The sequence below is a fragment of the Amblyomma mixtum genome, chromosome 3, assembly GCF_055824585.1.
Source record: "Amblyomma mixtum isolate Tamu chromosome 3, ASM5582458v1, whole genome shotgun sequence".
NCBI lineage: Eukaryota > Metazoa > Arthropoda > Arachnida > Ixodida > Ixodidae > Amblyomma > Amblyomma mixtum.
Genome location: NC_143014.1, coordinates 220789594 through 220861331, shown reverse-complemented (window position 1 = coordinate 220861331; position 71738 = coordinate 220789594). Strand labels below are relative to the sequence as shown.

At 49.7% G+C, this 71738-nt stretch overlaps 1 protein-coding gene and 1 non-coding gene across 3 annotated transcripts; one reads left to right on the top strand and one right to left on the bottom strand.

Annotated features, from left to right (window-relative positions):
• Window positions 1–53354: 53354 nt before the first annotated feature.
• On the bottom strand, window positions 53355–53517 carry LOC149353752 (U1 spliceosomal RNA). The gene has a single exon (XR_016291966.1). It is a non-coding gene; the product is annotated as a U1 spliceosomal RNA (small nuclear RNA).
• An 11360-nt stretch (window positions 53518–64877) lies between these two features.
• LOC149353751 (uncharacterized) lies at window positions 64878–66913 on the top strand. 2 transcript variants are annotated; one of them, XM_089577400.1, is made up of 3 exons: window positions 64878–65191; window positions 65285–65447; window positions 66292–66912. In XM_089577400.1, exons 1-3 carry the CDS (start codon window positions 64900–64902, stop codon window positions 66728–66730), a joined length of 894 nt encoding a protein of 297 aa, XP_089433526.1. In that variant the 5' UTR covers window positions 64878–64899; the 3' UTR covers window positions 66731–66912. The 2 variants fall into 2 exon arrangements, with proteins under 2 accessions (XP_089433526.1, XP_089433525.1); XM_089577399.1 differs by having other exon boundaries at window positions 64878–65447; window positions 66292–66913.
• Window positions 66914–71738: the final 4825 nt, after the last annotated feature.

Here is a 71738-nt window from a genome sequence, read left to right as displayed (position 1 = left end):
TTACTTGGCAAAAGGACAAATTAACGGATCTTGAGGACCGCAGTCGTCGCTCTAACGTTGTTGTGTATGGCATTGATGAATCCCCGGATGAAAGTGAAGAAACACTGAGAACTAAGGTGATTTCGGATGTATTTGGTGTAAAACTGGGCGTCCAGTGCACGTCCGTCGCTCGCATTCACCGTCTTGGGCTCAGCGGAACTCGCAGACCAGTCATTGCGTACTTCCAAGATTTTAATGAAAAACAAGCCGTCTGGCGGAACGTAAGCAAGCTCAAAGGTAGCAATATATACCTGCAAAACGATTACAGCCAGCACACGCTGCGCAAACGCAAACTGCTTTGGGAAAGCTCGAAGGCAGAAAGAGATAATAAACAAAAGGTGTATCTTGTTTATGATAAGTTGAAAATTGACGGTAACCTGTTCGTTTGGGACGAAGTTAACAACACACGCGTCGCGCTTCCTTCTAGGAACGCCGTAGAGACATGACGGAATGCATCCACTGCGCCCAAAGAGTTACGGGTAGTGAACTTGAATGCACAGAGTATTGCGAATAAAGTTGACCAGCTTGAGTTTCTCATTTTGGCCCATGATCCCCACATAATGATAATTACCGAAACTTGGTTGCATGACGGCATTACTGACAGTGTTATTGTCCCCGCGTCACATAAAATGTTCCGAAGAGACCGACCTACCCGTGGTGGGGGCGTAGCCGTCATAATAAAAAACTGTTTGAATGGCACTGTTCTTAACCAGATAGATGATCATGAGAGTTTATTTGTTAGGGTAAACTGCTGGGGTAGTTTGTTCACAGTCTGCGCAGTGTACAGACCACCATCTGCCTCCCCCGATTTCTTGGTTGAGCTGTATGATCATATGTCTTTGTTCAAAGATGACCGCCTTATTCTCGCTGGTGATTTCAACCTTCCTTTACTTGATTGGGCTAACCCTGATTGTGTTTTTAATGATTCAACCAACCCTCTTTTGAATATTATGCTGATGTGTGATTTGGTGCAGACTGTCTCTGATTTCACTAGAGAAGTGGGTAACGCTCGTTCAATTCTTGATTTGGTATTTGTCAGCGCTAGTTTATCTGAATACAGTGTGCATGTTGACACGGCTATCTCTGATCACAAAAGCGTTCATTTGTCTTTGCTGCTTGATGCCCAGAAAAACCATAAGATAGCGAACAATAACACTGTAAAAATTTTTTCACGTGCCGATGATCTTGCGATCCTAGACAAACTCTGGGATTTATGTGATAACCTGCCTAGCGACGTCACAGCAATATGGACTACACTTAAGGACACTATTCACTTTTGCATTGAAAATTTTGTTCCCAACCAGCGTGTACGTACAAATAAGCCTAATCCGTGGATTACTAGAGAAATCATTCATTTGCATCGCAAAATTAAACGCGCTAAACGAAGCGGTCATAAAACTACCTGTTTTTGCACGCTGAAAACTCAGCTAGCTTCTAAGCTTTCCGAAGCAAAAAAAAACTACTTTTCGCAGGCACTGCCCAACTTCTTAAGAGAGAGCCCTGAGAAGTTTTGGCGTTACCTACGTGATTCTAAAGATGAGGTAAATCAGCTATCTATTGACGGCATGGTCTCGGAGATTCCTGTGGATATTGCAAATCACTTCAATAGTTTCTTTCATTCTGTCTTTGCCTCGAGTGATCCAGATTTGGAACTGCAGGTATCTGGATCTGATATATCAGGTGACTTTATAAGCTATGAAGGCGTACTAAACATGCTGCTAAACTTAAAAACGAAATCGGCAGTGGGGCCTGATGATATCCCTAATGAGTTTCTGCGCCGTTATTCCGAACCATTAGCCCACATTTTAACTCGCCTCTTCGAGCTTTCATTAAAAGATTCTGTTGTCCCTGATGACTGGCGCTTAGCTCGCGTTGTTCCAATTTTTAAGAAAGGTGATCGTTTGAACGTTAACAATTACCGTCCCATATCGCTAACTTCAGGTACCTGCAAGCTTATGGAGCATGTTATATCTAAATATCTTATGTCATTTCTGGAAAAAAATAACATCCTGTCTCCCTTTCAACATGGTTTTAGAAGAGGCTTATCTACGGTTACTCAGCTCGTCACTACAGTTCATGAATTCGCTTCATCGATTGACAATGCTGGACAGGTTGACGTCATTTTTTTAGATTTCAGCAAGGCGTTTGATCGCGTCATGCACAATAAGCTCATCTTTAAACTTCAGCATCTTGGTCTTCCAACAGCACTTGTCAAATGGATTAAAACCTATCTTTCCAACAGAAAACAGTTCGTCGATGTTAAAAAATCTCATTCAGGTATTTTACCCGTTACCTCTGGTGTGCCTCAAGGCAGCGTACTTGGGCCTCTTTTATTCCTTATTTATATCAATGATTTGGTTAACTCCGTAAATACGTCCGAAGTCAGTATTAGACTATTCGCAGATGACTGCATTCTGTTTAAGAAAATTAGCAGCACTACCGACCAAGAATGCTTGCAGTCAAATCTTAATAATGTCCTAGAGTGGTGCACCCTTTGGTCCATGAAAATAAATAGCGACAAATCGGTTCTTCTTCAGGTTACTAACAAGAAAGCACCATACAGTTTTAATTACGCAATAAACAATCTTCCACTGCTACAGGTGAGCGAATACAAATATCTTGGAGTCACCATTACAAATCGCCTTTCATGGTCCAGCCACATTAATAGCATTTGCTCGTCTGCTTCAAGGAACCTCGGCCTTCTAAGACACAAGTTAAAACACGCTCCCTCTGAACTTAAACAACTTGCCTTCAACACACTAATTCGTCCGAAACTTGAGTATGCTTCCGTCGTATGGGATCCGCACTTAAAAAAGGATATAAAGAAACTTGAAATGATCCAAAGAAAAGCCGTCCGTTTCATTTTTAACGCTTACCATAGCTCTATCTCGCCATCCGTTCTGATGTCTACGAAGAACATATGCACTCTAGAAAGAAGGAGAGCACTCGCAAGGCTTAAATTTCTGTACTCATTTTACTCTAGTCAATTTAATATTAATCCTGCTCCCTATATATCCCCCCGTTCTACACGGCAGACACGCAATAGCCACAACCATAACCTTACCCCGTACTTTGCACGCACAAATACGTTCAAAAACTCATTTTTTCCCCGAACAATCACAACATGGAACTCACTGCCAGCAAATGTCTTTTCGGCTCAGGATGCCGCTGCTTTTGAAAAGAGTGTCTTATTGTATGTGTAAACTTAACAATATCATTGCCCTCTGTTTGGTTTTCTTCTTTTATTGTTGCCGGAACGCTGGATTTGCGTAGTGTTTGATATTATTTTTGCTTTTTGAATGTTGCCCCCCTGCTTGGTCTCTATGACTGCAGTATGTGTAAATAAATAAAATAAATAAAAACGTGCTGACACCGTAGATGAGGTCATCAAGAGCCCCTCACTCGGCGCTGTGCGTCGGGGAGAAGCCTGAAAGCCGTCGTGGTTTTAATAGACGTCACCATTTCAAACGCTAGCCCAAAAAGACTATACGCGTGTTTTACCTCCAAGTCGCACACATTTGAGGATTTAAACTCGTCAAATTCTAAAACCTATGCAGTTTCCCTTTAACCAAGTAACTGCCCTAAACGGCTGCTGACAGTGTCAGCGCTAGGCTAGCAGACGACGTTCTGCGACGATGTGGAGCGTCGCAGTGTGCACAGGCGGGCATGGTAGCATCGAAGTACAACAAAAGGTACAACTGCGCTACTAAATTCATCGGTATGCTGTCTCTCCACTCCCCTGGCTTCCGCGCTTTGTCAATTTTCACCTTTCACGGAGTGTAACTACTATTCGGTAGCCAGCCAACTGCGGCGTGCATGTCAAGGATACTAACCTTTTTTGCTTAAAACCGAATTTAAAAGCGTGCATGTCAAGGATACTAACCTTTTTTGCTTAAAGTTGCACTAAAGAGGAACCTGAACTCGTATTTTTACGAGTTTCCATCATTTAAATACGATTAAACGTCCCGGCTCCCACTTTTTATTTTTTTAATTCCTCACAGACGGTGGGTGGAGTCGACCAACCTTTCAACCAGTTCCATGGCGGCTTGCCGCTCTGCCATCGGCGGAGTAATACGTAGCGATCGGCGAAAGCAAGGAGTCCACGCGTATTTTTATTTCCGTGGGCCTAATTTGTAGCTATGTAGTATCTGACTAGATCCATTTGTTCATGTAAGCCTAAAAAAATAATAAAAGTAAAAGCAAAGCCGCCACGCCACAATTCCTGAAAGGCACTCCATGCTTGGTCGACTCCTCCTGCCATTGTCTGCGGGGAATTAAAAAAAATAACGGCGGGAGCCGGACGTTGATCCGATTTAAATTATGGAAATCGGCCGCACAGGGCAATAATTTGAAGTTTCTAAGGATGCTCGGAACGTGTAGATAGAGTTCCCGCGGCAAAAGTACGAGTTCAGATTCCTCTTCAGCGCACCTTTAAAGCCGAAATTCAAAGATTGAATTCGGCGTTCTCTTGTCACCTTTTGTTTAGTATAAACCGAAACTTAACCGCTATTTATGACCTCTTCAAAGATACGCACAGAGAGCCTGAGAGGCGTTAGCAGCACCGAACCTGTAAGCGCCTGTACTGTTCTGGTAGGATGTGAATGCGTGTTTGTGGATTTATGCCGTCTGTGGAGGCAACTGTGAATTTTCTAAGGATATCAGGAAGCCAGCACAGTAGAGGGAGAAAGCTATCAGCTGTGGTTACGACTCAAAATAAAGTGCCTAGCCGAAAACTCTCGCTTCAACTTCTGTACTTCCGCACACCCAGTATTGCCTTCTGCATTCCGGCCACCGCTGAAAGGAAGATTAGCGTCATGCGCACCGACGGTGGCACTCGGCCTGGACAGCGGTGGTCTGCGCTTCAGAATTCAAGACAAGTATCTCCTTAAGCCTTCCAGCTATCAGGTACTCTACCAGTATCGTCGGTAGGAAGCGACATTGGGCACATCACGAGCAACATGACAAGTTTCGCAGAGAGAACGAGTTCATCCACACATTTTCTCTCATTGAATTCCTTTTCAAGCTCTCCCTCGTTCCTCTGTGTGGGTGTGGCGGTCCGGTTTGAAGTGCGGTTTGCGTGAGTTTCGGTTTCGGCAGATACAAGAGCTTCTCACCAGATGCCCGAGCAGCCGCGCATGCGCAGAGATCTTCCTCCTCTCTGCTGTAAACATACCGATATATACTCAACGCGTCTCCAAGAAACGAACTTACCAGACGCATGCAGTAGCGGGAAAGGTTCGCTTAGAGACCAGAATGTTATTGCGCACATTTATTTATTTATTTATTTATTTATTTATTTATTTATTTATTTGTTTATTTATTTATTTATTTATTTATTTACATCAAGCAGCGAATAAAGGATGCGGGAGGCCCGCAGAAAAAGCTGCCAACGGACACTGATCGACGAGGCGGCAAACCCCCCTACGTTGGTCGTTTCACAGAGTCGCAGAACAAAAGGCGTCATACATAACAGAAGTATTTGACAGAAGTGTTGAGCAAAGCAGATTAATTGCTACTATGTAACAGTATACTACATCAATAACCAGATAGCATAAGTGGACAACAGTGTATGACGACATTTACTATGCAGAATTCAAATTAATTCACTGCAAGGATTCGGTAAGATGCATGAAGTAATACTCCAAGCAAACATTGTGAGAAAAAGCGATGAAAGAGTGAAAAAAGAAATTGCCAGTTGTGAAAAATTCAAGTAAACAAACCAAATACATAATGAACCATCCCCTCATAAAATAAGTTCTGAGCTGTTTGAAGAAATATTTTAAGGAAGATTTCGTTATCCATTAACTGGTTCAGTAACCTTGGAAGTTGGTTTTGAAATGTCAGTATTCCAAACATTGTTCTTTGTGTGTTTACCTTCCATTGTGCCTTGACTAATTTCCACATCAGCTAGACGTCGCAAAAAACTACCAGTTTCAATTCTAGTTTGAGGATTTTGCATAGTCTGTAATCATAGGTTCTTAGCGCTGGCATAACAATGCATTTAAGGAACAATTCGTGTGTCCGATAACGTCTGTGCACATTTTCTACGGCTCGAAGAAACTTTTTCGGTAAAACATGCAGCCTTTGTAAAATTTCTTTCGTCGTGGGTCCTCATCCCAGCTGGCAATAGTTAAGTCGTGAGGGAAAAAAGTGTATTGCGAATATATATTTTGTACAGAATGTGCAATACACATTGTGTCTTGCAAATACATGTTGCTTTATTTCAAGGGGAGTGAAGACTGCACGCATAGGACAAGAGGAAAAAAAAACTGCGAGGACAGTTTGGCAACTAAAGCGTTGAGAGGCGAAAGCCGAGGACACTATGCCGTGACGACTTCCGATGGATATGAGTGAAAACAGCGCGAAAGAAGCCCGAAGGCGAAACGAAGAAGGGACAGGAAAGAGCGCTGAACTGGCAGCTGAATTTTTATTGAGCAAAACTCGGACATTATATAAGAAGGCAGTGGCAAAGATAATCAGATGCAGTCAACGTCACATGGTGTAAAGAGACATAAAAGCGAAAGAAACATAACAGGGTGAACAAGCTAAAAGTCAACTGATTCAAGCAAGGGATGATAACAAAAAGAGATACACTTGATGACTATGAACAGTGAAAGTAACAAGGTGTAAAGAGCCATAAATACGGATAAAACATCAAAAGCGGGTAACAAGGATAAAACCGATAACAACTTCCAAGCCCTGTAGGGTGGCTCAGTGGATAAGGCGCTCGTCTACCGAGCCGGAGTACCTGAGCTCGAACCCGACCATGCTGGCCGCGTTTTGGTGGAGGCGGAACGCGAAAGGCGCCCTTGTGCTGCGCTATGTCACTGCACGTTACCATGTGGTCGAAATCATTCCGGAGACCTCCACTACGGCACTTTTCTCTCTTTCTTCTTTCACTCCCACCTTCCTCCCTTCCCTTACGGCACGGCTCAGTTGTTCACCGAGATACGAGATATGTGAGACAGTTACTCTGTCATTTCCTTTCCTCAAAAACAATTTTAGATTTTCAATGTTCATCCATCCCAAACGCCGCGGTTCAGGTCTCCGTCTGGAGTAACGACCTCGGCACACAGTTAACGGCCTCACTTTCAGAGCCCGCAGTGCAACACAAGCAGAAGAGGTCGCGATTGCTCTCACGGCCTCACATTCCGATTCAAAATACATAATCACCCACTCGCGAGGGGCCTGTCAGAACGTCGAACAAGGCTGCACTCCCTTCCTAGCCTATCGAATATACCAAAATTGCATACGGGATACTCGCCGCGGTGGCTCAGTGGTAAGGCGCTCGTCTACCGAGCCGGAGTACCCGGGTTCGAACCCGACCGCGGCGGCCGCGTTTCGATGGAGGCCAAAACGCAAGAGGCGCCCGTGTGCTGTTCGATGTCAGTGCACGTTAAAGATCCCCAGGTGGTCGAAATTATTCCGGAGACCTCCACTACGGCACCTCTTTCTCTATTTCTTCTTTCACTCCTACCTTCCTACCTTCCCTTACGGCGCGGCTCAGGTGTCCGCCGATATATGTGAGACAGATACTGCGCCATTTCCTTTCCTCAAAAAACCAATTTACAATTGACAATATACGGACCCCGCACACCGTTACCTTATATGGGCCCCTGCTCATCAGGGGTTGGCAGGAAACGAGGCAGCAGACGCAGCCGCCCGCGCGCTCTCTCACCGGGCTGTTTTCTCCTCCCCACCTGATCAGGAACCCGATTTTAATCCGGTCTACACGTTCAAAGATATCACAACCTACTATCAAGATAGCCATCGCCTTTACCCTAGCCCATGTAACGGCCTCAAGAAGGCGGATGAGCGGCTCCTTCTCCGCCTCTTCACGAATACCTTGCTGTGCCCGGCAGCACTAAAACATTTCGACCCCTCCTTTAGCGGCAACTGCCCGCACTGTAGTGCGGTGCCTTCGGACGCCTATCACATGGTGTGGGCCTGCCCCTCCAACCCGGCTATTCCCCCCATCCCCAATCCAACCCGGGAGGACTGGCAGGCGACCCTGCTCGGCTGCCACGACTTACAGGGTCAACAAGCCTTAGTCAGGCTCGCCAGGGCGGCGGCTACCGCCACTGGGGTCCCATACCAGGGACCTCCACCTAGTGTTTGTGAGGCTCAGTCCCTTAAGGGCTGATCCAAACATACCTCCTGTCCCTTTTTAATGAATGTTTCTACCACCACCACCACTACCACCTTATCTTTCCTCATAGCCCCTGCTCCATCTGTCTGCAACTTTCAGCAGCGAGTTGCACAGCTAGGCTCGCCGCACTCGCTGTGATGGCTCAGTGGGTGCAGATCAAATTCTAGAGGCCCGTGTACTGTGCGATGTCAGTGCACGTTAAAGAACCCCAGGCAGTCGAAATTTCCGGAGCCCTTCACTACGGCGCACCTCATAGCCTGAGTACCTTTGCGACGTTAAACCCCATAAACCAACCAACCATCATTCGACTGTTGAGCACAAGCACGCAGGACCAAATCCCGACCCCGGTGGCCGCGTCTCCCGAAAAGTGAAATTGAAAAGAGGTGCCTCTGCCGGACGATGGGAGTGCATATTGATCCCAAGGCTTTGGAAATTATTCAAGCGCTTCGTATCAAGCAGCTCCGCTTTCACTTACTTTTGGCGCGCTGCGCAGCATTACGCATCGCTTTCCTTCGAAAAGTTAAAGCTCCACAGGTGGTAGAAATTATTCCGGAGCCCTCCCCTGCGGCACCTTTTTCTGCCTTTCTTCTTTCACTCCACCTTCCTCCCTTCCCTTACGGCGCGATTCGGGTGTCCACCGAGATACGTGCGACAGTTACTGCGCCATTTCCTTGAAAAAAAAACATGTAGAAAAAATTTATGCGTGAAAGGCCGCGTAAAAATCATTTCTCTGTGGACATCTGAACCGCTTCATGAAGGAAGGGACGAAGGTAGCAGTGAGAGGAGAAAGTGAGAAAGAAGTGCCGCTGTGGTCTCGGATAATTTTGGCCGGCTGGGATCTTTAATGGGCACTGACCACTCAGCATACGGGCGCCTTTTGCGCTTCGCCACCATAAAAACTTGGCCGGGATTGAAACTGCTCCACCATGTTCTCTGCGGTGTCAGTGCACATCAAAGAATTCCTCTGCGATATCAGTGCACGTTAAAGATTCCCAGGCAGCCGGAATTATTCCGGAGCCCTTCACTATGGTACCTCTTACCTCTCGTCTTTCACTCCCGCCTTCCTCCCTTCTTTTGCGGTCTGCTTCGGGTGTGCGACGAGATGTGACGCAATTACGGCGCCATTTCATTCCTAAAAAGCCGATTTAAAATTTTTATGCGAAGCATATTAACGTAGGTTTCGGGCCTTCGCGCGACGCCCGGCGGTGGCCACCATTGACCTTGAAGTGAGATCACATGATGTGACGTCACGTGATGACGTCACACCGGCTGCAGATGGGGCCTCATATCGCGCCGTCGGACGTCGCCAGGCGGAGGCCTCCACGCTTCGGTTCGCGCCGTCGCGCGCGACGCGGCGGCGGCGCCACCATCGCTGCATCACGTGATATGTGACGTCACGCCAGGGATGAAGCGGCGCGTGCCCGCCGTCGCGTCAGCATAGAGTAACATAAAAGTAAAGAGCGGACACTCGGGCCCTTTCGCGGCCGAGTTCGGCGCTTCCCCGTTTCCGCCAGATGGCGCTGAACGTGCAAATAAAGAAAAAGAAAAAGAGTATGGTCTTGGCATCTCTTGGCTTCCTTCTGCGGAGTGACTGATGCGCTCATTGTCACCCTGACAGAATGCACGTAGTAGGTTCACTGCCGCTTGCCAAGCGCACGCGATGAGTGGCATAATGCCTTTGCGGCTTGTGGGTGACGTGTTCGCCGCGGCGTCCAGGCAAGCGATCAAAGCCAAACGCTTTTGACGAGCGTTGCACGTCGAAACCTGGATAATCGTTGCGTGCTCCGTAATCGTCACGCTGGTGGCCGGCTGCTCAGCTGGGCAATGTGACACCGCCTCCTCCGCGAGAGTCACTTCCACCGTGGCGAGAGTGGAGAACGCACAAGACGCAATGAAAGTAGAGCCTCCAAGATTCCTGTTTTGGCTATCATCTCTGAGGCCAGTGCGTTTCCCCGGGTCCGCTAGGTGCGCTGTGCACAAAAGTCGGCCGCTGGTGCCTACGGCGGTGTCCGCTCTTTCTTCTATATTACTCTATGGCGTCAGTCTCTGTGCCCGCAACCGCGCCAGCGTCTTTGCGCCGGGCGTGTTTGCGGTCAAGATGCCTCCAAACGCTAAGGGCGTTAATAATAAGAATAGAAAACGAAGGCTGCTTCGCATCCACAGGACTTAACCTTGATAAGCCTCCAACTTTTTTCCTCCTCTATCGCACTTCTTATCTCTCCCTTATTTCGCTATCTGTTTGCTTCCTTCTTTCACAGTGCAGTCTGCGTGTTCAACGACGAAAGATTACAAAAAGCTGGACGGGGTTCAACCCTGCTGAAGCTAGTTTACCGAGCGGGAAGCTCCATTCAGCATGCTCAGACATATGCATCAGCTATCTGGTCACCACATCAGGCTTATTTAATTCATTCCCTCGAAGCAATTCAGAACCGTGCAGCGCGTTTTATTTCTCACGGCTACAATCGTCGTTCCAACTTAACAAGCACCAAGTTATCTTTATCGCTAACAAGTTTACAGACACGTAGCGATATCGCACTTCTTTGCTTACTACAGAAACTAATAAACAGTCGTCACGCGTCAACACTGCCACTTACACGCCTAATGCGCACTTCAATAATCTTAGCTTCCAACGTCTATTCGGCCGAACACTCGTTTAATTCTTCTGCTTTGCCACGTGCTATCAAGTGTTGGAAAGGTCTTCCGGATTGCATTGCTACCATACGTGACACATTAATGTTTAAAAACAAGTTGACCACCTTTATGCACCCATGATATAGTACATAAATTGTGTTCGTATGTGTAGTTGAATCCATGCAGTGCCGCTATTAGTTTGCTGTTTTTCTTGTGTGTCAATGTAATACGTTTTTATTTGAAGTACGTTTTAATAATTCTTTGCGGTCCAATGTATTTAATATTGTTTACTTTTATACTTTTCCACTTTGTACCACATTTTGTCTACAAAATATTGTAATCCCTCCCCACACACAATGTTCCAAGTGTGGAACCTGTGAGGCATTTGTATAAATAAATAAATAAATAAATAAATAAATACAGAACATGACATTATCTACCAACGGCTACCGGGGCAGAGCGGCATAGCAAGAAATCACCGCGCGGATGAGGTCGCGCGAACTACTCTCCAGGACGAGGATTTTGTGTCGATCCCCCTTTTGAGATCAGACGCAGAGGGCAGGCTTCGCGCACTTGTGCCGGACATCACGATTCCCGCATGGCATTCCGGCCAATTTTCCAATTCACGTTTAAAATCCTTGGACCCAGCTCCGGCTTCCATCCGGCCCACCAAGACGTGAAGAAACTTTACTGTGTCGCCTGTGGCTTGGTGTAGCTTTCACCAACCATTACACTTTCTTGATCGGTATGGCTGATAGCCCTGCATGTGCCATCCGCTGGTATGACGAGACTATATGACTATATGTGACTACCCTGCCTACAGCGTCGAAAGGCAGTCTCTCTGCCGTGAGCTGGAGCGTCTAGATCCCGGGAATATGCACCCGTCCCACCATGAGCAGCGCCGCAGAGCCCGTGCGAAGGCACTCCATCGAGCGTACGGCCCCGAGCCATACGCCGTATGGGTGGACGCTGCCTGCACGGGTGATGAAGCGACAGCAGCTGTGGTGAACTCCTCTTTATCCACCCTCCTCACACTACCTCTCCCTCCAGACACCTCCCCAGAAGCTGCAGAGGAAGCCGCCATTGCACTTGCTATCACCCGCACGGAAGCCCGGTATATATTAAGTGACTTTAAAACTGCGATTCTAAATTTTGCTCCAGGCTGCTTTTGGCGTACTGGACTCGCCCGATGCACCCCCGCCCCGCCGAGTGGAGCTGAATAGGGGAGCCCGCGCACTCCGGGAATACCGGAAACGAGGCCGCCAACCTTTTAGCCCGAGGTTCTTTAAACCGGGTTCAGGGGGCCTCGGATCGGGGATTCACGAAGGAGCGCATGCACTCATTCAGCGAGCTGACGCAGGCCTACAGAGCCTCACGCCAGCTCTACCCCCCGCCCCACCCCTCCCTAGATAACAAACCAGCAACGCTCTGGCGCAGACTACAGACCCACTGTCTTCCCTCACCCCTTACCCTAGCCCACTATCATCCCTCCTTCCCCACTCCGGCATGCGCCCTATGCCCAGAACCCTTCGCCTCTTCCCTCCACACCATTTCCCTCTGCCCGGCGGACCCTCCCCCGCGGGACCTAGAGAACCTCAAGACCTGGGAGGACTGGGAGACCCTGCTGCGCTCGGAGGACCCGGCCGTGCAGACCATCGCCACCGGCCGGGCTGCCAGTGTTATGAACCTTAAGAACATAAACACTTGAGTGCAGAGGGGTCGTGCGGGACCCTGGGGCGTGCCCCGAATTCCTTGTACAATAAAGTTTTTTCTCTCTCTCTCTAGATCCACGCTCACTGAAGGAAATGAAGATTCTCGGCCACTGGCCGCGGGGATCTTCGGCGGTGAGGGCCTCAAAGGCACTGCTCCGCTTCTTGCATACTTCTGGCCTGCATGATAGGCTGTGACTTCACGAATGCTAAGTGCTATGCGACTTCAATTTTCTGTTACTCTGTTTTCTCTATCATTTTTTTATCTCCTCATCCCCTTCCCCCCGTGTAGAGGAGCAAACCGATAATTCTTCCGGTTAACCTCTCTGCATTTCCTCTTATTCCTCATCCTCCTCCTCCACATCGCACAGCGGCCACGTTTTGAAGGAGGCGAAACGCAGAATGCACCCTTGTGCTTTGCGATGTCAGTTCCCGTTAAACATCCCTAGATGATCGCAAATAATCCGGAGCCCTCCACTACGGCACCTCTTTCGCTTTTTCTACATACGTTGCCACCTTCTACGACGCAGATCAGGTGTCCATCGAGGGATGACAATTACTGCGGCAATACGTTTACTCAAAAACTAATTTTCAATTTTATCTTTCAGTGACATCGCGCAGCACATGGCCGTCTCTTGGGTTTCGGAGACGAAAGACCCAGGCTGAATCTCGGCTTGGCTGGTAGCCGGTAGCATGGGTAGCACTGATGGCGCCGGTAGCCTCAAAAGGCGCCTGTCAGCAATGTTAGTGCGTGTTAATGATCCCCAGGTGGTCGAAAATTTGCGGAACCCTTCACAACGGTACCTTTTCCTATTCTTTTTTGTTTTTGCGACTGAAGTAAGGATGATGAAATCACAGGCATGCCCACTGGCTCGAGCTGCTAGCCACAACCATCCACCGCCGTGGCTCAGTGGTTAGAGCACTCGGCTATTGAGCCGGAGTAATAATAGTTCAAAACCGGTAGCAGCGGCCGCGGTTCGATGGAGGCGAAGTGCTGACTGCGCCCATGAGCTGGCCGATGTCGGCGCACTTTATAAGATTCCCAGGCGGTCATAATTATTCCGGAGCCCTCCACTAAGGCCCCTACTTCTCTCTTTCTTTTGTTACTCTCATCTTCCTCCTTTCCCTTTCGGCGCAGTTCGGGTGTCCATCGAGATGAGTCAATTACTGCGTGATTTCATTTCCTGAAGAACCAATTTTTTTCAATTCAGAGACGTATAATATCAAAATTCTAATGCGGACAACTGGCGCTGATCGTTTACGTTACCACGGGTGTAGTAGTAGTAGAAGACGTTTGTTCGGCCGTAATTTACAGGCCGAGCATGTCGACCGCCTGGGCGACCAGAAGTCTCTGTTCTTCCTCCCCTTCATAATCACTATTAAATTCTTTTAAATGCTGAGCCCCGACCCGGGGACACAGATCAAGCTCCTCCAGCTGTTTGAAGATGCCGCCGCTGCCCAAGCGATAGCAGCCGTCGTTTAAGACGGGAGCGGCTTCGGGTCGCTCCTCTGTATCCGCTGGTAATAAAGTTTCACCCACTACCACTTGAACTAACACCTCGCAGTTCTCGGGCTTTTTTGCACTTCGACGCTGTGCAAAAACGGCCGCCAAGCCCGGAATTCGATTACGTGTGATGCTTTCTATGGTCAGCTACCGAACGGCACATCCCCTGAGCCACTCTGCAGGTAAAATGCAAGCTCCAGGCCACGCCTACAGTCCTGTGCGAGCGACTCGTGACCGCGTGAGCAATCGAAGCCTTTGCCTAGTGACTGCAGCTCCTCATTCAGACCGAATGGCAAGTGGAAGACGACAAAAACGAAGTTGTGCTTCCGGCGCGAGCTTTGCTGCTGATTTCCTTAAAGTTTTGTCACAGGGCCTTCATTTCTTTTCAGTATGCGGACAGTCAGTGCGAAATACTTGCGGTTGATCTCAGTATCCCAGGTCAACAGTCCTTTACTGTAGCTAACGCATATTTCCCTTCAGGTGTGCATGACACTCGGCCCCTTGACTCATTGATGTCTAGCAGCAGATCTCAGGTTTTATTAGTTGGGGATTTTAATTCGCACCACGTGACTTGGGGGTTTAAAACAGATTGTTTCGGCTCTAGACTATTTGATTGGATTTGCGACAACAACATAGTCTGCAACAATTCAGGAATGCCTACATTTGTACGTGGTCTATGCCGTTCTGTTTTAGACTTAACTTTTTCCTCCCCAGGAGTCTCTGTCTCGTCTTGGGCGCCTGTTGACTGCGCGACAAACAGTGACCATCTACCGATTAGTTTCAGGGTTGCGTGTAACTTAACTCTTCCCGAACGACAACAGCGCACCTTCATAAATTACGTTCGCTTTAAAGACACTCTCAAATCAGCTCTCACAATCGATTCGGACCGAAACACCACTACGAGTTCCGAATGTAAAGCTACACATATATGCACAGTGTTGGAACGCGCAAGGCAAAAGTCTGAATTCATTGTCACAGGATCTAAGGATGCTATCACCAATAATTGGTGGAATACAGAGTGCACGCGTGCCTATAGACGGCGGAAAGCAGCCTGGAAGAAACTCCTCCTAAATCAATGCCCCAAAAATTGGTTGGATTATAAGTATGTCGCAGCAACATTTAAGCGCACTATCTCCCGCGCGAAGGAGGAGTATATTACAAGTCATTATGATTTTCTTTCTCAGTCAGGAAATAAACGGGCCTTGTTTAATTTTATGAGGAGAAGGAAAGTGATTCCTCCGGCTGTCAATATTGAATCCCTCGTTCAATCCCCTGCTGACATCTCTAAGGCCTTAGAGGGAATTGCGGGTGGCCTAGAACGTCGATTCACATCTGCACTTCATTATCCACCTACATTCTCATGCATCTCAAGTGATTTCATTGAGGTCACTATGCCTGAGCTTTCGCAAATTGTTTTGCGCCTATCTCCAGCGGCTCCTGGCCCCGATAAGGTCACTACATCTATGATTAAAATTTTGTTTACCGAATCTCCTGAAGATCTGTTGGCTCTGGTTAACCATTCCCTTAAAGGTCCATGGATTCCCCATGAGTGGCGTCTTGCGGAAATAGTTCCAATACTTAAAAAACAAGGGGAGGGTTTCACTTCTGACAACATACGCCCGATTTCATTAACATCGAATTTAGTGAAATTGGTGGAACGGGTCCTGCTTCGTCGTATCATGTATTTCATTTCTGCAAATGATATCTTGAATCCTTGTCAAATTGGTTTCAGGCCGGGCTGTTCGATTTGGTGTGCGCATACTGACCTTGAGAGCCGTATTAAATTAGCTCGCAGCACTAAACAGTTTGCCGCGCTTGTCACTCTGGATATCAGTAAAGTCTACGACAGCGTCGAGTACTCTATGCTGTTACACAGATTACAGGTCCTTAATTTCCCAATCTATTTCGTAGCCTGGATCTTTGCTTTCCTGGAAAACAGAGAATTTTATTGCTGCCGAAATGGTGTTTCTTCAAAGAAATTTCGACAGACAAGAGGTGTTCCGCAAGGCTCAGTTCTTTCCCCTGTTCTTTTTAACATCTTTCTAAGCTCCATTCCATGCATCCACAATGTGTCAACTTACGTGTACGCTGACGACATCGCATTTTTTGCTTCTGCAAAAGATATTCACTCTCTGTATCAGATCTTGCAGGATTACCTCAATATTCTTGACAACTGGTTAGGAAGTATTCATCTGTCCCTCAATGTGAACAAATGCGCCTTGTTGGTCTTCCCGGTTTCTCATCCTGTACATATCTGCGTTTCTTATAGAAATCATATAATTCCTCAGGTTCAAACAGTGAAGCATCTTGGAGTGATCTATGACTCTACTCTTTCCTGGCGGCCTCACATTGAGCAAGTTTCTTTAAAAGGAGCTCGGGCCATTGGCATCCTGCGTCGGCTTTGCAGCACTAGGTCAGGGATGAGAAGACACACACTTCTGCTGATCTATAAAATGTATGTCCGCCCAATTTTGGAGTTCGGATGTGTTTTATTCTCAGGAGCTCCTGCCTATAAACTTCGACCGCTTGTGCTCTTGGAGCGTGAGGCGTTGCGCCTCTGCTTGGGACTTCCAAAGTATGTAGCTAATGTTGTCCTGCACCTTGAGGCGCCAATTCCATCTTTATTAGCCAGATTTCGCCTTTTAACAGTCCAAACCTTTTTAAATTTGTACGACTCTCCTCTCCACACATCCAATGTAATATTTCTTAGTCAGCCCGCAGTCTTTTTAAATGCCACCTGGTCTCGTTTGCATACTCCGCAGATATGTTTCGTGCAGTCTCTCCTCGATCCCTTAAACATTAAGCTCACAGATATCCATCCACTGCATAACATCTCACCTTCAGTCGAGATTGCATTTGATAACATTTTCCCATCGAATGCCAAGCTCCAGCCCTTTCCTCTCCTTCTCGGTTTGTTACAGGACCACCTAAGATCCTTTCCTTTTCATATTCTCATTGCTACCGATGCCTCGCAGGATCGTGAAAAGGCAGGTGTGGGCATTTTTTCACCTGCATTGGGATGGTCCTTTTCTCTCCGTCTCCCTGACTTCACTCCAATTTATCTGGCCGAATTATTAGCTGTCATTCTAGCCTTACGTAAATTAGATCCTGCCGTTTCCAAAGTCATGGTTATGACGGACTCTCTATCTATTTGCTTTTCATTATCATCACCCTCTGAGTCTCGGGCATTACGCCTCTTTAAGCAGCTGATCCCGCTTCATCTAAATTCGGTGAGGTTGCTTTGGGTACCGGGTCACGTGGGCATTCAGTTAAATGAGGTTGCTGATTCATTAGCAAGGGCCTCTCTCTGTGGCCCAATAATTGCTGTCCTGCCAACCTGCGCATATACAGCTGCGGTGAGGTTTCGCAGTTACACAATATTTCAGGAATTTTCAGCCTCGGCGCTTACTTCATCCCCCGAATAAAAGCATCTTCTGCACCCTTGGTGCAGCAAAGACTGGAGTTCGCGCAGACTGGAGGTCTCTTTCACGCGTTTGCGATGCCGAGTTCCTCTGCTTAATTTCTACCTTCACAGATCTGGTCTGGCGGTTTCTCCACTGTGTCCATTTTGTGCCGAGCCTGAGACAGTGGATCACTTCCTGCTGTTCTGCCGCCGATTCTCTTCTTTGAGGAGGCGCCTATTACAAAATCCGTTTCACCAGCTGGGTCTGCCTGTGTCCTCTGAGGTTGTTCTTTCCTTTGGCGCAACTTCGCTTGGACGAAGCAACAGGAGTGCGCGCTGTGCAGTTCAAACATTTCTTTTAGAAACACAGCGACTCCCATGCTAATATTTTTTTTTCTTTTTCTATTTGTTTTCATTTTTCTGATTCTCAAACTTTTAATTTATTATTATTATTATTATTATTTTTTCTGTCTCTCTTTCAGTCAATACAAAATTGAATCATTCCATATGTTGCATTCAAATTTGCACATAATGCCGTCCTCCCATCTTCGATCTCCCTGCTAACAGGTCCCCCTTCGTTGCGTCGTCCAATCTGTCAGCCTATACCCTATTAATACTCCTTTACCTCTAAAACTCTTAATCATTTAAACAGTTCACCGCCTGTGTCTTGGCCACTCCCCCGTAGTGGGTATGTGCCATTCTACTTGAGGCCAACCAACCAACCAACCAACAACCGGACGCTCTACCAAGAAGACTGAGAACGGACGTTCGGCGACTTCTGAAGTGAGTTTTCTTTTTTTAGGGAATATGGTGTGACACCGCTGGTACACCCAAAGTGATTAGCCGCAAATACTCTTTGATCTGTTGTCGTTCTCACCGATGGGCTTAAGCCACGACGGCGGCTTAGTGCGTTCAGCAGAGGTCAAGGATGCGAGGTGAGCTTCCCGCTACGGCGTCACTCATAGCCTGAGTCGTTTTGGGACGTTAAGCCCCCCTACACCACCTTTCACAAAACTGTCTCATTGACAATGTGCAGATTTATGATTTTAAACCCGCTACGCCATATCGCAAACGAGCTGAACGAAGTACTTGTCTGATGGTTGCGATTTTAACGTTGTCAAGATGGGCTTATATTGATACGTGAGCGCATTGGTCAGTCTGTTAGTAGGCAGGCGATAATTGGAAGCCCGTTCACTCTTTTGCTAGCCGGTGGCTGAAAAAAAGTGCTGAGGTCGTTCCTTCCTAGTTCTAGGGGAACGATTAACTGCAGAGCTGAGAAAGCATTGCTAGCTCCTCTAGACGGGAATGCGATCAGCCCTTTTCGAATTACTGTTAGGTGGCTGTGTGTGATTGCAAAGTCGTAAGTGCGGTGGAAGTGTAACGATTAGAGGTTCAGGATTTTAAAAGACATTGCATGAAATTCGGTGCGGCCCGACGGACTCTATACGGCCACGCTTGCAAATGGCAGATTCTAATGGTTTTTTTTTTTTTACTGTTAGCTCTGCTGTTGCCTTCTATATACAATAATGTCTTTTTTTAATCCAGAAAGGAATACTTGGCCTTCACATCGGAATTTCCAGTGTCGCGTCCAGAATGTTCGTTTTTGCTATGGTGCATTTATGCAAGTGTCACTTTAATTTTCGATATGAAACGAGACTCTGCTGCTTGGCAACAGTGTTGACGGCTGTTTGCCTTAAAGACGCGAAAATGCTTTCTGAAAAGATAGTGTCACAGATGGGTCCTTAATCACACAGGCTAGGCACAGGCCGCAAACAGAGAAACAGAGTCTCAGCTCTGAGAGCGCGCGAGTTCCTCACTTCTTCTTCCTTTCGGCGCCGCCCGGGGACACCTGGTGGCAATATTTTGGTGTTGCTAAATTTAACCACTGTCTCAGTATGGAAGAGAAGTCACTATACCCTGCTTTCTATTGGTAACAATCGCTTTGACACTTGTTTTATGTCGGTACTATCTGCCCGAGAAGTGTCCTGTTATTGACGCACAAAGCTATTTTCTTCGCCTCGTACTTAATGAGCGTGCAAGAAGCTGCCGGTTTTCATGCTCGTAGCAGTCCCCATCAGGACCAAAAGGCAGCGTTTCTCCGGCGTCACTTCGGCGTCTCGTTTACCGGAGTCCCTCCAGGCGAAATTCCGGCGCTCTAAGCGACGCGGCGTAGCAAGACGCAAATGTCTGGCAAGCGCAGATGTGAACGTTAGTGCCTGAAATACCTCGCAGCTGGGGACTAGTGGGGACCAATGACTGACCACGCATTGGCAACGATTTCCAGATTAATCCGCGACGCTGCTGTATGTACACGTGACATGGGCGCGGCCCGTTTGTCACGTTTCTCGAAGGCAGAATTGTTTCCGCACCACTGTCCTCCTTACCCCCGCAGTAGGTTCCCGTCATCGATGAAGAGGACAACTCACTACGGATAGGGAATAACTGAAGGGATTTTCCCACTGTCTCTCCCTACCTTCGTCTGGAGACGCCACTATCGTATACCCTCATGTGTTTCGCCACCCTCTCCTGCAGCCGCCGAGTGACAACACCGGTAGACGAGATGCTGACTAGACGCCGAAGAAATGCTGCCTTGTGCTCGGGCCTTAAGACGCCATAAAGAGCTTCGAAACACCTCTCGAACAATCTGTGCGCGTCTGTATATGAGTTATGAGACATCAGGGAGGACGTGCAGTCGTAAAACGCCGCCAAATCCTCCGAAATTCCTTCCAGAAGCTCTTTATTTAGACAACAAGGTCTCGGATACAGGGGCAAAAGGCAGATGCACTCTGCCTGACGGGGCCCATGCTCGATAGGCAAAGAAGCTCGATAGGCGTCAGTGTAGAAGTTATGAGTTATTAGCAAAGAAGTGACACCGGTTCACGTTACATAGTACGAGTCGCGTGGACTGTACCTGTGAAGGGAGAGGGTAAGGTGCGGATAAACGGGACAGCACTGGAGTTCTGCATCAGCAGACTTCAAGGGAGCTACAATCTGTGAAATATTTTAGTGTAAGGACGTGGTGGCTCTATACAAGTAATTGTACTGGGCTGTGTTACCTTTACTAGCCACTGCAACCACAGCGCTACCGGCTAGAGAATGAAGAATATATGATTGTACGGAAACCTCCACGCAGGCCTTTTGCTCTGATCATTGAGCTACCTAGATCGTTCTTAAATAGCTCCAACGGGGCAAATGCAGCGAAAAACCCAAAAGTCTAAGGGGTGGATTGTTTTTATGTGTAATCTGATAATCCTTTTCCTTGTCTTTTTTTTTTCTTCCCGCACGTCGTAGTCGTTTTAAGGGAAGCTCAAATTAGCCCCGCTTTCCTCCTCTATTGATTGCCTTAAGTAGTGTCGTCCTCTTCAGCCGCTTCCATATGCCTATCTCTGCTTTGCGAAAATACATTTTTCTTCTCGATAGGCTTTCCACTCCGTGAGTCCATTGCTCATCATCAACTGGCTTGATGTTAACACCGCATGAGATATATTTGGAATTGCGGTCACTAATTAATGAAAGTTCTCGCCAGTTGAGAGGTGTTTTGTTGAATCAGTAATGCGCTCATTGTGAATGGGAAATGTGTTGCTGATGTAATCTTGAAAAGTCGTTTTAATGGGCTCGAGAAATGCGCTATTGAGTAAATAAACTGGTCAAAACTTATGCAGATCCTTGCGCTGCAGAGTGCCTCATGGCTTCCGTGTAGCTTTCGAACACGATACTCATCAACCTGTCAGATGACCCAGGTGTAGGAATCGAAAGCAGCGCTTTGACAAGTGACGGATGAAAATACCTGCACTGTTCTTATACAAAGCATCATTGGTGTGCACAAAGAAAGGAAAAATCTGCACATTGGAGAAAAGTGTTAACAGTATTTGGAGTTGAAGGTGAGGCTACAGATGCCAACTTACGGCATTGGCTTACGTTAACTGCGACGTTGTGCGTATAGAGGCGTGGTAACGGAGACTTGCAAGAAAAGAAGTTTATACAAGATTCCTTTTTGATGTGCCACTCACCAGCCAATATTAAACTCTTTGAATACAGAAAAATTTTCATGAATCGCCGAAGATTGCTAACGAGCGATGAAAGATGTGCCTAATTCACTGAGAGGAAAGAATTGAAGGGGACACACATAAGCTCCAGCCTAATGGGTTAAGGACGGGATAGCGTTAATACGTTAATGAATGCACATATATACGAAGTTGCTCATCATCTACTTTGCATTCATAGATAGCTGGGAGTGGTGCAGCGTTTAAACGATGCGTCATTGCCCTGCGATGGCAGGTGTGCTGCCACCCGTGGGGCTTGTGCCACCCAAGTTGCTCTTCCCGAGCGACCTCTCGCGAGCGATCATTAACTTAACTGCTACGTGCTACGGAAGGCAGGCTGCTCAGCATCTGATGGGCACGCTGTGATGACGCCACAAGGTCACGTGACCTAGGTGGCCAACCTGCCCCCTAGGCTGCTTCTCTGGGATTTCTCACAGATTTTTCGCTCGCTATCATCAACGCCGACGCCGAGACCTGACGCCTGCCTCTCTGCGACACGAGCTGCTTAACGCCGTCACGTTAAAAGAGTTTGCAACAATAACGAACTGGTATAACTCCTTCGAGCTACTAGACACCTTTAGCATACCGTGTACCATACTACCGTTACCGTTACCGGAGGCCCGCCCACGGGCGGTGAGCGCGCGTTGATTGGTCCCGATGCTGCGGGCGCGCGCGCAGCTGCCAGGTACGTGGCGCCATCTGGCGCCGTCAAAATGATTTGCACATGCGCATTGGCTGCGCGCGGCTCCCGGTACTCCGGTACCGGTTACGGTAACACGGTACGCGGTATGCTAAAGGTGTCTACTGTGCCCCGCCGCGGTGGCTCAGTGGTTACGGCGCTCGGCTGCTGACCCGAAAGACGCGGGTTCGATCGCGGTCGCGGCGGCTGAATTTCGATGGAGGCGAAATTCTAGAGGCCCGTGTGCTGTGCGATGTCAGTGCACGTTAAAGAACCCCAGGTGGTCGAAATTTCCGGAGCCCTTCACTACGGCTTCTCTCATAGCCTTAGTCGCTTTGGGACGTTAAACCCCAATAAACCAAAGGTGTCTACTGTAACGCGAGCTACTGTAACTCTTCTGGCTCAGTTGCTGCGGTACGCGAGGCAGGCTTTCTCGATCCTTTTCGCAAACAGGTATCACCTAATCTGCCGTGTTTACGCAGCACCTGAATGGCGAGCCTTGGACGTTCTGCGCAACGGCCTTACGGGGACCCGCCCACATGGTTGACCCGTCTGCGCTACACCAGCAGTTGGTACACCGCGTCTGCCATCGACGCTGAACTCCCTTGTACTGCAGCGGAGGACCAAAGCTGCCAGATCTTTGACCACTTGCCCGTGTGGAATGAGGTTTTCTACTGCATCCACTACGAGCTTCGAGCGTCCTCTAGAACGAACGGCCAGCTTTCGCTGCTAAGCCTCGGTCCAGGCCGCCGTTGCCGCCCCACGGTCGAAGACTTCATGGACTGGCAGAAGGCGAACTACCTTCTCTACTGGCTTTTGAAAACACACCGATGCATAGACGCCCTTGAACTCCTTTACTGGGATGTTTATGACAAGGTGTCCCACCCGTACGACCATCTCTTCTGCGAGGCCTTCAGCGAGAACAAGTGGGTGAAGACACTCAAGATCACCTTTTCCCGAAGTCACAGACACGAGAAGCTTAGCGCGCTGATCGCGTCATGCGTGCGCCTAGAACGACTCGAGTGCTACTTGTCGCTTCCAGCCGCGCTGTCCTCTGCACTGGCAACTCTTCTACGGACGACCACATCTCTGACTGTTCTCATTATTGGATCGTTGCGAATAACCGAACAGGAAGCTGACGATTTCTTGGCCGCGTTGCGTGAAAACCGCACTCTGAAGGAACTCTCAATGACCGAGTCGTACAACGCAGCGGTTTCACTGCTCAACCGGGCCGAGTTCGCAGAGTATCTAAAGAACAGCACCACGTTAACGACGTTCAGGATCAGGCCTCTGGAAGCGACTTGCTATGAGCGCGAAAGTTGGTGGCTCTGGATCCTCGAAGGCGTGTCGGAGAACAGAACGATCACCAACGTGAGATTCGAAAATTTGGTCGTGGGCCAAGAAACCTCCCCAATAATAGGCAAGATTTTGACGCAGAATACGGTTCTTCGTTGTCTCAGCTTGACGTCGATAAGAAAGCCGGATGATTTCAGATTATCGACAGTGAATCCCTGGTGGCTCGTGGCTTTCGTGGAGAACAAGACACTGGAGGAGATATCGCTGTATTTTCACATGCTGTCGATGGTGGAGTGGGAGATGGTATTCGCATCTGGGGCCCGAAAACAGAACCTGAGAAAAGTGACGGTAAAAGTGATTCCCCACGATCATTACTGTATTCAGGAATTGTACAGGCTGATACGTGAGGCTGGCGCGGAGGAGAAGGTAGTCATTGACGCTGGAAGTTACTTTGTTGGAGATCACCAGAACACACTGGACTGTCAAGCCTTCTCAGAGGTTCGTGGACTTCGCACGCAGTGTACGAAACTGGACATCTGCCGAGCTTTGCAGCAAATTCCATCGCTGGACCACCTCACGAGCTTGCTACTGCGGATCCCAGCTGTTGACCTCGATGATTCGCTAGCCACGGATCTTAGCGAGTGCATCAAAACAACGACCTCGCTTCAGAAACTACGTCTGACTACAACGTGGGGTGATGAGGCGCTCAACGTTCCAAACTGTTCGTGGAAAATCGTTGTTTCGTCTTTTCTTGAGAACAAAAGCCTGAAAGAAATTTTTGTAGCCGCAGTTTACATCAAAGACGAAGATATCGAGCGTCTGGCGGATGCAGTCAAGCTGAGCAGCGTCGTCCGTTGTGCAGAGTTTACCGGTGAAAACTCGGATAAAGTAGACGTGTTTTATCGGCGATTGTCCGTGGATATCGCGGAAAACTACAACCTCCAGCGCGTCAACTTTCTGTACCCGGCGAAACGGAATTCCCCAGAGTTCAAGGCCTGGTATGCCGTTTGGGAAGTGGCACGTCGGAACTGTGACCTTGTCGAGCTCGCCGCTGTGTTCGTCAACGGCATGCGGTTCGACCGGTACGTACGTCCGAGGTTGTGTCATGTCTTGAACCGCGCTTCGAAATTAGCGAAGCTTCGGCAGATTCGAAAAAGATCGTATTTCTGGCTGAGAGTTATGAAACGAAAGTCACTTTAAAAAGGCTGCTACGCCATTCCAGATGTTTTCATCGTAACATTAAGAGGACACAGGAAGACACAAAAGCACAGGAAAAACGGGCAGTTTCTAAACTCATGGGCTTAGCAGAAGCGATGTAACGTATTCTGAAGTGAGACCGAAATAATTGCGCATTCGTTTCTTTTGCATGTGCTTTTGTTCACGAGTCTGGGTTTATTTTATAGGCATAGGGGAGGAAAGGAACAACTGCCCTTTCTTCTCTTTTCAAGCAGGAATTTTGCATCGGAAAGCAGTTTAATCTTCATTTTTTTGCGAGAATTTTCGGGAACATACTGCGCAAATGGCCACGGACGTATGCTTATTGCGCTTCCCTAGAAGGGGGGGGGGGGGGGGGGGGGGCGTTTCCATGCTTCGTCGAATGCCACCAGACAACATAACACAGATTTTAACCGCGATGGTTTTTGATGTCTTCTTTTGAGCATGTGCCCTTGCCTTATAAATGTACTGCCCCACAATGACGTCATCGTGCGCCTCCCTTACGGCGCTTTGCAGTGGAGAGAAACCTGAGCACTGCCACAGCTTTGATCGGAGATTGCTCACGATTTCAAATACTGGCACAAAAATGATTTCTTTTGCTTCCCCTGCAAGCTTCCCATATTCGATCGCTTTAAGCTAATTGAATTCCCAGAAAATGATATATTTAATCTGAAATTTTATTGTGGATAAAATAGGTGACAGCTTCACAGCAACGTAAATTCTGAAGGAGGTCCTCATGCCGTGGCTTCAAGGAAAAAATTCAAGGGGACACTTTGTTGACCTAAAGTGCGGTTTGGCGAAAGCCTTAAGCGCAATGTTGCTGCTTGTGTCACTGATGTGTGGTTAAGGTGATAAGCTTCGCCTCAAAGAGTGGGACGCGACAGCGTCTTGCAACGCTGCCAGGTAGTCCACAGAACGCCATCGCCCGTTCGGCATTACGCCTTGCTCGTCGGTAAATTGGTTTTTGAGGAAAGGAAATGTATCTGTTTCGCATATCTCGGTAGACACCTGAACCTCGCCGTAACGGGAAGGGAGGAAGATGGGAGTGAACGAAGACACCGTATCAACTAGACGCGCCTTTGTTTATTCCTAACCATCGAGCTAGCATGGCGGAGTGGTTAACGTGCTCGTCTCGCACTCCAGAGAGGCTGGTTCGATCCCCCAACTCGACCAATTTCCAGTTCGGTTTTGTTTATTTATCCTGACTGACTAGAAAGAATAATTAGGTTGATTGGTTATTAAGCAATGAGCTACCCTCAGCCCCACTTACTTGGAGCATTACCATACGATCCCTTTAATTCGTTGCATGGATACTAGCCAAAATACAATTGGCCCCACTTGAAATTCGCGCAATTTGACGTCACGACCATTTTGACCTATTGAAAAGCGGGACATTTCTGTCAACTCCTGCTTACAACGATGCGGTATTAAAGGCTTCCGCCCTAAAAAAAAGGGGTAATTCAAAAACACCGAACAGAAATTGTCGCAGAAAGCATCACGCAACTGTGAGACCTCCAGGTGCGGAAATTGGTGCTCCGTTCCCTTACGTAGAAGAGTTATGCCTTCAGGTTTGATTGTTGCATGTTTCACCCTTTTTCAGGTGCTGTGCCAACGCCCTGGAAAGAGTGGTCAACCGCCCAGCGCTGTTGGAAAAGGTCCCCGAGATGGCATCGGTCAGCGAAGTCGAGGCAGCTGCCATGATTCGCCTAGCACTAGTCCGCTTGGAGCCCATGGACGTGTTCATGCGACTCTCGGGGGTAGTCCGGGAGAGGGTTGTGTGCCACCCACGCGGAGACGGCCGCGTGCAACTGCACGACCTGAACGACTACTGCTGGGCTTCTTTGAGGCGTTACCTGACCTTGGACGACATAAAGCAACGCCCTCAACAAGAACGCAAAGCTGGGCGCGTTGCTGCCCACATTCGGGATCGGAGATTCCGCGCGAAATAAAAATTCTCGAGGAAAGGGCTGGCGCAGTAGCTGTCATATTCGGTGGACGCGTGAACCACGTGATGAAAGAAAGAAGGAAGAAAGGCGAATAAGGTAGCAGGGGAAAAACTTGTAGGGTTTTAATATAGTTCAACTGAGCAGAAGTGCGAAAACTTGTGTTCAGCCTGGTTGGCTCATGGTTTTGCTTTGATGGGCCGTCGGCACGTCTGGCGACGGCATTAGACTCAGGTTAAGCTCTGGTCGGCTTCCGGTTTGCAGATTGAAGTTGGTCGTGTGTTCGGTTATAGCAGCAGCCTGTTCGGCTGCTGCGATAGCCTAGTGATCTCGGGCAGTGGCCTGCGAAGTTGATCTGTTCGCACTGCCACAGGTTCGACTATTTCTTTTAAACTTTGCGTCGCTGTTGCTAGGCAACGGCACAGCCAAGATCAAGACAAGATTCTAAATCGTCATCGGGAAGGGCTCCCACAGGAGCTGCCACAGATGGCCACAGATGCGTAATTCCGTTCTCTGCACAGTGCAGTCCTCCGAAATAAAGGCCCCGCCTCTGGATTCCTCTGAGCTTCTACAAAAGCGATTTTGGCTCAGAACTGTCTTAAAACACAAGTTCAGGGGTAAAGCACCTTTAGGACAAACTCGAGATAATTGCGTGATGTAAGGTCTTGGAGTGAAAAACAATGACTGCGGCTTAGCTTAGCTGACCCTGGTTATGAAAGCGAAAGTCACGCTTGCATAACTACCTTGAAGTCACTATGCGGCCCGGTATGCGCGTGTGTGCGTGTGCTTGTGTGCGTGCGCGCGTGCATGTGTGTGTATTTGTGCGCGTGTGCTTGTGTGTGTATGTGTGTGCATTTGCGTGTGCGTGCGTTCGTGTGTTCATGCGTTCGTGCGTGCGTGTGCATGTGTGTGTGCGCGTGTGTGTGTGCGCGTGCGTGCGTGTGCGTGCTTGTGCGCGCGTGTGTGTGTGTGCGCGCGTGTGCATGTGCGTGCACGTGCGTGCGTGTGTGTGTGAGAGAGAGAGACCCTTTCAATGGAGAGGTACCACCGAATACTCCGAGTTAGCGTTTGTTGCACTTGACTCAACCAGAAACCTTCACAGCCAACATACATGCATGTAAAAAATCGACAGAGGCGGGGGGCATGACGATTTGAAGAGGGTGCCACTCGCCACACCAAATTTTGAAGCTATAAAAAGCCTGCTATGGGATTCCTATATATGCAAGGGCAATCACAGCCAGGTGTTGGACGCAACAAACGTTTAAAAAATATTTTAATTCCGTTCCAAAGATTACCTAAATGCTCACTCTCACGATCTAGACCCATCGCTAGCGCCATCAACCATGACGTCACAAGGGGAGTAGAAAAATTAGTTTTAGTGACGTCATACCAAAATACAGTGACGTACGATGAGCGGGGCACAGCCGCGTGAGCGCAGTCGACGCACCAGCGAGCCGCGTTTCCTGCTAACCGCCACTCGCTCGGTTTGCGGCGCGCCGTTGCGAATAGCGTCGCAACGTCCGATTGCAGCTCGTTGCCTGCGTCCGGCCTACTAGATGTCAACGGCGGGCCGCTCGCGGCAACAACAACGACGGGAAGCGGCAGACAATGCGAGCGCGGAGAGCGCCAGCGTCATGATGACATAGGGCGCACTCCTTGGAGCCCGGCGGCCTGCGCCAGTCTTGGTGCCGAACGCCGGCATCTGAAGAACTCGATAGTATTTGTAGCAACATAGCATAGTGGGCGAGTTGGTATTGCATCTTTAAGGAACGAAACAGCGCAACTAAAACGAAGGACCAAGAAAAACCAGCGCGTGTTCGTGTCTCTTTTTCTTGGTCCTTCGTTTTAGTTGCGCTGTTTCGTTCCTTATCGATAGTATTGTTTGTTCACTTTCATAGCAAACCCTGGGATACATGAATATCAAAAATGCATCGTTTCTGACGATCCTTGGCAAATACCGAGTTCCTGGTAGAAGTGATGACTGCGATGCAAGCAAATTTCATCCCATAGCCGGTTTTGTGCTGCTGCTACCTGGTGCGGTTCGCCTGCCGTCTGCTAGCTCTGTTGCTGAAGACGTCGTGGAAATCGAACATATATTTTATTATGGGACGAGTTCACAGTAAAGGGGTGCCGAGCGGAGCACGTTTCTGAGCGCTGGCCAGTCCCGAAGCGCCCTCAGCTGCGGAGTCTATGGGAATCCAGCTAGGCCTAGCGACGACTAGGGCAGTCTGGGACCAGCGCGCAGGTCGTCGGCCGGCGTTGCCGCAGGCAGTGTCGTTGCCGAAAGATCCACTTTTAGCACAGTCATGCTGTCGTATCTCGAATCTAGAAAGCATCCTTTCTGGTAGCATGGCTGTTTTGCATTTTATTGTGCGGACGTGAGGTACGCCGAGTCTGCCGGCCGGTCGGCCAGCCTGGATACCGCCTGCCGGCGTCATAAAAGCGAGCTAAAGAGTGTTCTTGACGTCAATAATACACCATGGTACAAGAAATGTGAAAAAGTGTCATTTTTGAGGATCGCTGACCAATACTGAGCTGCTGGTAGAGGCAACAACTGTGATATGAGCAAATTTCTTGCCACAACCGCCTAGCAGCTGCCGCTGGCCAGACGTTGGAGTCCGGCTCGCCTGGCGCTCGCTAGCTCCGCTGCCGAAGGCGTCGAGGAGATTGACCATACTATTATTTTATTGTGGGATGATTCTCTTAACACTAAAGCTATTTGTGAAAAGTAGGCCTTTTATTATAGCGCAGGCGACTTCCGAAGCGCCGGCCCCTTGCTAAACAGGCTATAGGCCTAGCCATGACCACGGCATCCAGGCAGCAGCAGAGCTCGTCGCCCGGAGCGCCCGCGAGCGGTGCCGTTGACGAAAGCTCCCAACATAAGCAGGCATGCCTTGTCGTTGCTCGAGTATAGCTGGCAGTTCTGATAACAAGGCGATCTTGTCTTTTCTTGTGATATTTGTACACCATCCCAAGCAGCGCGCAGGTACTGCTGCACGGCAGTGTGACACCGGTTGTGGGCGCAGCTTGGGTAGAGCGGCGCAGCGATGCTAATTGGCATTTTGCAAAGTGTTTCGCATCCTCACGCGAACCCGCGAAGGCGATATTAGCGTGCGATAAAAAAAAAAGTCGGTGTCCTCACTCATTGGAATCAGATCTGTCAGAATCCGAGCTGCTGGGACTAGACATGCAGTTGTTTGTTTTCATGCGCTGGTCAGCACGTGTGTGAGAAAGCAGACGATGCAGCAGTACGTGCGTCACAACTTTTGTGGGCCCACGTGACAGAGCGAAGTAGTTGATCTTCCCCCTCTGTGACGTCACTGTACAACTCGGCGTTTCGAAACCGAAACCGAAAATCGTTCACCTAAAAATGGTATAATAAATTATTCACTGTGAATATATGAATCTTTGAGTGTGTATCATGCTTCCTGGAGCCATAAGAAACGTTTGAAAACTAAGAACGCGCGAACCACAAATTTGGTGTCTCCACCCCTTTAAGGGAATGGAGAGAGGTGCGAGTGAAATCTGAAAGAGGAGCAGTTTTGCTCATATGGGCACCAAGTGTTCGAGCCGAGCCCGAGGCCCTGTAGGATAACTGTATGAAAAATGTACGTGTCTGATTTCGGGATTTCATAACAGGGGGGCTGGCGCGAACGCCGAACCCCCACTACCAAAATTTATATGCCCCAAATACCCCAGTTAGGCGTAGTGGCGCGCTTCAGCCTGCCGCAGTGCAATGGCAGGCCTCGACACGGAGCCCCGACCTTTGAAGAGAAGTTTATTGGACCCTTAGACAAAAAGGGACGTCCGTCCCTCTACAAAACAAAGGTACATTGCAGCGACTGACGTCGCCCGGTGCAAACATACACACGCGGTGAACTTAAGTGTCCAAGAACACAACATGTCTCAGAAAGTTCAAGAGTCCAAACGCGCGGGGGAAGCACGCCGGATTTAAAAACCGCGCACAAAAGCCCGCGCACAACCATCGCGCACAAGTGACGCGCACAAACTAAAGCGCGAACAACGCGCACAAACTCTGCGCACAAATATCGCGCACAAAACGTCGCGCACAAATCACGCGCCCAAATCACGTGCACAAACCTCGCGCACGAACACAACGCGCGAACACAACGCGCAAACACAACGCGCAAACACAACGCGCGAACACAACGCGCGAACACAACGCGCGAACACAACGCGCGAACACAACGCGCGAACACAACGCGCGAACACAACGCGCGAACACAACGCGCGAACACAATGCGCGAACACAATGCGCGAACACAATGCGCGAACACAATGCGCGAACACAATGCGCGTACAGAACGCGCGTACAGAACGCGCGAACAGAACGCGCACCACACGGGCACGCCACACTTAATACGGCAGGAGCCGTACCGACACACGGCCCTTGCTCGCGTCGATGAAACGGGTGGACCAGCGCCGAAGGAACTGGTGCTCCTCCAGCGACACGAGGTCCACGCAGGCTTGGGCCAACATGCGTGCACGTACCCGCTGTAACATGGGGTACATGGCCCTCTGTGGTCGTCCCTGCAGAGCCGCCACACCTCTCTGGCGCCACAGCACGAATGCCCCGACGCAAAGAAGTATGCGTGTGAATGGGTCGCGAAACCTCGAGTTGGGGCCCAGGGTCGCTCCAAACATTCTCGACATCAGGACCCAAAATGTCCTGGCAACGGAACACTCAAAGAGTGCATGCGGCAGGGTTTCGACAAGGCCACACTGCGGACATCGGTCGGAGGGGGCCACGCCCCAAGCCGCCAGGCGATCTGCCGTAGGCAGGGCCCGCCAGCCCCGCAGCCAGCCAAAGTCACGCACGTCTGCGGGAAGGGATGACGACGTCAGGTCCCGCCATCGCACCTCTCTGCTAAGCGCCAATTTCTCCCGTGGGGCTTCTTGTAAGGCCAGGAGCTCGCATACCCGAGAGGCGGGGGTTGAGAAAAGCTCCACCTCTGGCAGCGCTGCGGTGAGGGACCTGAGCGTCTGGCAGACTCGCTGAAAAAACCGAGGCTGCTGGAAGGCTGTCGGGCCGACATTCTGCTCGGGAAAGAAAAGCGTGCGCGACATACCGAGCAGGTATGACAGCAGCGCTCTGCCCGGGTAGCCGGCCTGGTTAGCCAGGTCGCTGGTTGCCCGCAAAGCGAGCACGTTGCAGAATGTGGGCAGGTGGGGAATGCTGAATCCCCCCATATTAGAAGGAAGCCGGAGGAGCGCGCGCGCTACAGACTCCGACTTGCCTGCCCAAAAGAACGAGCCGCATAAAGTGGTCAGACGGCGCGTGAAGGTGCGGGGTGGGTGGGCGACGCGTGCGACGTAGTACAGTGGGGCGCACACCGACGCGCGGATGATAAATGCGCGCTCCGTGAGGGAGAGACGGAATCGCGCCGCCACTGACAACCGTTTCTCGGCGGTCTCTCTCAGCCGGGTCCACGTCTCGCGAGCTGGCTCACCGGACGCGAGGAAATACACCCCTAAAACCTTCACGGCCGAAACCCACTGCACGTCGCGCAACAGGTCTGAGGAGAACGCGCCAAAGCGCAGCGCTCTACTCTTGCCCCTGTTCAGCAGGGCGCCGGACAGCTCGCTGTACACTTTAAACAGCCGCAAAAACGCTACGTAGCTGTCCTCGTCCCGCAAGAACAGGGACACATCGTCGGCGTATGCCGAGACCTTCACCTGGCCGTGGACTGGCAGCGGGAAACCGCGCACGGACGGGCTCGCGGCGATGCGACGCAGCAGTGGGTCGAGACAAAGAACAAAAAACATGGGCGACAAAGGGCAGCCCTGCCTAATGCCTCTGGAAATACAAAAAGGAGCGCTGATCGCTCCGTTGACGGACAGGCGGGCCGTAAGCCCCGAGTAGAGGAGCCCGACTCTGGCTACGAAGGCTGCTGGAAAGCCAAAAGCCTCGAGCACACCCAGCAGATACCGGTGCTCGATACGGTCAAAAGCTTTCGACTGGTCAAGCGAGACAAAGCAGCCCGGGATCCCCGCTCTCGAGGTGAATGTGAACAAGTCACGAGTAAGTGCGAGAGCGGAAAACACCGAACGGCCGGGCACGCTACACGTTTGCGCTGGGCTGACCACCGAGGGCAGAATCGCGCTCAGCCTGTTCGCCAGCAGTGACGCCACGATCTTGTAGTCTGCGTTGAGCAGAGTGATCGGACGCCACGCCTGCGGGTCAGATGGTCAACCGCCCGGCTTCAGGATGAGCGCGACTCGGCTCTCTCTGAATGACTCTGGTCGAGCTCCGTCCGTCAGAAAGCTGTTGACCATTTCGAGCAGAGGACCCTCTAACACGTCGTATAGCTTCGCGTAGAAGCTGACGGGGATACCGTCAGGTCCGGGGGCCGAGGCGGCATTCATTCCCGCTACTGTGGCGCGGAGCTCATCTGGCGTCGCCGGCGCGCAGAGCTGCTGCGAGAGCTCGTCCTCGACTGCGGGGAGACCCTGGCAAAAATCGCGGAGTGCGTCGCGGAACGCGGGGTCGCCCACTCGCTCAACACTGGATGTGAAAAGTTCGGACACGTGACGTGTAAGGACCTCGCGTATCTCCGCGATGCTGCTGCTCGTGGCCCCGTTGGGCAGCGCGATCTCCGTGATGAATGCGGGCGCGTCCTCATCGAGGCCACCTGCGCGTACCTGCCGCAGGACCGACGGATCGGCCACGGGCCTACCCTGAACGAGGGCTCGGCTGGCAGCGCGCGACGACTGCCGCAACAGCGTCTCGTAACGAGCCTTCAATAAATTATAGTAGTCACGCACAGCAAACGTAAGCGGCGCGCCTCTCTTTACTATGCGGATGCGAGCCAGCGTCTGGTAAAGTACGCGGGTGATGCGCGCTCTTCGCTGGCGGCCTTCCGCGATAAGGAGTGCGCGCCACTCGCCCTTCCGCTCGTCCCACGGCACTGATAAGCTAGCGCGCGCGCCCGGGGCACCCAGCGCATGCTGCAACGACGTGAGACTCGACCAATCTGTCAGTAGGCTGGCATCCATTCGCCACAAGTCTGCTCGTGGGGCGCACCCGCCGAAATCCAGCACTACTGACAGCGGTCGATGGTCGGTGATGCGCGGAGTGCCCGCGGGAAACGCGAGCACCTCGCATGAAGCTACATATGGCGCGAGAACGGGCGGGAGCAAAAACTTGTCGAGCCGACTGGCCGACCTCCCCCTCTCCCATGTGGCTCCGAAGTTGTCGCCATGCGACGAGACCCACGCGTCGGAAAGACGGAACTGCGCGCATAGGTCACGCAGGGAGCGCGCGCCGGCGAAAAGCCGACCCTGACCTGGGCCGCGTACATCACGTGAGGGGTCGAGTACACAATTAAAGTCACCCACTATAAAAGTGGGGTAGGAGTCCAGCATGTAACAATCCAGCGACTCGAAAAACGACGAAGAATCGCTTCGTCGCGCCGGCGCGTATACAACCAGTGCCCTCACCCGCCTACCATTAAGGGAAAAGTCGACGGCCAAAGTGCGACCGTAGACGCCGTACGTGCAATGTGCGCCTGATCGGAGGGAACTATTGAGGAATACTACGCCGACACCGCATGACGCTGTGTCGGTAAGCGAAAAGAATGCAGGCACGAGGAAGCGATTCTTAAAGTTTGTAACATCGAGCGCGGTGCGGAAGTTACACTCCTGAAGGAAGAGAATGTCGACGCCCTGCGCGCGGGCGAAGTGCATCACCTCCCTCTGCGTATCCAGCGACCGGAATCCCTGAACGTTCAGGGAGAGGAGATGCACCGTCGCCATGCTGAAGAAGCAGGGCGCCGACATTCTGCCGACAAGTTTAGGAGGCCCCGCCATTGGCGGACACGCCCGCACGCGCTAGCTTTTTGGGGACAGTCGGATCGGTCGAGCCGTCCGAGTCAGCCGACTGCGACAACGCGTGCTTCCCCGAGACCCTACTCAAGTCCATGGGTTCCGGGGAGGGTAGAAAATCGGTGGCCTCTCTTACCGCACCCTGCGAGTCGGGGTCGGAAGGTGTCGTGCACGGGTTGCGGTCAGTGGAGTCCTGGGCTTTCCCATCCGCGGCCTCTGGTGGTCGTCGGCGCCGTGGACCTCGAGGCGGGCCGCCGGCGCTCAGCGGGTCGGTCACTCCGGGTTTTTCACACGTGACGTCCCCGGTGAGGCGGAGCGTCGCGCCGCGTGAGGGCGCTCCGCTGCTCTCGTCCGCTGTGGTGGAGAGGTCGTCCTCGTCAGAGGAGGACGAGTCTGAGAAGCTCGCCTGGGGGATCGGCGGGAGTTCGCCGAGGAACGGGAACGCGAGAGAGTCCGACGAAGCCGAGTCCGCGGTGTTCTCCGGCTCCTCCTGCGATGAAGCTGCAGGCTCCGGGCCGGCCGGGGTTTCCGACACGTGAGTGGCGGGCGTGTCGTCGTCCTGCGAAGGCGGGGTCTCCGCAGGGGGCGCAGTCGCGAGGACAGGAACCGAGACCTGCGGCGGTTGCGCCGCTGCCGATGCCGGCTTTTTCTGGGGTCCCCCTGAAGCGGCCGCCGCCGCGTAGGAGCGCGGCCGCAGGCAGTCGGCCGTGGCGTGGGCTCCGGAGCAGCGTCGGCACGCCGCCTCGCATCCGGCCGTCTCGTGCCCGAACTCGTCGCAGCGGGCGCACCTCGGCGTGCGGACGGCCGCGCCAACATGACCGTCCTGGCCACAGCGTGAGCAGACCTTCCGGACGCCCCTATAATCGAACATAACGCGGTGAACCTGCACGGACACGAAGTTAGGAACCGGCTGCTTCATCTCCATCCTCACGAGGCGCTGGCCGTTGGTCACGTGGCGTCGCCCCTTCAGCGTCGGATGGGAGATCTCGAGCACCTTGCCAAAGGGGCTCAGTGCCGAGGCCAGTGCCGCGTCCCCGACGAACAGCGGCACCCGGAATGCAGTTACGTGGACCACGGAGGGGCCCACGCAAGAGACTGGGACAGAGGTCCCGTTCACTGGGAACGATCCCTCCGCTAGGAGCTTCTGTGCCGCCGCAGCCGTGGTCACGGCGATACAGAACTTGAATCCTCCTTGATGTTGGAGGCTTTCGAGCCCTTTCGGGCCGACGATACTTTCAACGCCGTCGACAATGTCGTCGGCCGTGGCGTCCGCGTTCAACGTGAACGTGAAGCAGTGCGCCTTGGGTGGAGGCGCCCGGAACTCCGGACCAGCAGGACCGGAAAATGGCATGGTGGCAGCAGGGGGGGGGGGGGGGGGGGGGGGGGGGGGGGGGGGGGCCTGGAACAGCAGTGCCAGTCCAGGAAGGGGCTCCAGGGCAGCCGGCGGGCAGCACGGCGCCGGGACGGCGATCCTCCGGGGGGGGGGGGGGCGGCGCCTCCTCCTGGGGGCGGGGTGGCGGGGTCCAGGGGTCCGCCTTGATGATCTCGGTGCAGACGGGCAGAGTGACGGCGCTTATCGCCGGCGACCCAGCACCAGGTAAGTATGCCGACGCATCTGCTGAAAACGGACGCCATCTGATTCATACTTCTCTTCAGTAGCAGTGACCAATGCACTTCTTACACGAAGTTCCTTATTCCGCACTTGTCAGAATCTTGTTGAAAAGCAACTACTCGGCTCGGCGCGACCGCCGACACGAAGGAGTAACTCTAGTTAACCTACCAGTTTAGTGTAGCGAAAAGAAACAAAACGAATTCGGTGTTAGATGTGTTTGCACCTTGTGACGAAGTTGCACGAGCGGCTAGCTGCGAACAGAGTGGTCGCTGCCGGACGTGCATCTCGAATTCGTCAAAAGGTGCGAGCACAACTAACACCTAATTTGTTCTGTTTCTTGTCGTTACAGTGATCTCTTAGGTAACTAGGTGGTCGAAATTATTCCAAGCCCTGTAGGGTGGCTCAGTGGATAAGGCGCTCGCCTACCGAGCCGGTAGACGAGCGCTTCTTTGCTTACTACAGAAACTAATAAACAGTCGTCACGCGTCAACACTGCCACTTACACGCCTAATGCGCACTTCAATAATCTTAGCTTCCAACGCCTATTCGGCCGAACACTCGTTTAATTCTTCTGCTTTGTCACGTGCTATCAAGTGTTGGAATGGTCTTCTGGATTGCATTGCTACCATACGTGACACATTAATGTTTAAAAACAAATTGACCACCTTTATGCACCCATGATAGAGTACATCAATTGTGTTCGTATGTGTAGTTGAATCCATGCAGTGCCGCTATTCGTTTGCTGTTTTTCTTGTGCGTCAATGTAATACGTTTTTATTTTAAGTACGTTTTAATAATTGTTTGCGGTCCAATGTATTTAATATTGTTTACTTTTATACTTTTCCACTTTGTACCATATTTTGTCTACAAAATATTGTAATCCCTCCCTTCACACAATGTTCCAAGTGTGGAACCTGTGAGGCATTTGTATAAATAAATAAATAAATAAATAAATAAATAAATAAATACAGAACATGACATTATCTACCAACGGCTACCGGGGCAGAGCGGCATAGCAAGAAATCACCGCGCGTATGAGGTCGCGCGAACTACTCTCCATGACGACGGTTTTGTGTCGATCCCCCTTTTGAGATCAGACGCAGCGGGCAGGCTTCGCGCACTTGTGCGGGACATCACGATTCCCGCATGGCATTCCGGCCAATTTTCCAATTCACGTTTAAAATCCTTGGACCCAGCTCCGGCTTCCATCCGGCCCACCAAAACGTGAAGAAACTTTACTGTGTCGCCTGTGGCTTGGTGTAGCTTTCACCAACCATTACACTTTCTTGATCGGTATGGCTGATAGCCCTGCATGTGCCATCTGCGGGTATGAGGAGACTATATGACTATATGTGACTGCCCTGCCTACAGCGTCGAAAGGCAGTCTCTCAGCCGTGAGCTGGAGCGTCTAGATCCCGGGAATATGCACCCGTCCCACCATGAGCAGCGCCGCAGAGCCCGTGCGAAGGCACTCCATCGAGCGTACGGCCCCGAGCCATACGCCGTATGGATGGACGCTGCCTGCACGGGTGATGAAGCGACAGCAGCTGTGGTGAACTCCTCTTTATCCGCCCTCCTCACACTACCTCTCCCTCCAGACACCTCCCCAGAAGCTGCAGAGGAAGCCGCCATTGCACTTGCTATCACCCGCACGGAAGCCCGGTATATATTAAGTGACTCTAAAACTGCGATTCTAAATTTTGCTCCAGGCCGAGTCCATGTCCCTGCTTTTGGCATACTGGACTCGCCCGATGCACCCCCGCCCCGCCAAGTGGAGCTGAATAGGGGAGCCCGCGCACTCCGGGAATCCCGGAAACGAGGCCGCCAACCTTTTAGCCCGAGGTTCTTTAAACCGGGTTCAGGGGGCCTCGGATCGGGGATTCACGAAGGAGCGCATCCACTCATTCAGCGAGCTGACGCAGGCCTACAGAGCCTCACGCCAGCTCTACCCCCCGCCCCACCCCTCCCTAGATAACAAACAAGCAACGCTCTGGCGCAGACTACAGACCCACTGTCTTCCCTCACCCCTTAACCTAGCCCACTATCATACCTCCTTCCCCACTCCGGCATGCGCCCTGTGCCCAGAACCCTTCGCCTCTTCCCTCCACATCATTTCCCTCTGCCCGGCGGACCCTTCCCCGCGGGACCTAGAGAACCTCAAGACCTGGGAGGACTGGGAGACCCTGCTGCGCTCGGAGGACCCGGCCGTGCAGACCATCGCCACCGGCCGGGCTGCCAGTGTTATGAACCTTAGGAACATAAACACTTGAGTGCAGTGGGGTCGTGCGGGACCCTGGGGCGTGCCCCGAATTCCTTGTACAATAAAGTTTTTTCTCTCTCTCTCTAGATCCACGCTCACTGAAGGAAATGAAGATTCTCGGCCACTGGCCGCGGGGATCTTCGGCGGTGAGGGCCTCAAAGGCACTGCTCCGCTTCTTGCAGACTTCTGGCCTGCATGATAGGCTGTGACTTCACGAATGCTAAGTGCTATGCGACTTCAATTTTCTGTTACTCTGTTTTCTCTATCATTTTTTTATCTCCTCATTCCCTTCCCCCCGTGTAGAGGAGTAAACCGATAATTCTTCCGGTTAACCTCTCTGCATTTCCTCTTATTCCTCATCCTCCTCCTCCACATCGCACAGCGGCCACGTTTTGAAGGAGGCGAAACGCAGAATGCACCCTTGTGCTGTGCGATGTCAGTTCCCGTTAAACATCCCTAGATGATCGCAAATAATCCGGAGCCCTCCACTACGGCACCTCTTTCGCTTTTTCTACATACGTTGCCACCTTCTACGACGCAGATCAGGTGTCCATCGAGGGATGACAATTACTGCGGCAATACGTTTACTCAAAAACCAATTTTCAATTTTATCTTTCAGTGACATCGCGCAGCACATGGCCGTCTCTTGGGTTTCGGAGACGAAAGACCCAGGCTGAATCTCGGCTTGGCTGGTAGCGGTAGCATGGGTAGCACTGATGACGCCGGAGCCTCAAAAGGCGCCTGTCAGCAATGTTAGTGCGTGTTAATGATCCCCAGGTGGTCGAAAATTTGCGGAACCCTTCACAACGGCACCTTTTCCTATTCTTTTTTGTTTCTGCGACTGAAGTAAGGATGATGAAATCACAGGTATGCCCACTGGCTCGAGCTGCAAGCCACAACCATCCACCGCCGTGGCTCAGTGGTTAGAGCACTCGGCTATTGAGCCAGAGTAATAATAGTTCAAAACCGATAGCAGCGGCCGCGGTTCGATGGAGGCGAAGTGCTGACTGCGCCCATGAGCTGGCCGATGTCGGCGCACTTTATAAGATTCCCAGGCGGTCATAATTATTCCGGAGCCCTCCACTAAGGCCCCTACTTCTCTCTTTCTTTTGTTACTCTCATCTTCCTCCTTTCCTTTCCGCGCAGTTCGGGTGTCCATCGAGATGAGTCAATTACTGCGTCATTTCATTTCCTGAAGAACCAGTTTTTTTCCATTCAGAGACGTATAATATCAAAATTCTAATGCGGACAACTGGCGCTGATCGTTTACGTTACCACGGGTGTAGTAGTAGTAGAAGACGTTTGTTCGGCCGTAATTTACAGGCCGAGCATGTCGACCGCCTGGGCGACCAGAAGTCTCTGTTCTTCCTCCCCTTCATAATCACTATTAAATTCTTTTAAATGCTGAGCCCCGACCCGGGGACACAGATCAAGCTCCTCCAGCTGTTTGAAGATGCCGCCGCTGCCCAAGGGATAGCAGCCGTCGTTTAAGAAGGGAGCGGCTTCGGGTCGCTCCTCTGTATCCGCTGGTAATAAAGTTTCACTACCACCACTACCACTTGAACTAACAGCTCGCAGTTCTCGGGCTTTTTTGCACTTCGACGCTGTGCAAAAACGGCCGCCAAGCCCGGAATTCGATTACGTGTGATGCTTTCTATGGTCAGCTACCGAACGGCACATCCCCTGAGCCACTCTGCAGGTAAAATGCAAGCACCAGGCCACGCCTACGGTCCTGTGCGAGCGACTCGTGACCGCGTGAGCAATCGAAGCCTTTGCCTAGTGACTGCAGCTCCTCATTCAGACCGAATGGCAAGTGGAAGACGACAAAAACGAAGTTGTGCTTCCGGCGCGAGCTTTCGAACAACCGGACGCTCTACCAAGAAGACTGAGAACGGACGTTCGGCGACTTCTGAAGTGAGTTTTCTTCTTTTAGGGAATATGGTGTGACACCGCTGGTACACCCAAAGTGATTAGCCGCAAATACTCTTTGATCTGTTGTCGTTCTCACCCATGGGCTTAAGCCACGACGGCGGCTTAGTGCGTTCAGCAGAGGTCAAGGATGCGAGGTGAGATTCCCGCTACGGCGTCACTCATAGCCTGAGTCGTTTTGGGACGTTAAGCCCCCCTACACCACCTTTCACAAAGCTGTATCATTGACAATGTGCAGATTTATGACTTTAAACCCGCTACACCATATCGCAAACGAGCTGAACGAAGTACTTGTCTGATGGTTGTGATTTTAACGTTGTGAAGATGGGCTTATATTGATACGTGAGCGCATTGGTCAGTCTGTTAGTAGGCAGGCGATAATTGGAAGCCCGTTCACTCTTTTGCTAGCCGGTGGCTGAAAAAAAGTGCTGAGGTCGTTCCTTCCTAGTTCTAGGGGAACGATTAACTGCAGAGCTGAGAAAGCATTGCTAGCTCCTCTAGACGGGAATGCGATCAGAACTTTTCGAATTACTGTTAGGTGGCTGTGTGTGATTGCAAAGTCGTAAGTGCGGTGGAAGTCTAACGATTAGAGGTTCAGGATTTTAAAAGACATTGCATGAAATTCGGTGCGGCCCGACGGACTCTATACGGCCACGCTTGCTAATGGCAGATTCTAATGTTTTTTTTTTTACTGTTAGCTCTGCTGTTGCCTTCTATATACAATAATGTCTTTTTTTAATCCAGAAAGGAATACTTGCCCTTCACATCGGAATTTCCAGTGTCGCGTCCAGAATGTTCGTTTTTGCTATGGTGCATTTATGCAAGTGTCACTTTAATTTTCGATATGAAACGAGACTCTGCTGCTTGGCAACAGTGTTGACGGCTGTTTGCCTTAAAGACGCGAAAATGCTTTCTGAAAAGATATTGTCACAGATGGGTCCTTAATCACACAAGCTAGGCACAGGCCGCAAACAGAGAAACAGAGTCCCAGCTCCGAGAGCACGCGAGTTCCTCACTTCTTCGTCCTTTCGGCGCCGCCCCACCTGGCGGCAATATTTTGATGTTTCTAAATTTAACCACTGTCTCAGTATGGAAGAGAAGTCACTATACCCTGCTTTCTATTGGTAACAATCGCTTTGACACTTGTTTTATGTCGGTACTATCTGCCCGAGAAGTGCCCTGTTATTGACGCACAAAGCTATTTTCTTCGCCTCGTACTTAATGAGCGTGCAAGAAGCTGCCGGTTTTCATGCTCGAGCAGTCCTCATCAGGACCAAAAGGCAGCGTTTCTCCGGCGTCACTTCGGCGTCTCGTTTACCGGAGTCCCTCGAGGCGAAATTCCGGCGCTCTAAGCGACGCGGCGTAGCAAGACGCAAATGTCTGGCAAGGGCAGATGTGAACGTTAGTGCCTGAAATACCTCGCAGCTGGGGACTAGTGGGGACCAATGACTGACCACGCATTGGCAACGATTTCCAGATTAATCCGCGACGCTGCTGTATGTATACGTGACATGGGCGCGGCCCGTTTGTCACGTTTCTCGAAGGCAGAATTGTTTCCGCACCACTGTCTTCCTTACCCCCGCAGTAGGTTCCCGTCATCGATGAAGAGGACAACTAACTACGGATAGGGGATAACTGAAGGGATTTTCCCACTGTCTCTCCCTACCTTCGTCTGGAGACGCCACTATCGTATACCCTCATGTGTTTCGCCACCCTCTCCTGCAGCCGCCGAGTGACAACGCCGGTAGAAGAGATGCTGACTAGACGCCGAAGAAATGCTGCCTTGTGCTCGGGCCTTAAGACGCCATAAAGAGCTTCGAAACACCTCTCGAACAATCTGTGCGCGTCTGTATACGAGTTATGAGACATCAGGGAGGACGTGCAGTCGTAAAACGCCGCCAAATCCTCCGAAATGCCTTCCAGAAGCTCGATAGGCGTCAGTGTAGAAGTTATGAGTTATTAGCAAAGAAGTGACACCGGTTCACGTTACATAGTGCGAGTCACGTGGACTGTACCTGTGAAGGGAGAGGGTAAGGTGCGGATGAACGGGACACCACTGGAGTTCTGCCTCGGCAGACTTCAAGGGAGCTACAATCTGTGAAATATTTTAGTGTAAGGACGTGGTGGCTCTATACAAGTAATTGAACTGGGGCTGTGTTACCTTTACTAGCCACTGCAACCACAGCGCTACCGGCTAGAGAATGAAGAATATATGATTGTACGGAAACCTCCACGCAGGCCTTTTGCTCTGATCATTGAGCTACCTAGATCGTTCTTAAATAGCTCCAACGGGGCAAATGCAGCGAAAAACCCAAAAGTCTAAGGGGTGGATTGTTTTTATGTGTAATCTGATAATCCTTTTCCTTGTCTTTTTTTTTTCTTTCCGCACGTCGTAGTCGTTTTAAGGGAAGCTCAAATTAGCCCCGCTATCCTCCTCTAGTGATTGCCTTAAGTAGTGTCGTCCTTTTCAGCCGCTGCCATGTGCCTATCTCTGCTTTGCGAAAATACGTTTTTCTTCTCGATAGGCTTTCCACTCCGTGAGTCCATTGCTCATCATCAACTGGCTTGATGTTAACACCGCATGAGATATATTTGGAATTGCGGTCACTAATTAATGAAAGTTCTCGCCAGTTGAGAGGTGTTTTGTTGAATCAGTAATGCGCTCATTGTGAATGGGAAATGTGTTGCTGATGTAATCTTGAAAATTCGTTTTAATGGGCTCGAGAAATGCGCTATTGAGTAAATAAACTGGTCAAAACTTATGCAGATCCTTGCGCTGCAGAGTGCTTCATGGCTTCCGTGTAGCTTTCGAACACGATACTCATCAACCTCTCAGATGACCCAGGTGTAAGAATCGAAAGCAGCGCTTTGACAAGTAACGGATGAAAATACCTGCACTGTTCATATACAAAGCATCATTGGTGTGAACAAAGAAAGGAAAAATCTGCACATTGGAGAAAAGTGTTAAAAGTATTGGGAGTTGAAGGTGAGGCTACAGATGCCAACTTACGGCATTGGCTTACGTTAACTGCGACGTTGTGCGTATAGAGGCGTGGTAACGGAGACTTGCAAGAAAAGAAGTTTATACAAGATTCCTTTTTGATGTGCCACTCACCAGCCAATATTAAACTCTTTGAATACAGAAAAATTTTCATGAATCGCCGAAGATTGCTAACGAGCGATGAAAGATGTGCCTAATTCACTGAGAGGAAAGAATTGAAGGGGACACACATAAGCTCCAGCCTAATGGGTTAAGGACGGGATAGCGTTAATACGTTAATGAATGCACATATATACGAAGTTGCTCATCATCTACTTTGCATTCATAGGTAGCTGGGAGTGGTGCAGCGTTTAAACGATGCGTCATTGCCCTGCGATGGCAGGTGTGCTGCCACCCGTGGGGCTTGTGCCACCCAAGTTGCTCTTCCCGAGCGACCTCTCGCGACCGATCATTAACTTAACTGCTACGTGCTACGGAAAGCAGGCTGCTCAGAATCTGATGGGCACGCTGTGATGACGCCACAAGGTCACGTGACCTAGGTGGCCAACCTGCCCCCTAGGCTGCTTCTCTGGGATTTCTCACAGATTTTTCGCTCGCTATCATCAACGCCGACGCCGAGACCTGACGCCTGCCTCTCTGCGACACGAGCTGCTTAACGCCGTCACGTTAAAAGAGTTTGCAACAATAACGAACTGGTATAACTCGTTCGAGCTACTAGACACCTTTAGCATACCGTGTACCATACTACCGTTACCGTTACCGGAGGCCCGCCCACCGGCGGTGAGCGCGCGTTGATTGGTCCCGATGCTGCTGGCGCGCGCGCAGCTGCCAGGCACGTGGCGCCATCTGGCGCCGTCAAAATGATTTGCACATGCGCATTGGCTGCGCGCGGCTCCCGGTACTCCGGTACCGGTTACGGTAACACGGTACGCGGTATGCTAAAGGTGTCTACTGTGCCCCGCCGCGGTGGCTCAGTGGTTACGGCGCTCGGCTGCTGACCCGAAAGACGCTTGTTCGATCGCGGTCGCGGCGGCTGAATTTCGATGGAGGCGAAATTCTAGAGGCCCGTGTGCTGTGCGATGTCAGTGCACGTTAAAGAACCCCAGGTGGTCGAAATTTCCGGAGCCCTCCACTACGGCTTCTCTCATAGCCTTAGTCGCTTTGGGACGTTAAACCCCAATAAACCAAAGGTGTCTACTGTAACGCGAGCTACTGTAACTCTTCTGGCTCAGTTGCTGCGGTACGCGAGGCAGGCTTTCTCGGTCCTTTTCGCAAACAGGTATATACCTAATCTGCCGTGTTTACGCAGCACCTGAATGGCGAGCCTTGGATGTTCTGCGCAACGGCCTAACGGGGACCCGCCCACATGGTTGACCCGTCTGCGCTACACCAGCAGTTGGTACACCGCGTCTCCCATCGACGCTGAACTCCCTTGTACTGCAGCGGAGGACCAAAGCTGCCAGATCTTTGACCACTTGCCCGTGTGGAATGAGGTTTTCTACTGCATCCACTACGAGCTTCGAGCGTCCTCTAGAACGAACGGCCAGCTTTCGCTGGTAAGCCTCGGTCCAGGCCTCCGTTGCCGCCCCACGGTCGAAGACTTCATGGACTGGCAGAAGGCGAACTACCTTCTCAACTGGCTTTTGAAAACACACCGATGCATAGACGCCCTTGAACTCCTTTACTGGGATGTTTATGACAAGGTCTCCCACCCGTACGACCATCTCTTCTGCGAGGCCTTCAGCGAGAACAAGTGGGTGAAGACACTCAAGATCACCTTTTCCCGAAGTCACAGACACGAGAAGCTTAGCGCGCTGATCGCGTCATGCGTGCGCCTAGAACGACTCGAGTGCTACTTGTCGCTTCCAGCCGCGCTGTCCTCTGCACTGGCAACTCTTCTACGGACGACCACATCTCTGACTGTTCTCATTATTGGATCGTTGCGAATAACCGAACAGGAAGCTGACGATTTCTTGGCCGCGTTGCGTGAAAACCGCACTCTGAAGGAACTCTCAATGACCGAGTCGTACAACGCAGCGGTTTCACTGGTCAACCGGGCCGAGTTCGCAGAGTATCTAAAGAACAGCACCACGTTAACGACGTTCAGGATCAGGCCTCTGGAAGCAACTTGCTATGAGCGCGAAAGTTGGTGGCTCTGGATCCTGGAAGGCGTGTCGGAGAACAGAACGATCACCAACGTGAGATTCGAAAATTTGGTCGTGGGCCAAGAAACCTCCCCAATAATAGGCAAGATTTTGACGCAGAATACGGTTCTTCGTTGTCTCAGCTTGACGTCGATAAGAAAGCCGGATGACTTCAGATTATCGACAGTGAATCCCTGGTGGCTGGTGGCTTTCGTGGAGAACAAGACACTGGAGGAGATATCGCTGTCTTTTCACATGCTGTCGATGGTGGAGTGGGAGATGGTATTCGCATCTGGGGCCCGAAAACAGAGCCTGAGAAAAGTGACGGTAAAAGTGATTCCCCACGATCATTACTGTATTCAGGAATTGTACAGGCTGATACGTGAGGCTGGCGCGGAGGAGAAGGTAGTCATTGACGCCGGAAGTTACTTTGTTGGAGATCACCAGAACACACTGGACTGTCAAGCCTTCTCAGAGGTTCGTGGACTTCGCCGGCAGTGTACGAAACTGGACATCTGCCGAGCTTTGCAGCAAATTCCATCGCTGGACCACCTCACGAGCTTGCTACTGCGGATCCCAGCTGTTGACCTCGATGACTCGCTAGCCACGGATCTTAGCGAGTGCATCAAAACAACGACCTCGCTTCAGAAACTACGTCTGACTACAACGTGGGGTGATGAGGCGCTCAACGTTCCAAACTGTTCGTGGAAAATCGTTGTTTCGTCTTTTCTTGAGAACAAAAGCCTGAAAGAAATTTTTGTAGCCGCAGTTTACATCAAAGACGAAGATATCGAGCGTCTGGCGGATGCAGTCAAGCTGAGCAGCGTCGTCCGTTGTGCAGAGTTTACCGGTGAAAACTCGGATAAAGTAGACGTGTTTTATCGGCGATTGTCCATGGATATCGCGGAAAACTACAACCTCCAGCGCGTCAACTTTCTGTACCCGGCGAAACGGAATTCCCCAGAGTTCAAGGCCTGGTATGCCGTTTGGGAAGTGGCACGTCGGAACTGTGACCTTGTCGAGCTCGCCGCTGTGTTCGTCAACGGCATGCGGTTCGACCGGTACGTACGTCCGAGGTTGTGTCATGTCTTGAACCGCGCTTCGAAATTAGCGAAGCTTCGGCAGATTCGAAAAAGATCGTATTTCTGGCTGAGAGTTATGAAACTAAAGTCACTTTAAAAAGGCTGCTACGCGCATTCCAGATGTTTTCATCGTAACATTAAGAGGACACAGGAAGACACAAAAGCACAGGAAACACGGGCAGTTTCTAAACTCATGGGCTTAGAAGAAGCGATGTAACGTATTCTGAAGTGAGACCGAAATAATTGCGCATTCGTTTCTTTTGCATGTGCTTTTGTTCACGAGTCTGGGTTTATTTTATAGGCATAGGGAAGGAAAGGAACAACTGCCCTTTCTTCTCTTTTCAAGCAGGAATTTTGCATCGGAAAGCAGTTTAATCTTCATTTTTTTGCGAGAATTTTCGGGAACATACTGCGCAAATGGCCACGGACGTATGCTTATTGCGCTTCCCTAGAAGGGGAGGGCGTTTCCATGCTTCGTCGAATGCCACCAGACAGCATAACACAGATTTTAACCGCGATGGTTTTTGATGTCTTCTTTTGAGCATGTGCTCTTGCCTTATAAATGTACTGCCCCACAATGACGTCATCGTGCGCCTCCCTTACGGCGCTTTGCAGTGGAGAGAAACCTGAGCACTGCCACAGCTTTGATCGGAGATTGCTCACGATTTCAAATACTGACACAAAAATGATTTCTTTTGCTTCCCCTGCAAGCTTCCCATATTCGATCGCTTTAAGCTAATTGAATTCCCAGAAAATGATATATTTAATCTGAAATTTTATTGTGGATAAAATAGGTGACAGCTTCACAGCAACATAAATTCTGAAGGAGGTCCTCATGCAGTGGCTTCAAGGAAAAAATTCAAGGGGACACTTTGTTGACCTAAAGTGGGGTTTGGCGAAAGCCTTAAGCGCAATGTTGCTGCTTGTGTCACTGGTGTGTGGTTAAGGTGATAAGCTTCGCCTCAAAGAGTGGGACGCGACAGCGTCTTGCAACGCTGCCAGGTAGTCCACAGAACGCCATCGCCCGTTCGGCATTACGCCTTGCTCGTCGGTAAATTGGTTTTTGAGGAAAGGAAATGTATCTGTTTCGCATATCTCGGTAGACACCTGAACCTCGCCGTAACGGGAAGGGAGGAAGATGGGAGTGAATGAAGACACCGTATCAACTAGACGCGCCTTTGTTTATTCCTAACCATCGAGCTAGCATGGCGGAGTGGTTAGCGTGCTCGTCTCGCACTCCAGAGACGCTGGTTCGATCCCCCAACTCGACCAATTTCCAGTTCGGTTTTGTTTATTTATCCTGACTGACTAGAAAGAATAATTAGGCTGATTGGTTAATTAAGCAATGAGCTACCCTCAGCCCCACTTACTTGGAGCATTACCATACGATCCCTTTAATTTGTTGCATGGTTACTAGCCAAAATACAATTGGCCCCGCTTGAAATTCGCGCAATTTGACGTCACGACCATTTTGACCAATTGAAAAGCGGGACATTTCTGTCAACTCCTGCTTACAACCATGAGGTATTAAAGGCTTCCGCCCTAAAAAAAAAGGGGTAATTCAAAAACACCGAAACAGAAATCGTCGCAGAAAGCATCACGCAACTGTGAGACCTCCAGGTGCGGAAATTGGTGCTCCGTTCCCTTACGTGGAAGAGTTATGCCTTCAGGTTTGATTGTTGCATGTTTCACCCTTTTTCAGGTGCTGTGCCAACGCCCTGGAAAGAGTGGCCAACCGCCCAGCGCTGTTGGAAAAGGTCGCCGAGATGGCATCGGTCAGCGAAGTCGAGGCAGCTGCCATGATTCGCCTAGCACTAGTCCGCTTTGAGCCCATGGACGTGTTCATGCGACTCTCGGGGGTAGTCCGGGAGAGGGTTGTGTGCCACCCACGCGGAGACGGCCGCGTGCAACTGCACGACCTGAACGACTACTGCTGGGCTTCTTTGAGGCGTTACCTGACCTTGGAGGACATAAAGCAACGCCCTCAACAAGAACGCAAAGCTGGGCGCGTTGCTGCCCACATTCGGGATCGGAGATTCCGCGCGAAATAAAAATTCTCGAGGAAAGGGCTGGCGCAGTAGCTGTCATATTCGGTGGACGCGTGAACCACGTGATGAAAGAAAGAAGGAAGAAAGGCGAATAAGGTAGCAGGGGAAAAACTTGTAGGGTTTTAATATAGTTCAACTGAGCAGAAGTGCGAAAACTTGTGTTCAGCCTGGTTGGCTCATGGTTTTGCTTTGATGGGCCGTCGGCACGTCTGGCGACGGCATTAGACTCAGGTTAAGCTCTGGTCGGGTTCCGGTTTGCAGATGGAAGTTGGTCGTGTGTTCGGTTATAGCAGCAGCCTGTTCGGCTGCTGCGATAGCCTAGTGATCTCGGGCAGTGGCCTGCGAAGTTGATCTGTTCGCGCTGCCACAGGTTCGACTCTTTCTTTTAAACTTTGCGTCGCTGTTGCTAGGCAACGGCACAGCAAAGATCAAGACAAGATTCTAAAGCGTCATCGGGAAGGGCTCCTACAGGAGCTGCCACAGATGGCCACAGATGCGTAATTCCGTTCTCTGCACAGTGCAGTCCTCCGAAATAAAGGCCCCGCCTCTGGATTCCTCTGAGCTTCTACAAAAGCGATTTTGGCTCAGAACTGTCTTAAAACACAAGTTCAGGGGTAAAGCACCTTTAGGACAAACTCGAGATGATTGCGTGATGTAAGGTCTTGGAGTGAAAAACAATGGCTGCGGCTTAGCTTAGCTGACCCTAGTTATGAAAGCGAAAGTCACGCTTGCATAACTACCTTGAAGTCACTATGCGGCCCGGTATGCGCGTGTGCTTGTGTGCGTGCGTGCGTGCATGTGTGTGTATTTGTGCGCGTGTGCTTGTGTGTGTATGTGTGTGCATTTGCGTGTGCGTGCGTTCGTGTGTTCATGCGTTCGTGCGTGCGTGTGCATGTGTGTGTGCGCGTGTGTGTGCGCGTGCGTGCGTGTGCGTGCTTGTGCGTGCGTGTGTGTGTGTGCGCGCGTGTGCATGTGCGTGCGCGTGCGTGCGTGTGTGTGTGAGAGAGAGAGACCCTTTCAATGGAGAGGTACCACCGAATACTCCGAGTTAGCGTTTGTTGCACTTGACTGAACCAGAAACCTTCACAGCCAACATACATGCATGTAAAAAATCGACAGAGGCGGGGGGCATGACGATTTGAAGAGGGTGCCACTCGCCACACCAAATTTTTAAGCTATAAAAAGCCTGCTATGGGATTCCTATATATGCAAGGGCACTCACAGCCAGGTGTTGGACGCAACAAACGTTTAAAAAATATTTTAATTCCGTTCCAAAGATTACCTAAATGCTCACTCTCACGATCTAGACCCATCGCTAGCGCCATCAACCATGACGTCACAAGGGTAGTAGAAAAATTAATTTTAGTGACGTCATACCAAAATACAGTGACGTACGATGAGCGGGGCACAGCCGCGTGAGCGCAGTCGACGCACCAGCGAGCCGCGTTTGCTGCAAACCGCCACTCGCTCGGTTTGCGGCGCGCCGTTGCGAACAGCGTCGCAACGTCCGATTGCAGCTCGTTGCCTGCGTCCGGCCTACTAGATGTCAACGGCGGGCCGCTCGCGGCAACAACAACGACGGGAAGCGGCAGACAATGCGAGCGCGGAGAGCGGCAGCGTCATGCTGACATAGGGCGCACTCCTTGGAGCCCGGCGGCCTGCGCCAGTCTTCGTGCCGAACGCCGGCATCTGAAGAACTCGATAGTATTTGTAGCAACATAGCATAGTGGGCGTGTTGGTATTGCATCTTTAAGGAGCGAAACAGCGCAACTAAAACGAAGGACCAAGAAAAACCAGCGCGTGTTCGTGTCTCTTTTTCTTGGTCCTTCGTTTTAGTTGCGCTGTTTCGTTCCTTATCGATAGTATTGTTTGTTCACGTTCATAGCAAACCCTGGGATACATGAATATCAAAAATGCATCGTTTCTGACGATCCTTGGCAAATACCGAGTTCCTGGTAGAAGTGATGACTGCGATGCAAGCAAATTTCATCCCATAGCCGGTTTTGTGCTGCTGCTACCTGGTGCGGTTCGCCTGCCGTCTGCTAGCTCTGTTGCTGAAGACGTCGTGGAAATCGAACATATATTTTATTATGGGACGAGTTCACAGTAAAGGGGTGCCGAGCGGAGCACGTTTCTGAGCGCTGGCCAGTCCCGAAGCGCCCTCAGCTGCGGAGTCTATGGGAATCCAGCTAGGCCTAGCGACGACTAGGGCAGTCTGGGACCAGCGCGCAGGTCGTCGGCCGGCGTTGCCGCAGGCAGTGTCGTTGCCGAAAGATCCACTTTTAGCACAGTCATGCTGTCGTATCTCGAATCTAGAAAGCATCCTTTCTGGTAGCATGTCTGTTTTGCATTTTATTGTGCGGACGTGAGGTACGCCGAGTCTGCCGGCCGGTCGGCCAGCCTGGATACCGCCTGCCGGCGTCATAAAAGCGAGCTAAAGAGTGTTCTTGACGTAAATAATACACCATGGTACAAGAAATGTGAAAAAGTGTCATTTTTGAGGATCGCTGACCAATACTGAGCTGCTGGTAGAGGCAACAACTGTGATATGAGCAAATTTCTTGCCACAACCGCCTAGCAGCTGCCGCTGGCCAGACGTTGGAGTCCGGCTCGCCTGGCGCTCGCTAGCTCCGCTGCCGAAGGCGTCGAGGAGATTGACCATACTATTATTTTATTGTGGGATGATTCTCTTAACACTAAAGCTATTTGTGAAAAGTAGGCCTTTTATTATAGCGCAGGCGACTTCCGAAGCGCCGGCCGCTTGCTAAACAGGCTATAGGCCTAGCGATGACCACGGCATCCAGGCAGCAGCAGAGCTCGTCGCCCGGAGCGCCCGCGAGCGGTGCCGTTGACGAAAGCTCCCAACATAAGCAGACATGCCTTGTCGCTGCTCGAGTATAGCTGGCAGTTCTGATAACAAGGCGATCTTGTCTTTTCTTGCGATATTTGTACACCATCCCAAGCAGCGCGCAGGTACTGCTGCACGGCAGTGTGACACCGGTTGTGGGCGCAGCTTGGGTAGAGCGGCGCAGCGATGCTTACTGGCATTTTGCAAAGTGTTTCGCATCCTCACGCGAACCCGCGAAGGCGATATTAGCGTGCGATAAAAAAAAAAGTCGGTGTCCTCACTCATTGGAATCAGATCTGTCAGAATCCGAGCTGCTGGGACTAGACATGCAGTTGTTTGTTTTCATGCGCTGGTCAGCACGTGTGTGAGAAAGCAGACGATGCAGCAGTAGGTGCGTCACAACTTTTGTAGGCCCACGTGACAGAGCGAAGTAGTGTATCTTCCCCCTCTGTGACGTCACTGTACAACTCGGCGTTCCGAAACCGAAACCGAAAATCGTTCACCTAAAAATGGTATAATAAATTATTCACGGTGAATATATGAATCTTTGAGTGTGTATCATGCTTCCTGGAGCCATAAGAAACGTTTGAAACTAAGAACGCGCGAACCACAAATTTGGTGTCTCCACCTCTGATCTCCACTAGGTGGCTGGATGCCGCATTCCCGCTTTCCGAGACGAGCGCGAGTGAAGCCACCGGAAGTTGGACCGCTTGTCCCGGAAGTCGGGTGTCTTCTGTGTATTTCAATGCAAAAAGTCGCGTCTTTCGCCCTTTCGTTCTCAGTTTTTTGCGTTGTTTTCGTGTGATGTCTGCTGTTATATGAAATGAACAAGCAAGCTGAACGCGAGAAATGTGAGCATTGTGTGCAGAACCCTGTAATTTCTGCGAAAGTGAAGAAAACAGGCATGCAGGTCTCACCCTGCCTCGGCAAAGGGCACGTGCATTAAACACTATGTTCTTGCCTGGTTCTTGTATTCCGAGCGTAAAGGAGAAGTAGTGGAATGACGATGACCTTAAAACCGAATTTTCGTGCTGTAAAGAAAAGGCACAGCGCGAGAGGAACGACTGACAAGAAAAGCGAATGGTACAGTGCGCGTCAGAAGCGCTGTTAGAAGTCAACTGCACCAAGCACCACGAATTAAAGACCATTCAGGCTTAACTTGCAACAACACGAAACAGTACATGACAAGCTCCGTCGAAAAAGCAGTACCATACCTTTTGGAGGCGCTAATATGAACCAACCGAACACCGTCGACACCTCACAAGATAGTAGCCTAGCCCTCGCTCCGGTTCGGTCTAAATATAATTCGGTAAAATGTTCGCTGCAAAGTAAGCTGCCTGCGGAATGTTTCAACCTATTCTTTCTTATATTTATCCCCCATTGATAGCATAACTTGAGCTTGAGCGTGGGAACAAGCATCGCAGTAAAGAGCAGAGTTGGCGAAGCTAGGCAAACGAGACGACACCGAGCCGAGTAGACGAGGCTCCATACTTGCTGTGTGTAGCGACGTCCTGTCGTCTGCTAGTGTCGCCCCATTGAAATGCAATGGGCCCTTATTTTTGAAACGTCCTTCCCGAAGACTTCGCTGGTCTCCTCGCTCAGCTGGCGGCGAAAAAGGTGGGCATTGACATGGAAAAAGACGAGAACGGCGAAAAGACGAAATGCTAAGTGGGAAAACAGAACTGGAACTGAAAAACCGTGCTCAGCTCCGATTTCATGCACTGCCAAAGGCTGACTTCCGGGACAAGGGCACTTACTTCCGGTGGCTTCACTTTCGGGCGCCCGATGCGGCATCCAGCTCCCCTAGTGGAGATCAGTGGTCTCCACCCCTTTAAGGGAATGGAGAGAGGTGCGAGTGAAATCTGAAAGAGGAGCAGTTTTGTTCATATGGGCACCAAGTGTTCGAGCCGAGCCCGAGGCCCTGTAGGATAAGTGTATAAAAATGTACGTGTCTGATTTCGGGATTTCATAACAGGGGGGCTGGCGCGAACGCCGAACCCCCACTACCAAAATTTATATGCCCCAACTACCCCAGTTAGGCGTAGTGGCGCGCTTCAGCCTGCCGCAGTGCAATGGCAGGCCTCGACACGGAGCCCCGACCCTGCTTATCGCCGGCGACCCAGCACCAGGTAAGTATGCCGACGCATCTGCTGAAAACGGACGCCATCTGATTCATACCTATCTTCAGTAGCAGTGACCAATGCACTTCTTACACGAAGTTCCTTATTCCGCACTTGTCAGAATCTTGTTGAAAAGCAACTACTCGGCTCGGCGCGACCGCCGACATGAAGGAGTAACTCTAGTTAACCTACCAGTTTAGTGTAGCGAAAAGAAACAAAACAAATTCGGTGTTAGATGTGTTTGCACCTTGTGACGAAGTTGCACGAGCGGCTAGCTGCGAACAGAGTGGTCGCTGCCGGACGTGCGTCTCGAATTCGTGAAAAGGTGCGAGCACAAGTAACACCTAATTTGTTCTGTTTCTTGTCGTTACAGTGATCTCTTAGGTAACTAGGTGGTCGAAATTATTCCAAGCCCTGTAGGGTGGCTCAGTGGATAAGGCGCTCGCCTACCGAGCCGGTAGACGAGCGCTTCTTTGCTTACTACAGAAACTAATAAACAGTCGTCACTCGTCAACACTGCCACTTACACGCCTAATGCGCACTTCAATAATCTTAGCTTCCAACGTCTATTCGGCCGAACACTCGTTTAATTCTTCTGCTTTGCCACGTGCTATCAAGTGTTGGAATGGTCTTCTGGATTGCATTGCTACCATACGTGACACATTAATGTTTAAAAACAAATTGACCACCTTTATGCACCCATGATAGAGTACATCAATTGTGTTCGTATGTGTAGTTGAATCTATGCAGTGCCGCTATTCGTTTGCTGTTTTTCTTGTCTGTCAATGTAATACTTTTTTATTTTAAGTACGTTTTAATAATTGTTTGCGGTCCAATGTATTTAATATTGTTTACTTTTATACTTTTCCACTTTGTACCATATTTTGTCTACAAAATATTGTAATCCCTCCCTTCACACAATGTTCCAAGTGTGGAACCTGTGAGGCATTTGTATAAATAAATAAATAAATAAATAAATAAATACAGAACATGACATTATCTACCAACGGCTACCGGGGCAGAGCGGCATAGCAAGAAATCACCGCGCGTATGAGGTCGCGCGAACTACTCTCCATGACGACGATTTTGTGTCGATCCCCCTTTTGAGATCAGACGCAGCGGGCAGGCTTCGCGCACTTGTGCGGGACATCACGATTCCCGCATGGCATTCCGGCCAATTTTCCAATTCACGTTTAAAATCCTTGGACCCAGCTCCGGCTTCCATCCGGCCCACCAAAACGTGAAGAAACTTTACTGTGTCGCCTGAGGCTTGGTGTAGCTTTCACCAACCATTACACTTTCTTGATCGGTATGGCTGATAGCCCTGCATGTGCCATCTGCGGGTATGACGAGACTATATGACTATATGTGACTGCCCTGCCTACAGCGTCGAAAGGCAGACTCTCTGCCGTGAGCTGGAGCGTCTAGATCCCGGGAATATGCACCCGTCCCACCATGAGCAGCGCCGCAGAGCCCGTGCGAAGGCACTCCATCGAGCGTACGGCCCCGAGCCATACGCCGTATGGATGGACGCTGCCTGCACGGGTGATGAAGCGACAGCAGCTGTGGTGAACTCCTCTTTATCCGCCCTCCTCACACTACCTCTCCCTCCAGACACCTCCCCAGAAGCTGCAGAGGAAGCCGCCATTGCAATTGCTATCACCCGCACGGAAGCCCGGTATATATTAAGTGACTCTAAAACTGCGATTCTAAATTTTGCTCCAGGCCGAGTCCATGTCCCTGCTTTTGGCATACTGGACTCGCCCGATGCACCCCCGCCCCGCCAAGTGGAGCTGAATAGGGGAGCCCGCGCACTCCGGGAATCCCGGAAACGAGGCCGCCAACCTTTTAGCCCGAGGTTCTTTAAACCGGGTTCAGGGGGCCTCGGATCGGGGATTCACGAAGGAGCGCATGCACTCATTCAGCGAGCTGACGCAGGCCTACAGAGCCTCGCGCCAGCTCTACGCCCCGCCCCACCCCTCCCCAGATAACAACCAAGCAACGCTCTGGCGCAGACTACAGACCCACTGTCTTCCCTCATCCCTTACCCTAGCCCACTATCATCCCTCCTTCCCCACTCCGGCATGCGCCCTGTGCCCAGAACCCTTCGCCTCTTCCCTCCACATCATTTCCATCTGCCCGGCAGACCCTCCCCCGCGGGACCTAGAGAACCTCAAGACCTGGGAGGACTGGGAGACCCTGCTGCGCTCGGAGGACCCGGCCGTGCAGACCATCGCCACCGGCCGGGCTGCCAGTGTTATGAACCTTAGGAACATAAACACTTGAGTGCAGTGGGGACGTGCGGGACCCTGGGGCGTGCCCCGAATTCCTTGTACAATAAAGTTTTTTCTCTCTCTCTCTAGATCCACGCTCACTGAAGGAAATGAAGATTCTCGGCCACTGGCCGCGGGGATCTTCGGCGGTGAGGGCCTCAAAGGCACTGCTCCGCTTCTTGCAGACTTTTGGCCTGCATGATAGGCTGTGACTTCACGAATGCTAAGTGCTACGCGACTTCAATTTTCTGTTACTCTGTTTTCTCTATCATTTTTTTATCTCCTCATCCCCTTCCCCCCGTGTAGAGGAGCAAACCGATAATTCTTCCGGTTAACCTCTCTGCATTTCCTCTTATTCCTCATCCTCCTCCTCCACATCGCACAGCGGCCACGTTTTGAAGGAGGCGAAACGCAGAATGCACCCTTGTGCTGTGCGATGTCAGTTCCCGTTAAACATCCCTAGATGATCGCAAATAATCCGGAGCCCTCCACTACGGCACCTCTTTCGCTTTTTCTACATACGTTGCCACCTTCTACGACGCAAATCAGGTGTCCATCGAGGGATGACAATTACTGCGGCAATACGTTTACTCAAAAACTAATTTTCAATTTTATCTTTCAGTGACATCGCGCAGCACATGGCCGTCTCTTGGGTTTCGGAGACGAAAGACCCAGGCTGAATCTCGGCTTGCCTGGTAGCCGGTAGCATGGGTAGCACTGATGGCGCCGGTAGCCTCAAAAGGCGCCTGTCAGCAATGTTAGTGCGTGTTAATGATCCCCAGGTGGTCGAAAATTTGCGGAACCCTTCGCAACGGTACCTTTTCCTATTCTTTTTTGTTTTTGCGACTGAAGTAAGGATGATGAAATCACAGGCATGCCCACTGGCTCGAGCTGCAAGCCACAACCATCCACCGCCGTGGCTCAGTGGTTAGAGCACTCGGCTATTGAGCCGGAGTAATAATAGTTCAAAACCGGTAGCAGCGGCCGCGGTTCGATGGAGGCGAAGTGCTGACTGCGCCCATGAGCTGGCCGATGTCGGCGCACTTTATAAGATTCCCAGGCGGTCATAATTATTCCGGAGCCCTCCACTAAGGCCCCTACTTCTCTCTTTCTTTTGTTACTCTCATCTTCCTCCTTTCCCTTTCGGCGCATTTCGGGTGTCCATCGAGATGAGTCAATTACTGCGTCATTTCATTTCCTGAAGAACCAGTTTTTTTCCATTCAGAGACGTATAATATCAAAATTCTAATGCGGACAACTGGCGCTGATCGTTTACGTTACCACGGGTGTAGTAGTAGTAGAAGACGTTTGTTCGGCCGTAATTTACAGGCCGAGCATGTCGACCGCCTGGGCGACCAGAAGTCTCTGTTCTTCCTCCCCTTCATAATCACTATTAAATTCTTTTAAATGCTGAGCCCCGACCCGGGGACACAGATCAAGCTCCTCCAGCTGTTTGAAGATGCCGCCGCTGCCCAAGGGATAGCAGCCGTCGTTTAAGAAGGGAGCGGCTTCGGGTCGCTCCTCTGTATCCGCTGGTAATAAAGTTTCACTACCACCACTACCACTTGAACTAACACCTCGCAGTTCTCGGGCTTTTTTGCACTTCGACGCTGTGCAAAAACGGCCGCCAAGCCCGGAATTCGATTACGTGTGATCAGTCATGGGCAGTATCCAAGATACATGTATCTTCGATACTATTTTTCGATACATTTTGTGTATCGGTATTAGGTATCGCGTGCTGAAATCTAGAGTGTCGGAGTATCGGTATCGAAAATACATTTTTAGTGTATCGTGTACTTTACGATACTCGATACAAAAAAAAACCTGTAACAGCGCTCGCTCAGGCGGTAGTACAAGACGGGCGGCAGCACCTTCGCTGCTTTTCAGCTAACTCCCAAGCTACCACTTCTGGATCAGCGTTTCTCGGAGTTAGGAATGGATTCACCCGCAGGTTTGACCATCTTTTGAAGATGAATCCGAGTGCAGAAGAGGCAACAGTAGCTGCTGTTCTACACCCCTTTTTCAAGTTGCGGTGGTTGCCAGCAGAAATGGAAGACTTCCGCCGTCATGCTCAGAAGCTTACAGAAGAAGCTGTTGTCGACTATGTCAGCACAACACAAGCCGCGCATTCTTCCGCACGCGAGGCAGTGGGATCATCGGCGCCAGCAGCATCAAATGCGTCAGCTGACGCATTCTTTTCATTTGAAGAGACAAGCGGTATAACCACCCGTAGCTCTCAGAAGGCGTTAGTGAAGCTTCAGTTTCTCAATTATTTACAAGATCCTCGAGTTGATGTGGCTATGCTTCATTCTTATCCACTGATAAGAGGCGCCTTCGTCAAGTATAATACTGCGACGTGCTCGTCTGCTCCTGTAGAGAGGCTTTTTTCATTTGCCTCCCTTATAGCGCGCCCACATCGCGGGGCGCTTTCGGACCGGCGGTTCGAGCAAATGTTGTTACTTAAGACCTCCAAGTAAACGTAACGAATACCTTTAGCCTAATAAAAACGTTCAGTCATTTTACTTGTTGTTTTAATTCCAGCTTTTCAAGAATAGTTTCAGCTTCAGAAGTTTGTTATCGCAGTACTGGCAAACTAACTGTTCGGTTCCCAAGCGCACGGAGCTTGCATCATTTAGTTTGGTCCAAGGCACAGGCCATCGGGTAAGTACTCTATAGTATCGAACCGAAAACAGAAAACGTTTCAGGTTTATTCATATAGCCAAGTGCTCACAGACTGGTTCGTATGAGGAACTTTGGGTTAAATGATTTTTCGCTAGGCTGCTTACGGAAGCGATCACTTCAACATATACCAGGTGTCCCAGCTAAATGTAACCAAACTTTTAAAAAAGGCGAAGTGTCCTAGTCATGCAGTGAAATCAACTCAGGGTTGTTCTTAGTCGCGTGGCCTAGTCTTGAGTATTTTTTTCGCTCTTCAAAGTTAATTAATTAGTTAAGTTTAATTCGCTACATATTTAATTATTAACTTCAGGAAGAAAGTGTCAATGCAAAAGTTTTAGATCGCCTCGAAAAACCGCTAGTAGTGCTGTTTCCGTCAACTTACGATTTACGTAGCTTCATTTATTGGCCTTGAAAGAAAAGTGTCACGTGACCAGCCGCTCGCTTACTTCTCTGCCCCAATGTGCACCCAAAGTCTCATCGAGGTGAGGACTTCAGAAAAAGCGGATTTTATTCTTTAAGGCGCGTCTTGGGAGGTTGAAGTGGCAGAGTTGTCATGTGGAAGCTTTTTCTTAGTGTGCGGGTTATGGTTAAAGGGCGGTAAAAAAACTACTTTACGTAAATATTACTTTGCTGCAAATGTCTCAGTAAGCTGTTTCTCGAAGCGATCTACAACTTTTCCATTGACACTTTGTTCCTACAACTTTTCCATTGACATTTTGTTCCTGAAGTCAATAAATAAAAAGTTAGCTAATTAAGCTTAACTAATTAGTCAACCTTGAAGAATGAAAAAAATACTGCGGACTAGGTCACGCGACTCGAAACAACCCTCATTTGGTTTCAGACGGCTAGGACACCCCGTGTTTTTTAAAAGCTTGGTTACATTTAGCTGGGACACCTGGTATATGGCTTTAGTCCAAATTAAAGTTCTAACAAGGCCAAGTATGCAGACAGCGGTGCTTCAACAGATCCATGCGGTCGGATTCATTTATAAGACCTTTCAGGAAAAGTGCTCCATAGAAATACACTAAAGGTTACAGAAACCACGCGTACATTTCCTAAGTTCTCCAATTATATTACCGGAATTATTAGACAGTGATTTCAGTTACGTAAACTTTGTTAGTCCTAATATAACCTGTATTATATTTGATATTTTAGTGATGTATCGAAGTATCGAAGATACAGTATCGAGTATCTGTATCGAAAATTGATTTCGGTTCTGTATCTTGTATCTGTATCGGAGATACAATTTCCAAAGGTATCGAGTATCGTACCGAAGATACTATTTCTAAGTATCTTGCCCAGCCCTGCGTGTGATGCTTTCTATGGTCAGCTACCGAACGGCACATCCCCTGAGCCACTCTGCAGGTAAAATGCAAGCACCAGGCCACGCCTACGGTCCTGTACGAGCGACTCGTGACCGCGTGAGCAATCGAAGCCTTTGCCTAGTGACTGCAGCTCCTCATTCAGACCGAATGGCAAGTGGAAGACGACAAAAACGAAGTTGTGCTTCCGGCGCGAGCTCTCGAACAACCGGACGCTCTACCAAGAAGACTGAGAACGGACGTTCGGCGACTTCTGAAGTGAGTTTTCTTCTTTTAGGGAATATGGTGTGACACCGCTGGTACACCCAAAGTGATTAGCCGCAAATACTCTTTGATCTGTTGTCGTTCTCACCCATGGGCTTAAGCCACGACGGCGGCTTAGTGCGTTCAGCAGAGGTCAAGGATGCGAGGTGAGATTCCCGCTACGGCGTCACTCATAGCCTGAGTCGTTTTGGGACGTTAAGCCCCCCTACACCACCTTTCACAAAGCTGTCTCATTGACAATGTGCAGATTTATGACTTCAAACCCGCTACACCATATCGCAAACGAGCTGAACGAAGTACTTGTCTGATGGTTGTGATTTTCACGTTGTGAAGATGGGCTTATATTGATACGTGAGCGCATTGGTCAGTCTGTTAGTAGGCAGGCGATAATTGGAAGCCCGTTCACTCTTTTGCTAGCCGGTGGCTGAAAAAAAGTGCTGAGGTCGTTCCTTCCTAGTTCTAGGGGAACGATTAACTGCAGAGCTGAGAAAGCATTGCTAGCTCCTCTAGACGGGAATGCGATCAGCCCTTTTCGAATTACTGTTAGGTGGCTGTGTGTGATAGCAAAGTCGTAAGTGCGGTGGAAGTGTAACGATTAGAGGTTCAGGATTTTAAAAGACATTGCACGAAATTCAGTGCGGCCCGACGGACTCTATACGGCCACGCTTGCTAATGGCAGATTCTAATGGGTTTTTTTTTTACTGTTAGCTCTGCTGTTGCCTTCTATATACAATAATGTCTTTTTTTAATCCAGAAAGGAATACTTGGCCTTCACATCGGAATTTCCAGTGTCGCGTCCAGAATGTTCGTTTTTGCTATGGTGCATTTATGCAAGTGTTACTTTAATTTTCGATATGAAACGAGACTCTGCTGCTTGGCAACAGTGTTGACGGCTGTTTCCCTTAAAGACGCGAAAATGCTTTCTGAAAAGATATTGTCAGAGATGGGTCCTTAGTCACACAGGCTAGGCACAGGCCGCAAACAGAGAAACAGAGTCCCAGCTCCGAGAGTACGCGAGTTCCTCACTTCTTCGTCCTTTCAGCGCCGCCCGGGGACACCTGGCGGCAATATTTTGGTGTTTCTAAATTTAACCACTGTCTCAGTATGGAAGAGAATTCACTATACCCTGCTTTCTATTGGTAACAATCGCTTTGACACTTGTTTTATGTCGGTACTATCTGCCCGAGAAGTGCCCTGTTATTGACGCACAAAGCTATTTTCTTCGCCTCGTACTTAATGAGCGTGCAAGAAGCTGCCGGTTTTCATGCTCGCAGCAGTCCTCGTCAGGACCAAAAGGCAGCGTTTCTCCGGCGTCACTTCGGCGTCTCGTTTACCGGAGTCCCTCGAGGCGAAATTCCGGCGCTCTAAGCGACGCGGCGTAGCAAGACGCAAATGTCTGGCAAGGGCAGATGTGAACGTTAGTGCCTGAAATACCTCGCAGCAGGGGACTAGTGGGGACCAATGACTGACCACGCATTGGCAACGATTTCCAGATTAAACCGCGACGCTGCTGTATGTATACGTGACATGGGCGCGGCCCGGTTGTCACGTTTCTCGAAGGCAGAATTGTTTCCGCACCACTGTCTTCCTTACCCCCGCAGTAGGTTCCCGTCATCGATGAAGAGGACAACTAACTACGGATAGGGGATAACTGAAGGGATTTTCCCACTGTCTCTCCCTACCTTCGTCTGGAGACGCCACTATCGTATACCCTCATGTGTTTCGCCACCCTCTCCTGCAGCCGCCGAGTGACAACGCCGGTAGACGAGATGCTGACTAGACGCCGAAGAAATGCTGCCTTGTGCTCGGGCCTTAAGACGCCATAAAGAGCTTCGAAACACCTCTCGAACAATCTGTGCGCGTCTGTATACGAGTTATGAGACATCAGGGAGGACGTGCAGTCGTAAAACGCCGCCAAATCCTCCGAAATGCCTTCCAGAAGCTCGATAGGCGTCAGTGTAGAAGTTATGAGTAATTAGCAAAGAAGTGACACCGGTTCACGTTACATAGTGCGAGTCGCGTGGACTGTACCTGTGAAGGGAGAGGGTAAGGTGCGGATGAACGGGACAGCACTGGAGTTCTGCATCGGCAGACTTCAAGGGAGCTACAATCTGTGAAATATTTTAGTGTAAGGACGTGGTGGCTCTATACAAGTAATTGTACTGGGGCTGTGTTACCTTTACTAGCCACTGCAACCACAGCGCTACCGGCTAGAGAATGAAGAATATATGATTGTACGGAAACCTCCACGCAGGCCTTTTGCTCTGATCATTGAGCTACCTAGATCGTTCTTAAATAGCTCCAATGGGGCAAATGCAGCGAAAAACCCAAAAGTCTAAGGGGTGGATTGTTTTTATGTGTAATCTGATAATCCTTTTCCTTGTCTTTTTTTTTCTTTCCGCACGTCGTAGTCGTTTTAAGGGAAGCTCAAATTAGCCGCGCTTTCCTCCTCTAGTGATTGCCTTAAGTAGTGTCGTCCTTTTCAGCCGCTGCCATATGCCTATCTCTGCTTTGCGAAAATACGTTTTTCTTCTCGATAGGCTTTCCACTCCGTGAGTCCATTGCTCATCATCAACTGGCTTGATGTTAACACCGCATGAGATATATTTGGAATTGCGGTCACTAATTAATGAAAGTTCTCGCCAGTTGAGAGGTGTTTTGTTGAATCAGTAATGCGCTAATTGTGAATGGGAAATGTGTTGCTGATGTAATCTTGAAAATTCGTTTTAATGGGCTCGAGAAATGCGCTATTGAGTAAATAAACTGGTCAAAACTTATGCAGATCCTTGCGCTGCAGAGTGCTTCATGGCTTCCATGTAGCTTTCGAACACGATACTCATCAACCTGTCAGATGACCCAGGTGTAAGAATCGAAAGCAGCGCTTTGACAAGTGACGGATGAAAATACCTGCACTGTTCTTATACAAAGCATCATTGGTGTGAACAAAGAAAGGAAAAATCTGCACATTGGAGAAAAGTGTTAACAGTATTGGGAGTTGAAGGTGAGGCTACAGATGCCAACTTACGGCATTGGCTTACGTTAACTGCGACGTTGTGCGTATAGAGGCGTGGTAACGGAGACTTGCAAGAAAAGAAGTTTATACAAGATTCCTTTTTGATGTGCCACTCACCAGCCAATATTAAACTCTTTGAATACAGAAAAATTTTCATGAATCGCCGAAGATTGCTAACGAGCGATGAAAGATGTGCCTAATTCACTGAGAGGAAAGAATTGAAGGGGACACACATAAGCTCCAGCCTAATGGGTTAAGGACGGGATAGCGTTAATACGTTAATGAATGCACATATATACGAAGTTGCTCATCATCTACTTTGCATTCATAGGTAGCTGGGAGTGGTGCAGCGTTTAAACGATGCGTCATTGCCCTGCGATGGCAGGTGTGCTGCCACCCGTGGGGCTTGTGCCACCCAAGTTGCTCTTCCCGAGCAACCTCTCGCGACCGATCATTAACTTAACTGCTACGTGCTACGGAAGGCAGGCCGCTCAGAATCTGATGGGCAGGCTGTGATGACGCCACAAGGTCACGTGACCTAGGTGGCCAACCTGCCCCCTAGGCTGCTTCTCTGGGATTTCTCACAGATTTTTCGCTCGCTATCATCAACGCCGACGCCGAGACCTGACGCCTGCCTCTCTGCGACACGAGCTGCTTAACGCGGTCACGTTAAAAGAGTTTGCAACAATAGAGAGATATAGCATATCGTTGCCGTGTTTACGTTACCGTTTACCGGGCTCGGTTACCGTTTACCGGGCTCGGCTGGCGACATCTGCGCATGCGCGCCCATTACCGGACCGGTAACACTTTACGGAAACTCTTTAGCGTTGCGGAGAGAGTTAGCGTTCGCTTGTAAACAAACATGGCGGCGCCCTGCTCGCCCGCTTCGGAATAAATGCATGTCACCGCTGGATTCTTTGATGCGACAGCTCACTCAAATGGTAGCGGTTCGCTTTTATTTCGCATACTCTCACCCATACGTCGATGTTTAAGTGACAACTAGCCCATGTTGTTGAGATAATTCTGTGATTTTCGAGCACTTAAGCCTAACTATCCGCGTCGCAAATTTTCCTTCCTCCAAGCGCGTAGCCAAGGAAACAACAACACTGTAGCTTTTGTGCCAGCTTTAACATTTTTCTCTCTATTTTCATACTTTTCTTCCTGGAAAAACAAAAACGTTCTGGTAGTGCTTGTCATATTCACCACTAAATTCAGAAAAAAAAAGTTTCTCCAGTCCAGAGTTCATGTGCTTTGACTTACTGTCACCAGATGGCGCCACTATGTTTACATCGAAGTCGTGCATCCAAACATCCAAAGAAGCGACGCTGCGCGCGGCAAACAGGTGTTGTAGCTGCGTCTTTTACAGCATTCGCAACGCAGTAAGCGCAGCTTACACAAGCTTATAGTGCGTTCTGTGTAGTAAACTTGTCTACTGGTCAGGGTACTTTTGAAGCCACTGAGCCGGCCGTTAGCAGAAAAGTAGTGAGCACGTCTTTATATACAGAGAAAAAGATGATTAAAGAGCATGTAGCACCTCGCTGCAAAGAAATGCTTTCAATGCATGCGTATTTCTGTTTGTAATTAATACTGGGGCATCTACCATCATCATCATTCGTTTTCCCCTTACGGTAACTTGCTACGGAAGAGACCGGAGAGACGGTATGCTAAAACGTCTTCTAGCGTGCGCAGCGCTAAAGGCGCGGTTATACTCCGACGTAGCGCGCGCGCGCGTGCGCGCGCGGCACGGCGACGTCACGTCGGCGAAACGCGACACTCTATACTCCAGCGGCGCCCGACCACCAGCGTGTTCGGCGGCTTTCGGCGCGGTCTGACGGCGCCCGGCGCGGAATGCAACCGGCTGCATTTCGCGCGGGCCGCGCCGAGAGCGCGCCGAAGCCGCCCACCCAGAATGCACCGCGCGCGCCTCCCACGCCACTCCTCCCCTCTCTCGTCGTTGCTCACAAGATGGCCGCCTCCAACGAGACCATGGTGGACCTCACTGACTCCGGGGTGGAGAGATTTTTGGACGCCGTGCAGCAACATCCTTGTGTCTACGATACAAAGCGGATCGATTACCGCGACGTAGAACGCAAAAGCAATGCCTGGGAGCAGATACGCTTGCACGCAGGCCTCTCGACAGGTGCGTCATGCTGCATACTCGCGTCGAAACATCTCCGGTTCTGGTGCGCGATCATTGTCTGTAGTTCTTGCCTTGCTTTTCTTTTTGTTTCAGTTGAAGATTGCCTAAAGCTGTGGAAGCGTTTGAGGGACCGCTATACTCGTGAGCGGAAAGCTATTGAAGCCAGCAAAAGGAGCGGCAGCGGCTATGTGTCCCGGCGAACATGGGAATTCGCCGAGGCCATGGCGTTCTACAAGGATTGCGGCCGCCCGAGGAAGTGAGTTTTTGTGCTCTGTCAGAGTTGTGCGACACCGTTTATTGTTGTTTATTGAGGCCACCTTAAAGGCTGCGCTTTTTAATCGCATGTTTGATGTCTTTCTCGAAACAGTAGTATTTTATTCGCTGCATTGGATTCGGTGTGCTCCTTCCTCACACGACGCGGCTGTCATGCGGTGCAGGCAACTTAGCTTGCGAGTCTTTTTTTTTTTTTTCCTTGACCGTAATCCGGTTGTCATGTTGCATTTTTCAAGTGCGCGTCAATAATTGTGTGTGTGTGCGTGTGCGCGCGGGTGTGTGTGCTCATAAAAAATGCCATGTTTACTATTACTGGCAACGCATGCTGTTTTTTTTTTAGTACAGTGCGGGATTCAAGCTAGTCAGGCACTTTTCTGCGCATTTTGTCGCATTGGTTAAGTCTTCTTTGCAGAGAACTCTTCGGCATGGCGGCTGGAACCCGAAACCTCCACCAAGAGATGTTACGTAGACGTACGCACACAAGGAGTAGGCATAGTCACAAAAAGATAGCTGAGAAGTCTAACCACCGCCGGCCAACGGCGCACACAACACACGTCGTCCTCTTCAGGCTGTGAGCACGAGCCCTGCACTGTCTTCATCGTTGTCCATTGACAATATCACAAAAAATTCTGTGAATACTAATGCGACAAAAATTGCGAAAGAAACCCGTCCCTGTGGCCTACAATATTATTTATCCCAGGAACTTTCCAGCATGCACAGCAAATGCAACTAACGCGGTCAAATGATGTTGGTACACAAACAAAATTGGTCAGCCTTGCGAATGTGGACCTGGCATTTCTCAATCCATGTAAACTTTTACTTTGCAGAACTTCATGCAGCCTGAATACCACTTCGTCTTCAGCTGGTGATGGTGACACTGTGGAGGACATCTTCTTGAGCATGCAGAGAAGCAGGCCACCATCACCAGTCACAGAGTGTCTCGTGGATGCTGCATTGCCTGCAGATGCGTCATCACAAGCACCAATAACATCAACATCACCCCTGACATTGCCAGTGCTCACCACAGCAGCACCAAATCATGTGCCTGAAGCACGACCACATGAGGCTCGCAGACAAAAAACAAAAGAAAAAAAAAATGATCGATTTGAAGAAGAGCTGCTAGGACAGCTGCAAAAAAAAATGACAGAAAACGAAGCTTTTGCCCTGTCTATCGGCCTCAGCCTAGACAGGATGCCTACAAAGGTGGCATCCAAGTGCAAGGTAGGGATTATGCAGCTGATTGCCGAAGCTGGGGAAGAGATTTAATCTGGTATTGAAGCAATTTTGAATTTTTACTCTTAATTCACTGCATTATCTGGGGAAGCAATTTTGAATTTTTACTCTTAATTCACTGCATTATCTGGGAGGAATGGTGCGGCAGGGAAAGACATGGACTAAAGAAAGAAAACACACACAAGCGCCAATCGGAGGTAAACTCTTGGAGCATAAGCAAAATCCAAGGGCATGTTCTTGACATTTGATGTTGGCAGCCAAGGCAACGAGCACACACGGATCTAAACATTTAAGAGAAAAAGAGCCCGATGTACTAGAAATGTGATTGAGCAGTACATCGGGCTCTTTTTCTCTTGAATGTTTAATCCGTGTGTTCTCGTTTCCTTGGCTGCCAACACCGAATGTCAAGCATGCGCCGTTGGATTTTGCTTACGATCCAAGATTTTACCTTTGGTTGGCGCTTGCGTGGGTATTTTCTTTCTTTAGTCCAAGTCTTTCCGTGTCATAGTATTCCTCCCACAGCATGTCACACCAACTTGCCAAAACCTTTATGTTGTTCAATGAATGCATGAGCCTGCATATTTACATAGTCTTTTATTGTCCTTATCCAGAAATTTTAATCACTACCTTGAGTTTATTATGCTGCAATGATGTTTTGTTTCATAACTGTCTCAGGTTTTTCAACATTTTTTTCAATGACAAGAGACAGGGTCCTTGAAGTTCATAAATTTTGTTCTTAATGCCTGGGCATTGCAGGGTTAAAATCTTTACATGTTTGGTCCCTTTGTCATGCTCATGCTTACTTGTGATAAAAATATGGTTTGGTTTGGTTTATGGGGTTTAATGTCCCAAAGCAACTCAGGTTAAAAAGAGTACAAACATATACGGATGCTGCAATACTAGACGCCAAAAAGATGCCAAAGATACTAGATGCCAAAAATGGCTTGGTTCTAGCTCACTTCCTCTGTGCAACTAGTGCAATCTTTTTAAGCAGAGAACTGAACTTGTTTATATTTATAATAGAAAGACACAATTTCGAGCATGACAGTGCATGAACTGCGAATGAAAAAAATGTTTACCCTGTCATTTTTCTTCTCAGTCCATCATCTATCATGCCAGCAGTTATGTCATCGTGGTGCGATTGCTGTGCGCAACTATATTTTCTTTACAAGTGCCAAAGTCTGAGCACCGCCGCATGCAAACTTGACTCAAATGCTTAAGAGTGCGTGTGGCTTGGACTGACATCAGAGTCTGGAAGTGTTGGTCACTGGTTTTGTGACCATGCCATGGTGGCTGCAGAGCACCCTCCATCATCACCCGCTGCAGACACCCACAAAGTACGGTCCCAGGCCCAGTGACCAATGCTCCCTGGTGCAAATATCAGTCAAAGCCACACTCTCACGAAATGAGCTGAAGTTTGCGGGCATTGGTACATAACAATGCTCTTTTGGCAGAGTTTTAATGTACACTGTTTATGCGCTGTGCATTTTATAAATCTTTTGTAATATCATCATGCCTGGCTACGCTCACTGCTGGGCAAAGGCCTTTCCCCTGTCCATCCAGCACGGCAATTTTATTCCATCTTAGTTTTGAGTCACCTACAGGTTTTCATGATATTGAGCAATGGGTAGTTAGTGACCTATTGTTTTTCTCTCTGGATGTGATATGTACTTCTATTTTTGATCTCCTTTTTGTAGCTTTCTTTTTCCTCTTTCCATGTGATACGTATTGCTATTTTTGATCTCATTTTTGTAACTGATTTTTTGTTCTCTTTCCATGTGATATGTATTGCCATTTTTGGTGTCACTTTTATACGAAATGATGTGTTCAATTTTTAATCCTGTACATAGAATTTTAAGAATCAGTACATAAAGTTCAATGTTTTGTGTTACTTTTTTGAGGGAATCACTGCGATGAAAAACAGGGCATTGTTCAGTGCAATGCTATTGTTTCACTTATTCATATTCACATACTTACACAGCACACAGTTGCTAAGTTCCATTGTGATTGAGTGGCTTATTCTCAGATTATTTTTTTTTCCACTTGTACGAGTGCTGTGAGCAATTTTACCATCATTACAAAACAGTCCTCTATTGAAAGACACGTTTTGTTATCTCAGAGAAAGCTACAGCCATAATAATGGGTAACTGATTTCAGGTACTGTTCTTGACTTTTGTAGTTACTTGTATTAATGAAAGTATGTAGAGATGCCAAAGCGTGCAAACGTGCCTCCGTTGAGAGTAGATATTAGAGTAATTTTAATCAAACGCAGACAATTTATTTGAACTGTATCATAGGAATGACACGATTCAGTGTATGATATGTAACTTACTATTAGAGTGTTAAGCAACCCTGTTACAGAACAACCTGTACTATATAGTTTATATGGAAATGACGTTGAAATCTTTAAAAGTAATTGTATTAATTTTTCATTCAAACTTACACTACAGCCTGCTTCTGGCTCACATGTCTAAGAACGGTTACAGTTGGTTCCTTGTGTAGGAGTAGTTTCATGTAAGGTGCCACTCTCATGCAGAAGAGTACATTTGGCATGGTGAAAGGTGTCTCAGTGAAGGATGAAGCGATCAGAATGGATGCAAGGTCATGAAATAACCTAAAGCTTGGCAAATGAATGAATGAAGGCAAATGCATGGCCGAATTATTTTAATGCAGTCGTTTAGCATCCCAACCATACAGAAAATCCAGAGAAGCTCAGACTTGCTGCATAGAGAGCACAGCATGTGACTGTGTGAGCATACAGCGTAATAAACTCACAAAAAAAAGTTAGGCGTGTTTATTTATTTATTCAAACAACTGACAGGCTACACATGGGAGTATTATGTGAACAGAACGTGCATGAAATTATTGGACATGTGAGCAAAAAAAAAAGAGAAAGAAAATACAATGGATAGCAAGAATTAACGAGCAAGATATGCTTGAATTAGCTGATGACATTGCCTTGCTAAGTCACTCAGGACATGAACTACAAAGCATGATCAATGAGTTAGACAGGCAGAGCAGAACGGTTGGTCTAAATATTAACATGCAGAAAACCAAAGTAACGTTCAACAGTCTAGCAAGGGAACAGCAGTTTGCAATTGGTAGCGAGGTGCTGGAAGTGGTAAGAGAATATGTCTACTTAGGGCAGGTAGTGACCGCTGATCGGGATCATGAGAGGGAAATAACTAGAAAAATAAGAATGGGGTGGAGCGCATATGCCAGGTCCTCCGAGACCATGAAAGACAGTTTACCAATATCCCTCAACAGAAAAGTATACAACAGCTGTATCTTGCCGGTACTCGCCTATGGGGCAGAAACGTGGAGGCTAACAAAGAGGGTTCAGCTTAAGTTTTAAGTTAAGGGCAACACAGTGAGCTATGGAAAGAAAAATGATAGGTGTAACGTTAAGAGATTGGAAGCGGGCGGAGTGGGTGAGGGAACAAACGCGGGTTAATGACATCCTAGTTGAAATCAAGAGGAAGAAGTGGGCTTGGGCAGGGCATGTAATGCGAAGGCAAGATAACCGCTGGTCCTTAAGGGTAAGGGGGGGGATTCCAAATAAAGACTAGCGTAGCAGGGGGCGGCAGAAAGTTAGCTGGGCGGATGAGTTTAACAAGTTGGCGGGGATACACTGTACTAGCACCGTCTCACAACACTCAGCTGCCATGGCAATGATCCTTCTGCAGACATGAAATAGTCTGCAATTTCGTCCCTCATTGCCATAGCAGCTGAGCTAGGTCGGTGATTTGATGGTGGTGCAGGGGCGCCAATTGGGGCAACCGTGCGCCTCCACTCTCCGTCCAGCACAGTTTCCTCACATGACCGGTCACCATAATCATCTGGACAATATGCACTGTCAGTCATCAGAAAATTATGAAGGCACACGGCTGCCTCTATCATGTTGGTGAGGAGCTCCGGCTCTCCTTCTACTGTCCCAAGGAACACCCGCCACCTTGAGACTAAAATCCCAAACGCATTTTCCACGCACCTGCGCGCTCTCGAAAGGCGATAATTGAACACCTTTTTTCTCTCATCAAGCTTCCTGCCTGGGTAAGGACGCATCAAGTATGTCTGCAACGGAAATGCTGCGTCCCCAAGCAAACAAGCAGGCCATCTTGACACTTCCGAAGGAAGCCCCAAAGTTCCTTCTTTCAGATGAGTGCTCAGGGCACTATCTCTGAATACAGAGCCATCTGAAAGTCGTCCTTGAGCTCCAATGTCAACTGCAATGAAACTATAATTGGCGTCTGCTATAGCCAGCAGCACCAGTGAATGATAGCCTTTATAATTAAAAAAGTCTGACCCGCTGTTGTCCGGGCATTTCATTGCAAAATGCTTCCCATCAATGCTTCCTATAGCATTTGGGAAGTTCCACTGAACTTCAAAATCTTCTCGTATTTTTTCCCATTTTTTCGCACTTGGACACCCAAGTACAATTGGTTTCAAGCAATCATAGATTGCTGGAAGGGTCTCTCTCAGGATCCCCAACACAGTGGAAGCATGCATTCGATAACTCATAGAGATATCTTGAATGGATCCCCCTGTGGCCAGAAATCTGCAAAAAATGTAAAAGAACAATCGGTTTGTATGAACGTTCAAATATTTGTCACAATTACCTTTACTGCTGCAAGCATTAATTTAAGAATGAAAAACGCATGCATCATGTTTCACAAATAGGACTAAGAGCAGTTACAGGGCCATAGAATGCGGAAAGGACGTTATTTTGAGGCTCGGCACTTCGCGCGCAGCACAGTAGGACGTGGCCAAGCAGTGGGGCCCACACCGCTGTTGCGTCGTGTACCATCCGTCCCGCGCCCATCCACATCATATTTCGTTCCCTATCCCATGTTGCTCTCAGAGCCTCCCTTTTTTAACCCGCGCGCTTTCGCGCTACGGTTTCAAGGTTGTCTAAAGGTGAGCTTTCCCTCACAGCTCGAGAGCCTTACGGCTGTGATTGAAGCACACTTAAGAGCAGCGTAAAAAAAAAAATGCGTGCTATGTATTCGTATGTTGCTTTCGAAAACCACGCGAAGTGATGTGA

Excerpts from the sequence above, each read along its gene's own strand:
- LOC149353751 (XM_089577399.1), top strand. The coding sequence starts at position 64,900 with ATGCAACCGGCTGCATTTCGCGCGGGCCGCGCCGAGAGCGCGCCGAAG. Across the intron at positions 65,448-66,291 it reads GATTGCGGCCGCCCGAGGAA|AACTTCATGCAGCCTGAATA; the intron begins GTGAGTTTTTGT and ends TTTACTTTGCAG.